This window comes from Taudactylus pleione, unplaced genomic scaffold, assembly GCF_031769625.1.
Source record: "Taudactylus pleione unplaced genomic scaffold, aTauple2 ptg000102l, whole genome shotgun sequence".
In the NCBI taxonomy this organism is placed as follows: Eukaryota; Metazoa; Chordata; class Amphibia; order Anura; family Myobatrachidae; genus Taudactylus; species Taudactylus pleione.
Window position 1 is genome coordinate 462,405 of NW_028284504.1, and position 72,089 is coordinate 534,493.

Genomic DNA, 72,089 nt, shown 5'->3' on the forward strand with positions numbered 1-72,089 from the left:
AAAATATATTCAGTACTCAGCCCCACATTGTGTGTCTATACATACAGTCAGGTGCATAAATATTGGGACATTGACAGAATTTTCATATTTTGGCCTCTATTCACCACCACAATGGCTTTGAAATTAAACAAACAAGATGTGCTTTAACTGCAGACTTTCAGATTTAATTTGAGGGTAATTACATCCAAATCAGGTGAACGGTGTAGGAATTACAACGGTTTCTATATGTGCCTCCCACTTTTTAAGGGGCCAAAAGTAATGGGACTATCAACTCAAAAGCTATTTCATGGACAGGCAAGTCCGACTGGTGTCGGGATTCCGGCGCCAGCATCCCGACAGCCGGAATGACCACTACATCCCGTTTGATTAACTGTTATGCAAATCACATTTTGTAATTTCCACTCTTTGTATTTTCCGCAGCCAGCTGCTACTACTGATTGTAAGGAAATAGTAATGGTGCATACACACGGTCAGATATGTCAGATGAACATTTGGACAATTTACCAACGATTTGAATGATTTGTCCAAAGATCTGAACGATTTCTGACTGCATTAAATGAATGGAATCGTCCAAATCTGACTGCAAACACATCAGATGTCAGATATCGTTATCTGACAAGCGAGAACGCTCATCGTTCATCTGACAAACATGTCAGATATGTCAGATTTTCCTTCAGATATGAATGATTGAACGATTTTTAAAATCATTATTGTACAGATCTGAAGGAAAATCTGACCGTGTGTATGCATCATAAGTCTGATTATGACGAACTACGGCTGAATTCATATGGTCAGCTGATCAAAGCAGATAAATTGTTGCATGTTAAGAAAACACATGCTCAATAAACTATACTACTCTAACCAATTACAAGCAAGTCATGAAATCACATATATTGAAATACACTGATAATTTAGTCATGTAGGGTGAAAATCACATACATTTTTGATTACTGTTATGCAAAGCACACACTAATTTCCACATTATGTATTTTCCACAACCAGCATACCCCCCCCCCCCCCCAAGCTGCCCCTACTGATTCTAAAATTCTAAAGAAATAGTAAATTAATTATGACAAACTACAGCTGAACTCACATGGTCATCTGATAAAAGCAGATTAACTACAGATTAACTACTACAGCCAGCATTTACAGATTGACCTCTATACGCCCACCAGATTTTCAGCATCTGTGCCTGTGGGTTTGTTCTGTGCAGGAGGGTCTTTGACATGACACTGCATTCGGCACCAGTGCCAATTTTTATTTTCTATATATGTTTCTGTTGTGTTTGACACAGAGACTGGTAAAGATTTCTCCCTTTTCAGCGACCAGATCTACACACTTCGCAGTATCTCTCGCATTGACTGGTTGTAATACTAATTCAGTCTCTACGTTCAGGGACGGATTATATGGGGGGGAGGATGGGGTGGTCGACCTGGGACCCCCACACTGCCCCAAACTTTGCCTCCCTGCCCGTTTTTTTGCTGGGCAATTATCAGTGCCAGCAGCAGCTCACTGCACCAGCCGGCAGCTCTGAACATCAGCCGCATCCACAGTAGTTTCTCCGTCAGTGCCAGGCAGCCGGCGGGTTTACAGCAGCTTCAGCCGCAAGGACTTGGCCGCTCAGGTCACTGACGTTTAACCGCAACAGCCCCTCTGAAACAAGTCACGCGGCAGCATCTGCAGTGCAGCTAGGCTGATGAGAAGAACCACCACAACCTATCCACTCCTTAATCCGGCCCTGTCCACGTTATTGACTCTATGCGACTGTCTTTACCTCAGTGTTGCATGTGGCATGCTCGCAGCCATTGTTCATTACCAATAAAAGCCATTGTTCATTTGGATTTGCAGCATTTTGCAAAGCGATCCATTTATTGCAGTTGTCACAGCATTTATTAAAGGCTGGGTATTTTTGCCGCTCAGGTGGGAGGTGCCTGCCACAGTTGTGGCATTGCCTGTATTGGTGTGTTGCGTGATGTAAACTACATACTTCTACCTCTCTCTGTAACTCCCTTGTACTCCTCTCAGACTGTTCATTAAGCATGCAGATATGAATTTCTAAAGTCAAATTATTTTCCCCTAATAACGAAGGGCCTGATCCATTACAGATTGCTATTGTGATTACACACGCAAGTCGGTTGCGAAAATATGATAATGACTGCAATCGCAAAGCAATTATAGAGATGCCAAAAGCCAGAATAGAGACTCCCACTACCGCTTTCGCACATCCGGAACACTTTGCAATCCTGCGTATACATTGGGAACATTGAGTAACATCGGCCCCTCATGCACAATTACAACAGGTCTGACCTTACTCAGAAATTACTAACCTCGTCGCACGCAGTAAGTACTCAAGCTGCATATGCCGTCGCAGTGGGTAATTTATGCACCGGTGTTCAAAAACGGACCACTCCCTATTAAAAAATTTTTTACAGGTAAACCTATATCCTCAAACTTTTTTAACAGCTCTCTACAGGGTCTTCATTATTTTCTCCTTTCTCATATACAAATATGTCTGCTTTATCTACTGCAGGGGTTCCCAACCACGGTCCTCAAGGCACACTAACAGTCCAGGTTTTAAGGATAACCATACTTGAGCACAGGTGACTTAATATGTACCTCAGTTATTTTGGTTTAACCATCCGTGCTCAACCATGGATATCACTAAAACCAGGACTGTTAGTGTGCCTTGAGGACCGAGGTTGGGAATCACTGATCTACTGCCTCTGCACCAGCCAGATTTAGTAAAGTATATGCTTGTACCTTTTTTGATTTTTCAGACAGTCCAGCAATGCAGTATACTTTCCATTCCTATCCAAACTGGAGCCAATTGTCAGCAATGTTTACATCAAAGATGAGAGAACCAATGGGGCAGAGACCTTGAGCAATGTCTGCCAACTTCTGAGACCATGTAGATGTGGGTGTATAACTACAGGGAAACGGGGACTACCCCAACATGCATGGCAAAAGATATAACTTCTTGCCAGGTCCTAGCAGGTCATACATTTACAGAAAATTTAACAGCATTGTATATGATAGCAGTCATATATTCCATATAGTAGACATACAGTATATATTTTGAATAACTGGCAGGGACAGTGACTACGATTACCGGTTTTCCCTGCGAGATACATCCCGGGGGTATCACATTTTTTAAACATGTATAAAAAAACATATGTATAAAAACTAGGGGGGTGCACCGGACACTTTTCGTGTTTTGGATCTGGATTGGTTTTGCCAAAACCACCCTTCCGTGTTTTGGGTTCTGGGTTTTGTGTTTTGGATCTGTATTTTTTTTAAAACATTTGTGGGTTTTTCTGCTCCTATGCTATTATTAACCTCAATAACCTTATTTTCCACTCATTTCCAGTCTATTCTGAACACCTCACACCTTACAATAGTGTTTTTATCTCCAAAAGGTTGCACCGAGGTAGCTGGATGACTATGCTAAGCGACACGAGTGGGCGGCACAAACGTGGCCCATCTAGGAGTGACACTGCAGTGGCAGACAGGATGGCAGTTTGAAAAACTAGGCCCCAAACAGTACATAATGCAAAGAAAAAAAAGAGGTGCAAGATGGAATTGTCCTTGGGCCCTCCCACCCACCCTTATGTTGTATAAACAGGACATGCACACGTTAATAAACCAATCATTTCAGCGCCAGGGTCTGCCATGATTGGCTGAAATGATTGGTTCATTTGGGCCCCCACAAAACAAGCTGGCAATTAATCTGTCCCTGCACAAACTGGCTCTACGGAGGCAAGATGTCGTCCTCATCCACCAATTCCTCACCCTCTTAGGTGTTGTGTACATCCTCATCCTCACAGAGTATTAATTCGTCCCCGCTGGAATCCACCACCACAGGTCCCTCTGTACGTTCTGGAGGCTGGTCTCCCTGGAAGAGTTGATAATTCATTTTTATGAACATCATCTCCACATTTTGTGGAAGCAACCTCCTACGCCTTTCGCTGACAAGGTTCCCGGCTGCACTAAACACTCTTTCGTAGTACACACTGGAGGGGGGGGGCAACTCAGGTAAAATAGAGCCAGTTTGTACAGGGGCCTCCAAATTGCCTCTTTTTCCTGCCAACACAGGTACGGACTGTCTGACATGCCTACTTGGATGCTGTCACTGATGTAATCCTCCACCATTCTGTCAATGGTGACAGTATCATATGCAGTGACAGTAGACATGTCAGAAATTGTTGCCAGGTCCTTCAGTCCGGACCATATGTCCAAACTTGGTCATGCCTGCCCTGCATCACCGCCAGCGGGTTGCTTAGGATACCTAAGTTGTTTCCTGGCAGCCCAAGTTGCGGGAGAAAATGAAGAAGGAGCTGTTGATGTGTCACGTTCCGCTTCAGTTGACAGTGTTTTCACCAGCAGGTCTTTACACCTCTGCAGGCTTGTGTCGGCCAGAAAGAGAGGCACCTTATAGGCTTTAAACCTAGGATCGAGCATGGTGGCCAAAATGTAGTTGTCTGACTTCAACAGATTGACCACCCTGGAATCCTGGCAAAGTGAATGAAGGGCTTCATCCACAAGTCCCACATGCCAAGTGGAATCGCTCCGTCTTAGCTCCTTCACTTTTTCCAGCTGCTTCTGCAAAAGCCTGATGAGGGGAATGACCTGACTCAAGCTGGCAGTGTCTGAACTGACTTCAAGTGTGGCAAGTTCGAAGTGCAGGAGAACCTTGCACAACACAAAATCATTCTCCACTGCGCTTGAGTCAGGTGCATACCCCCTCCTTTGCCTATGTCATAGATGGATGTATAGGCTTGAATGGCCTTTTGCTGCTCCTCCATCCTCTGAAGCATATAGAGGGTTGAGTTCCACCGCGTCACAACCTCTTGCTTCAGGTAATGGCGGGGAAGGTTCAAGAGTGTTTGCTGGCGCTCCAGTCTTCGGCACGCAGTCGCTGAATGGCGAAAGTGGCCAGAAATTTTTCGTGCCACCCAAAGCGTCTCCTGCACGCCCCTGTCTTTTTTCAGAAAATTCTGCACCACCAAATTTATTGTATGAGCAAAACATGGGACGTGCTGGAATTTACCCAGATGTAATGCCCGCACAATATTGGTGGCGTTGTCAGATATCACAAATCCCCAGGAGAGTCTAAGTGGGGTAAGCCACTAGGCGATGATTTCCCTCAGTTTCTCTAAGAGGTTGTCGGCGGTGTGCCTCTTACTGAAACCGGTGATACATAGCGTAGCCTGCCTTGGAACGAGCTGGAGTTTCTGAGATGCTGCTACTGGTGATGCTGCTGCTGTTGTTGCTGCGTAAGGTGATACATCTACCCAGTGGGCTGTCACAGTCATATAGTCCTTAGTCTGTCCTGTTCCACTTGTCCACATGTCTGTGGTTAAGTGGACATTGGGTACAACCGCATTTTTCAGGACACTGAGGACACTTTCTGACGTTTCTGTACAGTCTTGGTATCGCCTGCCTAGTGAAGTGGAATCTAGATGGGATTTCTAACCGGGGACACACTACCTCCATCAATTGTCTAAATCCCACTGCACTAATGGTGGATACCGGATGCACGTCTAATATCAACATAGCTGTCAAGGCCTCAGTTATCCATTTTGCTTCAGGATGACTGCTGTCGTACTTCATCCTCCTCGCTAAGGACTGTTGGAGGGTCAATTGTTTAGTAAGAGTAGTGATGTCCGGATTTGGATAGAAATATTGCCAGACCAAAGAGGTGGAATGTTTCGTCTTCTGCCCAGGCATGACCGTGATGGGCTTTTTCATCCCACGGACAACAACTGTCTCCCCCGGAGCCTGATTTAAACAAACCACATCACCATCAGAATCCTCCTCGTCAGCTTCCTCCTCAGCGCCAGCTACACCAGTATCCTCATCCTATTGTACTTCAACAGTGACATCTACAATTTGAATATCAGCAAGTGGACTGTGGGTGCTCCTTCCAGCACTTGCAGAGGGCGTGCAAATGGTGGAAAGAGCCACCTCTTCCCGTCCAGTGTTGGGAAGGTCAGGCATCGCAACCGCCGCCACACTCTCTTGGGGATTTGTGATATCTTCTTAGAATGCACAGTTCTTCGCTGTGCTTTTGCCAGCTTAACTCGTTTGATTTTTGTAGCGGGAGGAGGGCTTCCATCGTCATGTGAAGCTGAACCACTAGTCATGAACATAGGGGAAGATCTTAGCCGTTCCTTACCACTCCGTGTCGTAAATGGCATATTGGCAAGTTTATGTTTCTCTACAGATGATTTAAATGTTTGTTTTTTTAAGGTCATTTTCCTGAACTTTGTCATTTGGGATTTTATATGCCCTCTACTATGACATTGGGCATCGGCCTTGGCAGACGACGTTGATGGCATGTTATCGTCTATGTCATGACTAGTGGCAGCAGCTTCAGCATTAGGAGGAAGTGGTTCTTGATCTTTCCCTATTTTATTTTTATCGGAGAAAGTTTGGTCCTCCATTTATGTTATATTGATATATACGTGCGGCTAAGGCGCACACAAACACAGAAAATATTTTTTTATTTTTGTTGGAGGGGTTACACCACCCTTTAAGAGATGAGCCAGCCGGCCCTTTACTTATGGGACACAGGCGCACGCTTGGCCCTGCTCATTTGTTGATGCACGTGCAGCCACAGTGCACACAATTCACAAACACAGAAAAAAAGAATAGTTTGTTTTTTGTGGAGCACACTTTGGGGTTACACCACCCTTTAACAGACAAGCCAGCTAGCCCTTGATTTATGACAGTCGCACGCTGATGCACGTGCGGCTACTGCGCACTCAATTCACAAAGACAGAAAATATTTTATTAAATTTTTTTGGCGTGCACTATGGTTTTTTTTTGCACTTGGGGGGAGCACCCCAGATGGACAGGTCACCCCCTGGACAACACTACAGCACCCCTTTAGGACTGCAGCCTTAATGTGACACTGCATAACACAGCCCAGCCAGCCCCTATAGACTTTGGAGTGGACACAGCCCCTACGGACAACTGACTGCACAACAGAGCCCAATCAGCCCCTATGGATAACAAACTGCACAACACAGCCCAGTCAGCCCCTATGGACTTTGGAGGAGTGGACACAGCCCCTATGGACAACAGCAGCACAGCACAGTACAGCCAGCCCCTATGGACTTTGGAGGAGTGGACACAGCCCCTATGGACAACAGCAGCACAGCACAACACAGCCAGCCCCTATGGACTTTGGAGGAGTGGACACAGCCCCTATGGACAACATCAGCACAGCACAACACAGCCAGCCCCTATGGACTTTGGAGGAGTGGACACAGCCCCTATGGACAAAAGCAGCACAGTGCAGCACCGCACAACACTACACTACGCTACACAGCCCAGCCAGCCCTAACTCCCACCCTCCCTCTTCGCTGTCCACAGCCGAGTGACAAAATGGCGCCGACGCTGGGACCTTTTATTGAATCCAGAACCTGCGAGATCCGACAGTGGGATGATGACACTTTGCCTCGATTTCAGATCCGAGTCAGGCGGGAAAACTCTGATCAGGAGGGTTCAGATTTCAGAAATCCAAACCCACTCACCCCTAATAAAAACACAGTTTACTCTTTAGCATGACAGTTAGTATGATAGTGGAGGGGGTGCCTACCCTGATTGCACGTCCCTGGCTGCCAAAGTTTGGTACATAGGGGTCTGACAGTAGTCCCCATTGATAATGGACCTCATTATCATTTGGGTTTATGCCATCTGAGGATTTTGCAAACCAACAGATGGCAGCCGCCATTGAATGGTGCGGAAGTGGTGGCAATTCGATGTTAAAAAACAGCTGAATTCAGTTTTTTTATCAAAACTCTGGAGCATGACAGTGAGTATGATAGTGGAGGGAGTGCCTACCCTGACTGCACGTCCCTGGCTGCCAAAGTTTGGTACATAGGGGTCTGACAGTAGTCCCCATTGATAATGGACCTGATTCAGAGATGTACACTAATGTCGCCGAGGCTGCAAATATGTACACCGCAGCTGTGCAAACATATGCAAAATTTGGCAGCCGCTGGGATTTGTATTTAGGCACCCACCAGCAACATACAAAGATGCAGATCAGTCGATTATCGGAGTTCTGAGTAACCGTATGATAGCGCAGATTGGCCGCTGGAACTGAGATACCAGACTGTAAAGTCTTCAAGAGTTATCGCTTATGTAAGTTATTTGCCTTATTTGAACAACTGGGTGAAAGAGCATATCAAATACATCCACTGGTGTGATTCCCTTTAGCATACTATTAAGAGTTTTCTTTCATTCGTATGTGACTGTAGGATACCCTCTATTTTTATACTATGTATGGGAGTTTTCTTTACTTTTTTTTTGTGTGACATTTTGTTTTGTTTTCATCCTGAATATTCCAGAACATTAATGAAGCTTCGCTTCAAAGTGTATATAATTTTTTTGATTGCCTATGTATATAGGTAGCTCCAGTTTACACACACTATTTTGTTATACATTTGTTAGGACGGGGGACATGTTAGGGACAAGCAACTGCATAATTATATTCCGGAATGTGACACTGCAAAAAATATGTTTACCATGTGGAGTAGCAGAAACCCATGGGTTATAAATAGGACATCACTCCCCTGGCTTGCACTGTGTGATGAGGCTCTCAATTCTAGTACTATAAGGTGAAGATAAAACTGCCCATAAAATGTCTAGCGAGACTTTTCCCTTCACAGCTGCCACCCTGCGATCTCTACAAAGGCAGAGAGAACAGCTGGAGATTGAGGATCGGAGAAGGGCTGTGAACAGGCAGTGTCTCACCCGCAGATTCCTGCCTAACAGCCAGACTTTGAACCCCCCTGCCAACCGAAGACGCCAATACTGCAGAGATGCTGTCATCCATAATGCACTATATACAGGAGATTTTGAAAGGATAAGGGGGATATTCAAAGAAGATGGCTCAGCAGAAGTTGTGGTGGAGACAATTAGTGAAGAACTACAGTGGTCGCCGGAAATGGGTGAGAGTGTCTATTTGGTGATATCAAATTCTAGTATGGGAACTAAGCATGCTGAGCAGCTGTTGTCTTGTACTGGATTGACAGATGACATGGCCAACTGCAAGGTGACCAGGAATATCTAGACATTGAGGAAACTGATCAAGTAAAATAAGGGTTTTATAGAGAAATGGTAGTATGTGCTTAGCCAGAAGTTTCTTTCTTTTATTATTATTAAGACATTTATTTGACTTTTAAGAAAGTATAGAAAACATAATCCACAAGATTATTTTTATGGGGACTTCAAATCGGTGTGATGGAGGTGAGCGTCTTGTAGAATGGTCAGATGAAGGCACTTCACGACTACAGTAGCAACCTCGTTAATTTCCCTTTCATCCCATAGAGATACGCAGGTTAATTAGCAATGTTTAGCTATCACATTAATCAGCAATGTGTGCAGCTAAACATGGCAGCAGCAAGTCATGCAAAATTGTGTTACCTGCTTAATTTTTCTACTAATTACCATAGATATAGTGTAACAGCAAAGTAATAACAAAAATATGATCTGTCATGTAAAAGTTTAATGTGTATGATAATAGCATATATGTGGACCCAATGGCTCTATATTCCATCAGGCACATTTATGTATCATGCTAAGTATTACAGGCTAGGTAGTAGAACATTCATAAGCATCGAGTTGTAATTCAGTTATGGGTAAGGCAAAGGTAGTTGTGCATATCAGATCTGAATGCATTGTGTAATGCACAGGGATCAGTTTCAGGCAAAACCAGGATGAACATTATATATATATATATATATATATATATATATATATATATATATATAAATATTGGGACATTGACAGAATGTTTCATATTTTGGCCTCTATTCACCACCACAATGGCTTTGAAATTAAACAAACAAGATGTGCTTTAACTGCAGACTTTCAGATTTAATTTGAGGGTAATTACATCCAAATCAGGTGAACGGTGTAGGAATTACAATGGTTTCTATATGTGCCTCCCACTTTTTAAGGGGCCAAAAGTAATGGGACAAACTAAACAATCCTAAATATAATTTTCACTTTTTAAAACTTTGTTGCAAATCCTTTGCAGGCAACTATAGCCTGAAGTCTGGAATGCATAGACATCACCAGACGCTGGGTTTCATCCCTGGTGATGCTCTGCCAGGCCTCTACTGCAAATGTCTTCAGTTCCTGCTTGTTCTTGGGGCATTTTCCCAGTTTTGTCTTCATCAAGTGAAATGCATGCTCAATCGGATTCAGGTCAGGGGATTGACTTGGCCATTGCATAACATTCCACTTTTTAGACTTAAAAAACTCTTTGGTTGCTTTTGCAGTATGTTTTGGGTCATTTTCCATCTGCACTGTGAAGCGCCATCCAATGAGTCCTGAAGCATTTGACTGAATATGAGCATATAATATTGCCCGAAACACTTCAGATTTCTGTCAATGTCCCAATATTTATACACCTGACTGTATCTATTGCAAGATGCAATAAAGACAAGACGACTTAACTTTTAATAAATTACACCTCTAAAAGAGTGATTTGGTGTACACTCAAAACATAGATCACACACAAGTAATAATATGAAGATAAAATAGTGAGGATCTACATGAAATATAGATGGCAAAAAATAGTCAAATGAAATGATAAATATCAGATAATATTGACATGGGCGAAAATATTAAATGCACAGACCTCCAAGAATATACACCTACTGTACACTCCATTTGATAGAAGACTATTTCCATATGTTAATTGGTTCACATTAGTATATGATTAAATCAAAAATCGTCTTAAAACCAATGTATCAAAACAGACAATAATAAGATATGACGGAAATGTAATGTAAAAGTATATGTGCAATACTCTAAATCCACAAATGTAATTCACATTATACCAAGCAGAAACCCCTATTCACGTATGCCACAGTGCCCCCCCAGGCTGGTGATGTAGCTCTGTGCGTGGGGGGGGCCCCCCCCTTCATTCAGTGTGTGGGGCCCCCTGGGCAACAGCCCCGGCTGGCCTGTTATTAATTTGGGACAAACGTTTTTGCCATCCAGTTAAAAGACTCTGACTTCATGCCTAAACATTTACACATGGTGACTGCATAACAATGCTACAAGACTTCTATTTCATCATTCCTAGTCCTCTGATGGATTTAAAATAATCTAACTGAGAATGAAAAAGCTGGTAATAATCCTGAACAGATCACACTTCTATTGATTCTCAGAAGTAGAAATTAAAATGATTATAGTCTATATTGTGTTTGTGTGAGGTCTATTCATGATGTTATTAACATTCTGCTCTGGCGCAGAGACAGCTGATCCAAAAATCCACTGTCTCCCTTTCAGGGCAGTGACACTAGTGTGCATGTGTGACCTACAGGTCACGCATGCGCACAAGAGCCACGACGTCCGGTGGAAGGAGCCCTCTTTCTCAACCCGGGACTCTTTCCCCATGGGGAAGGAGTGGATTGTGAGCCCGGGGCAGGATCACTCGCCATCTGAAGATGGCAAATGCTCCCGCAATACAAAATATTGTATTTTCGGAGCTTGATGAATTCCGGTGCCCATACTAGTGTATGGGGACAGCGGGCCATTCCGGGGGGAGAGAGGTAAGCAGGAGATACCTGTGATATCTCCTGCTTTACCTTCTTGATGAATGCTTTACCTTCTTGATGAATGGCCAGAACACTTAATTTGCACAATTGCAGGTGAAAATGTTAATTTTAACCTGCTTTTGTAGAAATTAAGTGATAATGAATAGACCCCCTATATATTGTATCTGTTGGTTTGATCCTGTGACTAGTGTATATAGTTTCACCACCACGAAGCTAAAAATATGTTGGACACAGGAAGCTACTGTAGTTATACAGGGAATCTGCTGACTAGAAATTGATATGTTTACATTACATTGGAAGGTACCTGAAGTCTCCTGCATTAAGGATTTAATTATATTGCTATGAGATAATAGGACACAATATAGAAACTTATATAAAGCATCCAATATGTAACAAAAAAAAAAAAAATCATTTATTTCACTTGCAGAAAACCCTTATTTGTTTTTCTCAGATCTCTGGTCATTAATGCCTAAAAAGTCTCACACTACTCCCTTGCGTATTACTGCTGGTCGGGGTTACTCTGACTGTGTGCGGCACTTGATATCCCGTGGAGCCAATCCCAATTCTGTAGTGGGTGGCCGAGGAGCTCTTCATGACTCCTGCCAGGGTCACCATGCTGAGTGTACCCAATTGTTGCTGAGCCGTGGAGCTGACCCCAATCTACAGAGCGAAGATGGTCTGGCACCCCTTCACCTCTGTACCACAAAGGAAACACTGGCGTAAGTACTCATTGTAGGAGACTGTTGACTAAATGTGAATGTTAACAAATTAAATTCTGCTCTAGCTACAACCTTTGTAGTTTGAATTTGCAGAATTTATGTTTCTGTTGTTCGCAGATTGGAATTACTAGATGGTCTTAAAGTTTTAAGAAATGTACCACAATCTCACATTAACAGAAAACAGGATTTAGAGGCTCCTGTAATATAAGAATGGCCAGAGTAAAGCTGAGTACACACCATTTAATGATGTGACCAAGCGCCTTGCAACCGATGTAATGATACGTTCACGCACCGTACACACTGCACAATAGAGCAAGGACAGCAGATGGGACGATGCAATGAATGACCATCGAGAACGATGGCTCGGGCGTACACACTCTACGATGCGTACAATATATTGTTCCGATCCGCGTTGGAACCATATATTGTATAATACATCATATAGGTGTACACAGCTTTATATATATATATATATATATATATAGCAATTGGCCGTGCACATTTTGAGTTGCATGCAAATATGCATCAGCACAGTTGTTTTTTTCCACATCTGTATTATTTTATGATACATGCAACCTTCAATAGAGAACATAGTTGCATGCAGTGCAAAAATAAGGCTGACTTTTAGTTCTACAAATAGATATGCTATAGGTCAGTAGTTATTTATTTGTATTAACAGTAGTTATTTATGTGTATTATGCATTTTCCTAACACATCTGACAATGTAGTACAGTATTGTTATGCGTATGACTCATTTTCCCAAATTATTCTACAATATTATGAAATGTTTAGTCAAGGGAGGGGGTATTCAATTAGATGTGATTATCTCATCATAACTGCGCTATATGCCGCACTAATGGTACCTCCGGATTAGCCGATTTTTGTTCGCAGCCTCATAGGCTCACACACACACTCTTCCTCCCTATTCCTCAAAAATGTTGCTACTTGGATTGCCCATTCCTCTCACAAAACGTTCTCACTGTAATTCTTGGGGATTTAAAAGTCACAATTAACACCAAATGTGCCAGCTCCCATTCACTACGATGGACACTCCCTGGACCTGTGTTCTCCTATCTTTATGACAACTTCTACCTTTCTAGTTTCGTTGACCTTCTCTCTACCAAAATCTCCAAAAAATCTCCTAAATCTCCATTCCTTCTCCTTCATTTTACCTCCTGTCCCCCGCCTCCACCCAAAGCACATTGAAGGCCTTGACCCTATTCTCATCTCAACTTCTCTCACACTTCTTCTTTCTTCTAGTACTTCTCATCCTTGACAAAGTAGCACTAGTCACTTCACAGCATCTTCTGTGACCCAAACCCCAAGCCATCACAACAAAGTGATTCAGTACCTTTAAAGGTACTCCAGCTATGCCGAGTGCCAAAATAGGAAATCTCGCTGTAACTACATCCACTTCTAATTCATCCTGTATTCCTATTACTCTGCCCTCTCTATCATCAAGCAAATCTATGCTATAAAGGAAACATTGACACTATCCATCATGAATTCTCATTTGCCAATTCCACCCCCTACCATCATTCTCTTCCAACCTTGCTGCATTCAGTTCTTTCTCTGTTTCTGAGTCTGAGCTCTCCTCCCTTCCCCTGAACCCCAACCTTATTTCCTCCCAACTCTCTTGATCAACTCCCTCCCATGTCTGCCCATACTGCTATCATGCAAATTTATGTGCTGCAGGCTTAAGCGAGGAGGATTTGATACAAAATGGGTTATGTGCTAAGTGTTATACTCCACCAGGCCCATCAGACCCCCCAGCTCCTGCACAAGAGCCCCCCAGGGCTTCCTTTTCTCAGGTGCTGGCTACTATTGCGGACCACCTAGCAGTACTGGCTGTAATTCCCCCTATGGGGTTACCACAACAGGCTGTAATTCCCCCTATAGGGTTGCCACAACAGGTTCAGGTGATACAGGTACCTCCTGTGCCCCCTCCATGGGTTGACCTACTATCCCTTATTGGAACTTTGAGCTGTCTACAGGGCCCTCACAGAAAACCTGTACAGGTACAGTCCAACAATGCCACAACAGTGGCTTACATCAACCATCAAGGAGGCACTCAAAGTCGGGCAGCAATGACAGAAGTGTCCTGTATTCTGACATGGGCCGAGGGTCACCTCCCAGCCATCTCTGCGCTGTTCATTCTGGGAGTTCTCAATTGGGAAGCAGACTTCCTCAGCCGTCACGACATGCATCGCGGGGAATGGTCTTTTCACCAAGAGGTGTTTCAACTCCTAGTGGATAAATGGGGTCTCCCAGAGGTGGACCTCATGGCCTCCCGACACAATCACAAGTTACCAGTGTGCGGGTCTAGAACAAAAGATGCCGAAGCAAGCCTGGTGGATGCTCTGTCAGTGAAATGGACCTTCCGGTTGCGTACCTATTCCCTCCAGTCTCCCCTCTTCCTCGAGTTCTTCGGATGTTCAAACAAGACGGAGGCACTGTCCTGCTGGTGGCTCCAGCTTGGCCCAGATGTCATTGGTACTCAGATCTTCAGAGTCTCTACATCGACACTCCATTCCTGCTGCCACAACGACCGGACCTGTTGTCTCAGGGTCCTTGCAATTACCCGGACCTGGGTCTTTTGTACGTGCCCTGGAAGCTGGCGGCACGGGAAGGGGGCTGCCGCCGGCCGTGGTCCAGGACAGCGGTTTCAAGTCTGTGTAGCGCTGACTGCACAAAGTGAGGTCCACACTACACAGTAACAAACACACTGCTGCTGGCGCCAGGTAGTACACTTGTACTACCTGGCGGCAGTGTTTGTTTTAGCAGCCAGTGAGAGTCATACAAACTCTCATTGGCTGCTTCACCCACGGCTGGACCCGGGCTGGAGCTCACTCATGGGCTCCGCCTTTCCGGCTCCTGCAGTGGGTGATGGGAGAGATGCATAACGTCTCTTGCATAGTGCCGAGCGAGAGGACGGAGGCAGGAGCGAGGATTCGGGGTAAGTGTTGTGTTTTTTTTTTTTTGTGTATCTGTTCTATATATGTAAGGGGCACTGCATAGAGGGGACCACAACTGGGAGCACTGTATAAGGGGCACTACTGGGGGACACTGCATAGGGGGGACTACTACTGGGGGCACTGTATTAAAGGCACTGCATAGGAGGACCACTACTGGGAGTACTGCATAGAGGGGGACCACTACTGGGGGCATTGCATAGGAGGAATATTACAGGGGGCACTGTGGGGACCACTACTGGGGGGCACTGCATAGGGTGACCACTACTGGGGGCACTACCACAGGTATGCAGTCGGGAAGCCGGCGGACCTAATCCCGACAGACTGCTTCCCGACTGCTTTATCCCGGCGAGGGTTAAATGACAGGTGTCTAAATCTAGACGCCTGTCATTTTACTGATGCCGGGAGACCAGTGCCCGGCATCCCAATCGAAGAGATGCCGGGCGCGGACATCCGCAGGGGGGGGTGGTTAGGTTTAGGGTTCCCGGGGGGGACTTAGGGTTAGGCACCCCCCCGGGAGTTTAGGTTAGGCTAGGGGGAGAGAGGGTCAGGGTTAGGCACCCCCCCGGGGGACTTAGGTTTAGGCGGCGGGGAAGGGGGGGTTAGGTTTAAGCACTTGGGGGAAGGTTAGGGTTAGGGAAGGGATTTAGGTTAGCGATACTTACCTTAGGGCCGATCAGGATTTTCACCCATGCATCCGGCGGTAAATTATACAGATTCCCTACAACAGTGGGCATCGCAAGAGGGGCACTACTACTGGGGGCATTAAGGTGCATATGGAATGGAATGTTCCCAGAGTGACGAGAAACGGTGGTGTCATGTCACGCCATTTTTCAGTGGCTTTGCCCCTTGTGGCATGTGACCACACCCACTTTTTTTTGGCGTGTGCACATAATTGTGTGTGTGTGTGTGGGGGGGGAGGTTCCTCCGTTTTTTAACTTGCTAGGGCTCCAAATGCCCTAGTTGTGACACTGATTATATGGCAGTCACTAATGCTCTCTGTATTATATGGCAGCCGTTGAGACTCTCTGTATTATATGCCAGTCACTGATACTGTGTATTATATTGCAGTCACTGATATATGGTGGCTACTGATGCACTCTGTATTATTGGTGGTCACTGATGGTCTCTGCATTAAATGGTGGTCATTGACTGTCTCTGTGTTTTATGATGATCACTTTGAAATTCTCTGTATTTTATCGTGGTCACAGTGATGTTCTCTCTATTATATGGCAGTGACTGTGATGTTCTCTGCATTGTATGGCAATCACTGTGGTGCTTATTATCAGGTGAGGTAGTGTACAGCAGCAATACTTCCCTATGAGTCTTGAGACAGTGGAGCCCGCATGCTCCATTTAAAAGTGAAGACAACCTAGAAACAATTAAATGAAGCAGTTGCTAACACCTTAATGTAAAAGGACAAAACATTTACAAACATATTAGACTTTACAATGTTGACATTAGTATTCAAGCAAGCCAAGGGTGACTGTACCATGTTATGGGGACGAGGATGCTGAGCAGTCTTTGTGCCTGATTCAGACCCGCTCGCTAGATGTGGCCGCTCGCTCCCAGCATATGCAAATTCAGCCCACTGACGTCAAGGCAGGTGATCGTACGGCAAGGCATAAGCACGCCCACTATGTCTTGGCGAGCGATCGCTTTGTGTATGCAGACGCCCACCAGCCTGTCTTAATACGCCCACTTGCGCACGTCATCTCCAGGAAGTGTATGCAACCATCGGTACATCGGGGTCCATCGGAACTTACCGCAGCGCTTGCAGTACACTGTACCCTGCCGCAAGCACTGCGAGCACTTCAGTGTATAATTCAACCAGGTGACGTGCACTATGACGCTGCCTGTTAATTATCCACGCCTCTGAAACAGCGTTAAGATGCTCAGGCTCGTCTGCGTTCGCAACTCCACTCCTCCGATTCCAGTGACCTGCCCGTTATTACCCACAAACGGCCTCTCCTGTCACTCATTCCACTGGGATGTCTTTGCAGGACGAGCGCATCCCGATCGCTCGTACTAGTTTGCGCACGCGCACTGCGAAGTATACGCATGCGCACATTAGCAAACATCGCCAGCAACGAGTGCTCGCTTGCTAGCGAGCAGGTCTGAATCAGGTCCTTTGTCTCGAGCTTTGCTTCACCCCTGGTTCTAGTTTAGCAGTAGCCATTATTTTAAGACTGCATTACAATGCAGTTGCATTGAAAGGCACCAATGCATAGTATGGAGATGTATCCTTTGTGAAGGGGGACATCAGTCACCTTGTGGTGGCAAAGACCCATTTTGCTTGTGAATCGGAGCCTGATTATGATGCATTCAAGTCTGTTAGCAGGCTAATCTTGCTGGAAGAATGGTCTACTTGTGAAGCCTCTGAAGTACATAACAATTGCCTTCACTGCATTTTAATTCTGAAGTGCACAATTGTTTTTACCTAATGTATAGCTTGCTGAAATAATATAAAATGCATAATCTGTGTAAGCTGTATATATCTCTATTTAATATATCTTAAAAAAATTTCAGCTTTCTTTATTTGCTGTTTTAGATGCGTGAAACAGCTTTTGGATTTCGGTGCTCTTGTCAATCTTCCCTGCCATTATACTCATGCCACTCCACTACATGTGGCATCGGTACATCGCCTGGAAGAACATGTGGCGTTATACTTGAGCCTAGGGGCTGACCCATGTGCACGTAACCAGCAGGGAGAGACACCTCTCAATGCAGCATGTGCTGCTTCTGATTCCCCACAGTACTTTGGACAGGTTTTGAGGGTGGCAGAGATGCTCCTGAAGGCAGGAGGTGATCCTGACACTCCAGGGAAGAAAGGTCATGGGCCCCTGCACAATGCAAGCTCTAACTGCCATCTGAGGCTAGTGCAAATGCTTCTGGACCATGGGGCATCTGTTAACGTTACAAATAGTGCTGGTTACACCCCCCTGGATTGTGCTCTGCAGGTGTGCAGCGATTATCCCGAGTGTCAGCCCCACCAGTTAGTACAGATACTATTGAATTATGGCTCTGCACCATCTAATGTCAAGGTAAGTGTGAGTAATTTGAGTATTCTGTCTGAACCATTTCCTTTCTTTACTAGAAGATCACTTTGAATATAATGCTGCTGTTTTTCAATTAACGATGGTTCCACTGTTGTTCTCTTTGTCAGTGCTTCTCCCAACATGATACATTGCTCCCTCTTTATACCACTCCCACTTATAGCACCACACTCACTAATCAGCATGTTTATTCTTTCTTACTTTCCTTTCTACACTAAAAGTAGCACAGTGTGTTGGTGATACATGAAGAGAGATCCTAAAGAGGTGATCATGAGAATAATCTAGTGCTATGTTTCTCCAAACTGATGAATTGTCAAGGGTTCATACATCCTGCAAGCAGCTATAAAGTATTTGGCAGTGACCTAAGTGGGACAATCAAACTGAGGAAACCATGTTGATAAGCAGCGGTTCTATCATGTCTAAGTATAAGCTGGACAAGTTTTATAATTCTGGCAAGATGTATAGAATAGTGGACTGTGGTGTAGCAGCAGGAACCACAGCAAGGTGGCTCCGGTAACTGGAGTGGGTAGACGTCCCGCCATTAGTATTGCTCAAGAGCTCTGACAGTTGTGTAAGAGTATTGAGTCCCAGATATTGGGGATTGAGAAGTGTAGCCCTTGAGTGTCTACCGGTAATGCAACCGAGATAAGTAATTCAGTGTTCAGACTACAATGAACATACATTCTATGACCATGGGTTCCAGTGTACATCTGACTATACTAAGTGTACGGAACCTGGAAGGTGGAAAAACTTTCCAGGGGGCTATGTTGCAGGGATTCTCAAATAGTTATCGTGAGGACGTGCTTCTCATGGAGGAATTTGACAGCCAACTCAATAATCCTTATTCAGGGGATTCCAGAGTAAGTTAAGTGCCTGCACCATTTCAACAAACCCAAGCAGCATTCAATTGGATGTAAAGATGCAAGAATTAGAGTAGCACAAACCATCTCATTATAGGTTTGACTAATTACTTACAGCTGGTGCAGATTTGGACCCCACTGTTTCTACTGTCCTCAGGAGAGTATCAGGATTAGAGAATATGCCCTTCTTCTAAACAGGTTTGTTATTGGTCAGGTGAGTAAAAAGCCCCTCCATGGCAACTTCCTCCCCTTCTTCCTGCTAAAGTCTAGTCAATGATGTTGAATTTGAGGGAGGGGTATTGGGCATCAATCATCAACAGCATTACTACAGCTTATTTATTAGGCGCCACAAGTTTTACAGCACCAAACAGTCAAGGAGAGAACCAATTGATGAGCACCTTGTTAACAGACATTGAATATATTGAGACCTCCAAAAGATGTTTCACCTCAGCCCAGAGGCAGGTCCAGCTGGGTACCTGACACTATCACTAGACACCCAGCCAATTTACCAATTCTCTGTCACTTAGTGGCCAAAGCAACCACAACAGCTCAGTGATTTGTTACACTGAGGTACTTAAGGGGAAGAATAGGAGTGTGAGCCACCACCAGCTCAATGACCAGACACAGGTGGAATACTGGGTCCCAGACTAAAAAATTACATGTGGTAGGCTACATTGAGAGAACCAGACATCCTGCGTACAAGATCTAAGTGGTGGAGGAATGTGATGAAATGAGGTGTTAATAATATCCCCATCATTCAAGTACCCTGTGTCACGAATGGTGTCTGTGAGTTACCTGTCTCAGGTGATGAGTGGGATTCAACGGAGACCGACATGACTGGAACCACATATGACGTAGATAGCTCTAGTGCAAGATTTATGTAGCAGTGAGAACTGCCTATGATGATGAATGACAGGAACTCGGAGGAACTGGACTGGGACCGGCAGGAAGACTTGTTGAGTTGAACTGAAGAACTTGGAACTTGACTCTGGACTGGAATAATGTGACAATGGCTGAAGGGAAATCGGGTAATGCTGAGATGAGGGCTAAACAGGGTAATCTGGAAATGGTGTGACAAACGCTGGAACTCAGGTGCAGGCTGGATAGGGTAATTGGGAATAACAGGTTCAAGAAGGAATGGGTAGGTTTGGGATTTTAGGTTCAGGGAGGGAGTGGGTAGGTAGAAGGAGCAGGAGTTGATCCACAGCAGGAAGCACGATGCAGGTTTGCAAGGGTGTCTGGGACCAACCAGGAGTAGGGCTAGCAGAGCACAGGACTAAGCTCAGGAGCACAGGAACTCACTATTAGCTGATGCTAGCAGGACGTCTGGATTCACAGGTATTGCTGTAGCAGGCTTTCTGGATGCACTGGGGGTTGCTGTAGCAGGTTTTCTGGATGCATCAGGGGTAGCTGTCAGCAGGAGTCAGGGATACACTAGAATACAGAACAGCACGAACCATACACCACGGAAGTAACGAGATGTTCAGGCCCAGAATACTATCAGGGGAGAATATATATACCCTGGGTCTGGCTGCAATTGGTGGATATGGACAGGTGGTCTGGCAGTAGCATTCTGAGTGGTGGAAGGCACATCATGCAGAGGGAGTATTCATCTCTGCAGAACTGAGTCAGAACTACACCTGTGATTCCAATCAGGGCTAGCAGTGTTCACAGACAGGAAAGGACCCAGGTGAAATAATCACTGTGGAAAGAATGCATAGAGAAGTGCTGCAGCAGCATGATCAGAACAGGTCCTCCAGGCAAATTACACATACAGATCCATGGAGACAGCTGGCAGTGGTAAGTCAGCAGGCAAAAGGTGAAAACAAGACAGGTTCGTGACAGTACCCCCCTCTTTATGGGTGGACTCCGGACACTGAGAAAAAAAAAAACTTTCTTCCAAACATGCCATTCCAGGAGCTTCAAACACAGGGACACCATAACTCTGAAAACATCTCTTCAGACATCTTCATCCTCAGAATAAGTAGATCATTCTTCCTCACTACAGGTGGAACCTTCATCACCTAGGAAGTCTTTAATAATCCCAAAATGAGGACGCTCTTCTGGAAATGTAGTACACAAAGATTTGGTATATGAAGATGTAGAACCGGCATTATTTCGCTGGTATCTTTTGTGGGAAGATGATCGTCTCCCCCGGAAAGCCGTAGTTCTCTCGGGCAACTCCTGAGGAAATACATGACTGGGAAGGACAGGGTCAAACGACAGATGGTCTTCAGAGAATGGAGAATTATCGTGTGCATGGTCGAACTCATATTCCGAGTCAGTGTCTATAAGGTGAAATGCAAGAATTAGTATGGCTTGAAGACAGATAGGACACCTGGGAGGATCTAAGCGAAACTTGACCAGTTCTAATGGTGTTAGAAGGTTGGTTCCTAAGGGTCCTTCGAGACTTCTCTCGGAGGAGTGTTTCATTCTGTACCATACAAGCGGTATATAGGAGCATAACATCAGAGGATGACAACCTCTTACTAGAAACTTTGTCAGAGTCTATATTTTGGGAGGTACAGTTGTATGAAGGCAACAAGGAGGTGTGCGCACATCTCATGTTCAGGGATGCCGATTCTGTAGTACTACTTTCCTTGGATGCTTGGGATTCAGCACGCTGGCCCTTTAAAACTTGACCTTGTTCGGACTTCAGGGGAGTGGAGGACAAATTCTTGGTAGCACAAACAGACTGGACAATATTTTGGAACTGAGAACTTCACTAGAATTTTGGTTTACAGGGTAAGGACCAAATTCATTGACAACAGCTTCACTGAAAGGCTTTATATTTAGAAGCATTGGATCATTGGAGGCGTAAATAGGGGCAACCCAGTCCCAAGCTTTACCTTGAAAGGATGGGATAATAAACTCTACAATATTAGTAGGCTTGACTCCACATGGCAAAGAAGAATTCATCATAGCAAAGAATTGTTTCAATAAAGCATAATATTGAGAGAAGTCCCCATCAAAATAAATGCATGGTGGAGTATCTGATGAATCCTGTGTGTTCAAGGACTGTGGCGCACATTCAGGTGCAGGGCTGGAAGAGACTAGAGGATGCTCCAATTGATGAGGAGTCAAAACAACTGAAGCTGACAGATGTTCGGTATTCAGACCAACTGATGGGACTGGGAGGGGTCCAGAGGAGCTAGAGACAGTAGCATCAACAATCAAAGCTAAGAATAAACTACAGAGATTGTAATTTTCTGGAATTACATTTGTAGGAGATGGTAAACAGGAACCATGATCAGTATTAGTAGTACACGACACTCCTCTCTGGGGACTGGAATCTGAAACCCCCTCCTGGGGTATGAGACTTGAGACCCCCTCCTGGGGTGCCAGACTTGAGACCCCCTCCTGGGGTGCCAGACTTGAGACCCCTTGCTGGGGTGCCAGACTTGAAACCCCTTGCTGGGGTACGAGGCTTGAAACCCCCTGCTGGGGTACGAGACTTGAAACCCCTCCTGGGGCTGAGGCTCTGGAGACCCCTCCTGGGGTTGCCAACTGGAGTCCCCTGCTGGGACAAGCAGAATCCGGGCTGGGACAGGAACAGGCAGAATCCGGGCTGGGACCGGAATGGGCACTGAGATGTTGACACTTGGAACCACTGCTGGAGTTGCAAAGGGATCAGTCGTTAATGAAGTGGTCTGAACCCCCACAATAGAGACAGAGCTGTAAATGTTTGCACCACTGGCGTTCGGCCACAGAGAACTTGGGGTGTGGATAACTATGATGTCTGACATTACTTGGTTCGGAAGAATCCTTGTTTCTTAGGGATTCCAAGGCTGAGATTTTAGTTAAGACAGGGGTAGCTCTAAGAAACTCGGGAATGATCTGAAAGATTTTGATGAGTAAAGTCTGTAGCTGCTCCAGCAGTTGATTGAAGGTAGTTAGAGGTTCAGGTGTGATTTGAGTACCATCTAGCCGATTTATTCAGGATTTGCAAAAGCTGTAGCACTTGATGCTGTACCGCTTCCTGTGAATCCAAGTGAGTGACCAGGTTACGGAAAGCATCTAATCCCTTAATAGTTGCGTGATCCGCCACCATCATTGGGCCTGAACATTCTGTCACGAATGGTGTCTGTGAGTTACCTGTCCCAGGTGATGAGTGGGATTCAACGGAGACCGACATGACTGGAACCACAGATGATGTAGATAGCTCTATTGCAAGATTTATGTAGCAGTGAGAACTGCCTTTGATGATGAATGACAGGAATTTGGAGGAACCGGACTGGGCCCGGCAGGAAGACTTGTTGAGTTGAACTGAAGAACTTGGAACTTGACTCTGGACTGGAATAACGTGACAATGGCTGAAGGGAAATCAGGCAATGCTGAGACGAGGGCTAAACAGGGTAATCTGGAAATGGTGTGACAAAGGCTGGAACTCAGGTGCAGGCTGGATAGGGTAATTGGGAATAACAGGTTCAGGAAGGAATGGGTAGGTTTGGGATATTAGGTTCAGGGAGGGAGTGGGTAGGCAGAAGGAGCAGGAGTTGATCCACAGCAGGAAGCACGATGCAGGTTTGCAAGAGTGCAAGGGACCAACCAGGAGTAGGGCTAGCAGAGCACAGGACTAAGGTCAGGAGCACAGGAACTATTAGCTGATGCTAGCAGGACATCTGGATTGACAGGTATTGCTGTAGCAGGTTTTCTGGATGCACCAGGGGTTGCTGTAGCAGGTTTTCTGGACGTACCAGGGGTTGCTGTAGCAGGTTTTCTTGATTGCACCAGGAGTTGCTGTAGCAGGTTTTCAGAATTGCACCAGGGGTTGCTGTAGCAAGTTTTCTGGATGCACCAGGGGTAGCTGTCAGCAGGAGTCAGGGATACACTAGAACACAGAACAGCACGAACCATACACCACGGAAGTAACGAGATGTTCAGGCCCAGAATGCTATCAGGGGAGGATATATATACCCTGGGTCTGGCTGCAATTGGTGGAGGTGGTCTGGCAGTAGCATTCTGAGTGGTGGAAGACACAACATGCAGAGGGAGTATTCATCTCTGCAGCACTGAGTCAGAACTACACCTGTGATTCCAATCAGGGCTAGCAGTGTTCACAGACAGGAAAGGACCCAGGTGAAATTATCACTGTGGAAGGAATGCATAGAGAAGTGCTGCAGCAGCATGATCAGAACAGGTCCTCCAGGCAAATTACACATACAGATCCATGGAGACAGCTGGCAGTGGTAAGTCAACAGGCAAAAGGTGAAAACTAGACAGGTACGTGACACCCTGTTTTCCACAGGATTTATGACTATATTAATGATACTTTCTTCTTCAGGGTCCATAGGATCTACCTTGGGGTATGTAGTTGGAAAGATCCATTGCACCAAACAGCTACAACTTTAGAGCTCCCAGCATGCACTGGTTCTCCTCCCTATATACCCCGCCTCCAGCCACAGGTATTCAGTCTTTTTGTTTGGTGCGTGACAAGTATCCATGCGTACCTGTTTAACAGCGGGACTGCTTAGGCAGTCCCAGGCTTTTTCTTTTATGATTTACCTTCGTTTGTGAACTTCTGAGTTGAGTGGTACTAAGTGCCAAATAGGACACAGGCACTGCGACTCCATCTACCGATGCCGAAACGCCAGTACCACTATATGCCCTGGGGATTTCGGCGGCCCTCAGCGAGGCTTAGCTAGCAGCGCCGCTGGGGTCCAGACTGCAATCGTATTCACGGAATTGGCAGATAAGCGATTCCTCATGAGGAGAATCGTGCGCAACGCAGTCCAGGCCTCCGGTGTAGGAGACGCACCAGAGGTGGCTGCGGGTGAAGGCCTCGCGTAACGTATACTCACTAAGGTGGCTGGGGCCATATTGTCTTTTGCTTGGGATGGGTAGTAGACGCACTAGTTGCCGTTTACTACTGTGAGGCCAGCGTACCCGTGCCGTCAAAATCACAGTTTAGGGGAGATAGGCGATCCTCCCCCGACCCAGACACAACTTCCGGTTACGGATTCCCGCCTCTGGGTTGCTACTTCTGACCACCTCGTGTGTGGGACACTCGCAGTTCGCAGTTGTACGTACTGCTGCAGGCTGGTTGTCTCAGGTTGTTCTGTCTCCCTATATAACTCTCCTCTGGGTTTGGTATATAGCGTTCTAGGTCCTGCCAATACCCCGTCGGGGCTGGTCAGTTGATTCAGAGTCAATTTGCAATAGCAATGTTTGTATTTATGCATTGTATGTGACTTTCATGCTAGCTGCTGTATATATATATATACTGTCTTTTGTTTTCAAACTGTCAGTTATATCTATCACTGTGTTTCTCCTCATGTCTCTGAAAAGGTGTGTGGAGTTTATCATATGTGAAGTGGGTCACATTGCACTTATACTGTACACCTTATACCGATCACACATTTGTCATGCCTAGGGGGAGAAGGTGAGAAGGGTGAGCCTCCGGTGCTCAAGTCAGGTAAATCCTGTTTGGCAGGCCTGTCTAAACAGGATTTTGTGCAAGATGGATTGTATAGTGCCTGTTGTAAACAGCCACCTTTCCTATCTGGTACACCTGCACAAATACAGTGCAGTGATATTCATATTAAATAAGCAATTATTAGTATTTGTATATTTTATGTTGATAAGCCCGATAAATAGTTTTTAATAATTGAATAAAATTTTTTTATATTTTATTGTAAGAAGAGACTTGAGTGCACCCATATTTAAGTTGATTCCTTTTTCTCTATATACACATACATTCATTTTTTGAATCAATGGGTAGCACCTACCTATATCTTGTATACATAGTCTAAGAAAGTAGTGAAGACTAATGGTACAGGCATAGGATTAATCTTTATTCACTTATATACTAAATCTAACCTGGTGCGGGATTTTCTTCACATTCTAAAACACCTGCACCTACACAAGAGCCATCTTTGGTGGCGTCTTGGTCGCAGGTTTTGTCGCATATGGTGGACAAGGTCGCAGCATCGTGTGCTCCTACCACGATATTGCCTCCTACTGTGGGATACCCACAGCAGTTGCATTCTTATATGTACATGTCCCCTATGAATCCCTGTTGGTTTGATTATTCTGCTCACTCTAGTCAGAGTATGCTGCCGTCTATAGCCCCTCAGCAGGTGGTACAAGCGAATAGACCAGTGGCAGTAAAGAAGCAGGGGCATAAGAGAGTGCCTCAGGATTCTGACCCAGCCTCCTCATCACACTCTGAAACTCAGAGTTCGGGGTCTTACTCAGTGGAAAAAGACCATCAACTCTCTGTTGATGTCCCCTCTCTGGTGAGCGTGCTTAGATCTGTCCTCAGTATAGAGGAGGAGGAGGTGCCGCCGAAATCTAGGTCTCCAGTCTTTAGGCATCAGAAGGTGGCTAGTGATTATTTTCCTCAGTCTGAGCAACTGATGAATCTCATGTCTGAAGCATGGTCTAACCCAAATAAGCATTTCCATCCTACAAGGAATTTAACCTCTCAATATCCATTTGCTCAGGGTGAATGTAGCAAATGGGAAGTTACTCTATCAGTAGATGCTCATGTGACTATATTGATCAAGAGCTCTACGTTACCCATTCCTGCAGAATCCTCTTTGAAAGAAATTATAGATAGAAAACTTGATAACTATTTAAAATCAGTGTTTTCATTATCTGGAGCGGTCATTGACACAGGTATCTTAGCTTCTAGGGTATCAGCAGCTTCAGTTGCAGCTCGAAGAACCCTTTGGCTAAAAACCTGGAAGGCGGATACAGGTTCCAAGAAAGCCCTGAAATTCTTGCCTTTTGACGGGGAAGGTACAGTTTGGACCAGAGCTGGATGACCTAGTGTCTTCTCTGGCGATCTCTAAATCTGCGGAGTTGCCTTCTACGACTACCCCTAAGTATAGGCAGTCGTCAGCTTGGGCCTTTCGCCCACAGAGTAGGGCAAAGGGACAGTCTTCCTCTAGACAGGATAATTCCCACAGGAGATGGCAGACCAAAAATCCTGGTCAACCAAGTGTCCTGCTTCCAAGTCGTACGGTAAGCCCACTGGCTGATGGGGTGGGCCTCCCCCTGGGGGGTCTCAGGGTTGGAGGCCGACTCCTACAGTTTTCTCAGGCATGGCATCAGACCACGACAGATGCCTGGGTTCAAGAGGTCTCTCAAGGTTACACCATTACGTTCCTGAGGCATCCCCCTCAAAGGTTTGTTGGTACAACCCTGCCTTTAGACCCGGTCAGGTCCTCTGCCTTCCGGGAGTTTATTGGGGCCCTCGTGTGGTCAGGAGTCATAATCCCCATTCCTGTAACTCAACAGGGAAGGAGTTATTATTCAAATTTGTTTTTGATTCAGAAACCAAATGGGTCACATCGCCCTATCCTGAATCTGAAGTCTCTCAACAGATTCATCCATGTGCCCAAATTCCATATGGAAAACCTAAGGTCAATTATGCTGGTAATGGAGCCTGGAGATTTTATGGTCTCCCTGGACATACACGATGCATATCTGCATGCTCCGATTGCACGATCCCACCAAATATTTCAAATATTGGCGGTAGATCAGCAACATTACCAATTTCAGGCTCTACCCTTAGGGCTGGCCACAGCCCCTCGGATATTTACCAAGATAATGGCAGTGATGACGACTCATCTCAGACGACAAGGGGTCAGGATACTATTTGGACAACCTCCTGATATTCACAGGAGTTGTTACAATGTCATCTTCAGATAACCATTGTTTGCTTACAAGAGCAGGGCTGGATAATAAATTGGAAAAAGTCCTCTCTTTCTACAACTCAGCAGATGGTGCACTTGGGGGCGCTGCTGGACTCTCTGAGCCAGAGAATTCTCCTACCAGAGGACAAGATTGTGGCACTACAGTCTTGTGTGCACAGTCTACTCTGCAGACAAATTGTGTCAGTTCACCTGGCTATGCAGGTGCTAGGCTCCATGGTATCCACATTCGATATGGTGGCGTATGCCCAGTTCCACTCCAGGTCCCTGCAGCAATGGATTCTGTCTCATTGGGATGGTCAGTATCATTGGATAAAGTCTCAGATGATCCGCATCTTGCCAGAGTTTCAGCTCTCCCTCACTTGGTGGCTGGAGGCCACTCATTTAGACAAGGGTCATCTGTTCTGGGTCCCAGAGTGGGTACTCTTCACCACGGATGCAAGTCTGCGAGGATGGGGAGTGGTGACAGGGCGTCACACCTTTCAGGGAAGGTGGACGAATCAGGAAAGTCACCTACCGATAAATATCTTGGAGCTTCGTGCAGTGCACAGAGCACTCAGTCTGGCGCAGGACCTTCTTCATGGCAGGCCTGAACAGATTCAGTCCGACAATGTGACCACAGTGGTCTACATCAACCATCAGGGAGCCACACGAAGTCCGCCAGCCATGAGGGAAGTGGTGAACATTCTGCTGTGGGCAGATTGCCATCTTCCAGCAATATTCATCCCACGAGTCCTCAACTGGGAAGCGGACTTCCTAAGTTGTCAGGACATACACGCCGGAGAATGGGCTCTTCATCCGGACGTCTTTCAACTCCCGGTGGACAGCTGGAAACTACCAGACGTAGACCTCATGGCGTTATGCCACAACCACAAGGTCCTCAGGTACGGCTCCAGAACGAGGGACCCCTCAGCTACCTTCATAGATGCTCTGGCGGTGAGGTGGAACTTCAGGTTGGCATACCTGTTTCCTCCGATATCCCTCCTCCCAAGAAGAATCAGAAAGTTCAAGCAGGAAGTCGGCAGGTTAATACTAATATCTCCTGCCTGGCCCCGGAGACATACATGTCTATCCACAGACAGACCACTTTCGCTGCCTCTATGACCGGATTTGCTAGTGCAGGGTCCCTGCCTATATCCGGATTTACCTTGGCTGGCTTTGACGGCGTGACTATTGAGGCTTCCGTCTTAAAGTCCAAAGGTTTCTTTGCTTCTGTGATCCAGACGATGATAAGGGCAAGGAAGCCTGCTTCAGCCCGTATCTATGACAGGACTTGGCATTCATATTTTCATTGGTGTTCCCAAACACAATATGACCCTAAGGTTTCAAGAGTACTTGCTTTTCTACAGGCTGGTTTAGACTTAGGTCGGCGCCTGGCTACCTTGAGGGTTCAGGTTTCTGCTTTGTCAGTTTTGTTCCAGTGCAGAATTGCGCCCCTGGCAGATGTAAAAACATTTTTGCAAGGGCTTCTCTGGCTGCAACCTCCGTTTGTCCCTCCGGTAGCACCATGGCATTTATCCTTGATTCTCAGGGCGCTGCAAGCTCCCCTCTTTGAACCCTTGGGTAAGGTGGACTTAAGATGGTTGACAGTGAAGACACTTTTTCAAAATCAAAATAGAGCTGTCCTTCGTACTAAGGCGTCCGAAGGTAGTATCCTGTTCCCATATGAATGATGAAATTGTAGTCCCGGCTTTTTAGGCTTCAAACCTGTCTACAGGTGAAGCTTCCCTGGATGTGGTTCAAGCCCCTGTATCTACATGCATCGCACCAGCTCCATCAAGAAATCAGATTTGACCGTTTGTGTTATATGGGTTTCACATATGAGGCTGGCCAGCTAACAAACAGACTTTGGCTTGCTGGCTGCATACAACTATTGTTCAGGTCTATATACAGGCTGATTTCCCTGTTCCTAACAAGGTGACAGCACATTCTACTCAGTCTGTTGGACCGTCGTGGCCGGTTAGACATGGTGCCCTGGCTGAACAGCTGTGCAAGGCAGCCACTTGGTCTTCTGTCCATACTTTTATAAAATTCAATGCCTTTGGTACTTTTGCCTCCCAGTATGCTTCCTTTGGGCGGCAGATTCTCCTTTCTGCTCAGGAGCATCCCCACCCTTAAGGGAACTGCTTTAGGACGTCCCCAAGGTAGATCCTGTGGACCCTATGGACCCTGAAGAAGAAAATAAGAGTTATGTTATAGCATACCTTAATTAACTCTTTTTCTTCGAGGTCCACAAGGCACCCACCCTGATGCACCTGGACTCAGTTGGGATCTGTTCTTTGCTTTTTTGCATCACTGATTCCCTCTTCATATTTTGAGAGTGTTTCTTGGGTACATTGTACTTCCTTCTCCATTGTCCATCTCTTGCCGTTAGGCTTGCTTACAAACTGAATACCTGTGACTGGAGGCGGGGTATATTGGGAGGAGGACCAGTGCATGCTGGGAGCTTTAAAGCTGTAGCTGTTTGGTGCAATGGATCTCTCCAACTACATACCCCAAGGTAGATCCTGTGGACCCTATGGACCTCGAAGAAAAAGAGTTAACTAAGGTATGTTATACCATAACTCTTATTTTTTTTTTATTACTCCCAGGTGTCCCTATGTGTACAAAGAGATTGTTGCAGGTTATGTTCAAATAAAAGTTAAGCCCCCAGGTCCTCTTTCTCAGCAGTCGCCAGCGATTTGGTTTTCAATTTGTGTAAATTTAATATGTTATTGTTACATTGCATATGTGTCCAAAGAGAGTTTTAGTCACCCTGAGTAATCTAATACAATGACTACTTTGAGCACATCCCAGGGTGCACTAAGTGCAGACTCAGGTTGGGTAACATTCACTCAAGTGCTGATCTGGAACTCTGGATCTCATAAGACTGCACAGGGTTAATTCAAGGAAGCTACCACAGCTAATTTCAGCATCAGCGATTGTGATTTTTTGTGAAAAACTTGTCTGTGCCTACTATCAGCAGACTTTGTGATGTCATAGGGTTCAGGAGAGAGGGACAAACAATCATTACCTATCCAGACCCCTTGGAGATAAGGCTGCCAATTGGATAGCCAGAAGTTTTAGCCTGTACCCAGTAGCTACAACTATTTGAACCAGAGAGAGAATAAATAGCCATGCTGGAGACCTGAGGGAGAACTGAAGAAACCTGAAATGCGAGAAAACAGGACTGGCTAGCGGTTACATTTATCTCTGGGCTTTCAATGATTGAGAATACAAATACGAACAGTGAAAACTGAACAATCTCTTCCTTCATATTCAATCTTTGTGGGTCTTGTGTCCATCACATCTATTGGAGCAGTTGATGGACTTGTGTAACCAGGTAACTCCAGGTACATTCTCCATGGCTTCATGAAAGTAGATAACCTGTAAATGACCTGATATTTTGACAGGGACAAAACATATAGCCTACCCTGTGTATGTGGTAATTTAGATAACAGAAAATATCAGTTTGTGTGTCCCCCTTGTGCCCGGAGTTATCTTTTTCAGGAAGCGTTCTATGACTTGATACAACAATAACTTTATCTAATAATCTTTACATATGTTAGAATGCTATGTTTTATCTACCACCAGATGTGGAGGTTCTGTGCTACTTCACCCCTGACCTTCGAGATCCTTCTCAGTTCATATGATCGAATCCCATCAGGAGATTTCTGGGTAGAAGCTGTTCCCACTGAAATATGGGAGGTAAGAAATACATCATCTTATCTTCTTCAAATCACTTCATCTTTCTTACTCTTCAGTTCCATTTTTAACTGATATTAAAGGACTTTTCCACCTGCAGAGGACTTTAACTTGTTTATTCCCACTGCAGTAGAATTTATGCCAGTGCCTGAACAGACTATTTGCATAATGTAGTGAAGTAACTTTCTTTATTATTATTATTATTTTATTTTGTATTTATAGGAGCATCACAGCTTTTATGAGTCAGTACTGAGAGTTACAAATCAACCTCGCCGTCTCCAGCACCTTGCCCGATGTGCTTTGAGGAATCAACACAACGGACAATGTCACCAAAGGAATATATCAAATCTAGGATTACCACCTGCACTTAAAACATACCTACTGCTACATCCAGAAGGTTTCATCCAATGACCAGGGTTATGCATAGATGCAGTACAGTGCTGTACTCTCTGATTCCACACCATACACTATATCCATTGGACAAATTCTAAAGGGAGCACCATCACGGAATTATTAATTTTGCATTATGAATAAAATAAATACATTTATTATATATATATATATATATATATAATAAACCAAGTGAGGAAAATTACCTTAAATATATGCAGATATGTATGTATGTATGTATGTATGTATGTAGAGATCCAGATAGAGATGCAGCTGGACACACCAACAAGCACATAGAAAAGTTCTGACCAGTTCTTGTGGAGACCTAGGTAGGATGAGGGACTTCTAACTTATTTCTTTGCAACTAGCAATTTAGTCAGAGGTGTGTCACTAATGGATTTTACATACTGCTTCTCACTGGTCCTTTTATTGTAAATTTCCATTAGTTAATTATGCCACCTGTATTGGATAATTAATTTGCAAGTAATGCAGACAAAGGTCACTAAAAAACAAAGGATCTATGTAAAAACATCCATGTATTGAAATAAATTAAATACAAATATTATATAAAAGGAAATGTTTCAAATTATATATGTATAAAATAAATTTAAGGCATACCATTATTTTTAAAATAAAAAAATATCTTAAACAATTGTCTAATTCTATCTCATTGTACTCTTTATTAATTTTAACATGAATACTGATACAGGAAATCCTTTATAAATCTCTCTTGAAGACAGACAGGGGTTACTAGACAAATCTGTATACAAACCTCCATATCCACATATATGTACATGTACAAAGTAATATCTGTGCACACACAGATGTGCAACCAATTTTGTAAAAAATTAAATGTCAAATCAACCAGGACTGTGTAAAACCAGAACCCGTACGGAGGATTAAATCATCTAATATAGGAGTATAACAAGGTACTAAAGAATGGGTGGGGAAGGGGGCAATGACCAGGAGGGGGATGAGAAATGGAAGTACCATAGGAGGTACTACTGACGGTGTAAGGACCTACTTTCAGGGGTAGGGACCACCCTGCCTCCTTCCATGGGGGGGGTAATGGGGGAAGGAGCAGGGGGTGAAGGGAAATGAGAAGGCGCTAAAAGAAAGGGCGTAAAGGCAGGGGAAAAGAATGGGAGCACACCATCCAAAAAATTGAGATGGGATGGGAAACATATCTATAATTGTCTACTCCAGGGGTATTATGATGGACCAAAACCTACCAATAGTTGAAGGAAAGGAAGGGGGGCCTATAGAACATTGTTAAGGTTCACATATTCATTCAATCCATTAGGTGTTGGGCTATTCAGTTGATAAATCCAAGTGACCTTTTGTTTACAAAGAGACTTGAAACTGTCTCCCCCTCTTGCAGTGCTCTTTATCTGTTCCAAAATCTGAGACGAGTAAACAATTCAGATTTTTGGCATGAAACTGCATAATGACAGGATAAGCTATGTGTCATTGGTCCCTTTTCAACATTACGTCTATGTTCATTAAACCTATATTTAAGAGGTCTTGTGGTATGGCCCATGTAATACAAATCACAAATACAATGAACTAAATAAATGACAAATGATATGTTACAGGTAATCAATCCCTTAATAGGATATATCAAGGGGCTGGCCGATGCCTGAATTTGTGTTAATTTATTCATTATATATACTGTATACAAAAGTGATGCAGTGTGTTTTGCCACATCGGTAGCAACCCTGAGAGTGGGGAAAAGACAGTTTTTTTTTTCTTAAAAATAATATTAGGATTAGGGCGCAGAACATCACTAAGTAAGGGATCTTGTTTAAGAATAGAATGATTTTGTTTAAAGATACTTCTAATCTGATAAAAATGCTCTATTGTATTTTGATATGAAGGCCATATCATATTTTGAATTAGTCTCCATACAGGACCTATTTTTTGTTTCAAAAGGTCATTCCTATCCATAAGGGATACCTCTTCATAAGCATGCTTCACTAGTGCAGGGGGACAACCTATTTTAATAAAGGAATTGACCATATTTGTTTAATTTGCAATAATTGGCCTTTGGGTACATTATCCCTCCCATTTCTTGCAGGGGGCACTTTTATAGTGTAGGTATTTATTTGTGTCCACAGGCTTGTGATAAGTCCTGGTCCTTATACAAAAAAATTACTTTTATTTATTAAATGAGTTGCAAAATGAATAGAACATATAGTCAAGACATTGGCAAGGTTAGAAATAATGATTTTTATTTGAAATAATAATTTTGTCCTTCAAACTTTGCTTTCGTCAAAGAATGCTCCTTTTGCAGACCTTTGGCATTCTAGCTGTTAATTTCTAGAGCTAATCTGAAGAAATGTCACCCCACGCTTCCTGAGGCACCTTCCACAAGTTGGATTGGCTTGATGAGCACTTCTTGCATACCATACGGTCAAGCTGCTCCCACAACAGCTCAATGGGGTTGAGATCTGGTGACTGCGCTGGCCACTCCACTACAGACAGAATACCAGCTGCCTGCTTCTTCCCTAAATAGTTCTTGCATAATTTGGAGGTGTGCTTTGAATCATTGTCCTGTTGGAGGAGGAAATTGGCTCCAATCAAGCTCTGTCCACTGGGTATGGCATGGCATTGCAAAATGGAGTGATAGCCTTCCTAATTCAAAATCCCTTTTACCTTGTACAAATCTCGAACTTTACTAGCACCAAAGCAGCCCCAGACCATCACATTACCTCCACCATGCTTGACAGATGGCGTCAGGCACTCTTGCAGCATCTTTTCACTTGTTCTGCATCTCACAAATGTTCTTCTGTGTGATCCAAACACCTCAAACTTTGATTTGTCTGTCCATAACACTTTTTTCCAATCTTCCTCTGTACAATATCTGTGCTCTTTTGCCCATATTAATCTTTTCCTTTTATTGGCCAGTCTCAGATATGGCTTTTTCTTTGCCACTCTGCCTAGAAGGCCAGAATCCTGGAGTCGTCTCTTCACTGTAGACGTTGACACTGGTGTTTTGCGGGTACCATTCAATGAAGCTGCCAGTTGAGGACTTGTGAGGCGTCTATTTCTCAAACTAGACACTCTAATGTACTTGTCTTCTTGCACAGTTGTGCACCGGGGCCTCCCACTTCTCTTTCTACTCTAATTAGAGCCTGTTTGTGCTGTTCTCTGAAGGGAGTAGTACACACCGTTGTAGGAAATGTTCAGTTTCTTGGCAATTTCTTGCATGGAATAGCCTTCATTTCTAATAACAAGAATAGACTGTCGAGTTTCACATGAAAGTTCTCTTTCTGGCCATTTGGAGTATAATCGAACCCACAAATGTGATGCTCCAGATACTCAACTAGCTCAAAGGAAGGCCAGTTTTATAGCTTCTCTAACGAGCAAACCCCTATCAGCTGTGCTAACATAATTGCCCAAGGGTTTTCTAATCATCCATTAGTCTTCGAACGCGCTTGGCAAACATAATGTACCATTAGAACACTGGAGTGATGGTTGCTGGAAATGGGCCTCTATACACCTATGTAGATATTCCTTTAAAAACCAGATGTTTGCAGCTAGTATAGTCATTTACCACATTAACAATGTATAGAGTGTATTTCTGATTAATTCAATGCTTTAGTGCTTTTCTTTTTCTATTATATATATATATATATATATATATATATATATATATATATAACAGGTAAATTTAAACCAAAAGAATTCTTATTAGGTGAGTCAACAAAGGATTGTGCATGAACTTCACCATCACCCCAAATAATAAGAAGGTAGTCTATACAATGGCCATGGAAGACCAGGTCCCCCCTAAATTCACCACCATAAATTTGGGACAGTTAGAATTCGCCCACATACAGGTTGGTGTAACTCAGAACCTGGTCCCCGTGGCCATCTCCCACACCTGTAGATAATTCCATGGGGTATATTTGCTAAAGGTCAATTTGAATCAATTTGGATTGATTTAAAATCAATTAAAATCGATCAATATTGATGTTGTGTTTCTGGGGCTAAGCCATATATTTACTAACTGACAATGTTTGATTTGGTTTTTTAAGTATTAGTAAATGTGAGATTTAGCAATTTCGATACATTTTTATTGATTTTAATTCAATGAAAAGTGATTAAAACCGACTTAGAGTAAATATACCCCATAGAGTCTAACAAAAAGAAATTAGGGGTTAGAATAAAGTATATGGATCTTAGAATAAAATCTTTTTTCTTTTTTTAAAGAGTCCTATTTATATCCTGACTCAACACCGTATCAAGGGTATCTACTTCCTTTTCATTAGGGATATTCGTATACAATGATTCCACATATAGTGTTAGGAATGCATACTCAGGGGTCTATTTACTAAGCTGTGTTAGGAGATAAAGTGAACGGTGATAAGGTACAAGCCAATCAGCTCCTAACTGCCATTTTTCAAACACAGCCTGTGACATGGCAGTTAGGAGCTGATTGGCTGGTACCTTATCACCGTTCACTTTATCTCCTAACACAGCTTAGTAAATAGACCCCTCAGTATTCCAAGTAATATTTGAAAGAGCATTCAATAGATGTTTAGAGTAGAGAATATATGATCTTTGGTTATAAAATAGAATCAACATTAGGGGAAAGTGAGGATGTGAGGGACCCAACACCAGCAATGATGGGATGACCAGGAGGTGAAACCAGACTTTTTTATGGATTTTTCTTAAATGTAGGCATGTGCGCCGGACCATTTTTGCTCAGTTTGGCTCTGATTCGTCGTCCAGATTTGGATTCGCCAAACCTGCCGTGACTGGTTTTGGATAAGAATTTAGATTTTTTTTTTTTTTTTATTGCAAAAAAAGGGAAAATCACATAATTTGGGCTTTTTTTTGTTCCTAGAGTATTATTAACCTCAATAACATTAATTTCCAGTAATTTCCAGTCAATTTAGACCACCTCACAGCTCAAAATATTATTTCTACCATTATTGGCCAAAGGCTGCAGTGAACTGGCTGGTTACTAAGCAACAGAGCAGCGGCACAGACACCACAGTTTAAAGCACATCTATGAAACATTACCACTCACTGCGGAGTCACAGTACTTGAGTGTTATGGACACACAGAGGTTAAGGGCCAAGGAGTCACAGTGCTTTTATACACAGAGGGCTAAGGCCCAAAGAGTCACGGTGCTTTTAGACACAGAGGGCTAAGGCCCAAAGAGTCACGGTGCTTTTAGACACAGAGGGCTAAGGCCCAAAGAGTGACGGTGCTTTTAGACACAGAGGGCTAAGGCCCAAGGAGTCACAGTGCTTTTATACACAGAGGGGGTACAGCACCAAAAAAGTTGTTTATTTTACTTTTTAAACTTTTAACTTTATTAAGTTTTTTTTTACTTTTTTAAACTTTTTTTTGTACACACAGCAACATTAATCAGCAGAGTATAGTGCAGCATACATCAGCGTGCAGTGTGCCCCCTATACACAGTCACTTTGCCAGCACAGCCACTTGTGAGTCAGTGTGCAGCGTGCGGAGCGTTGTAGTGAAATGGTGCAGAGTCCCGGTCTCGGCGCCTTATGTAGAGGTGAACTCTCGTGAGAATCCGACGTCAGGAGGATGACATTTGGTCACCCGAGCCGTGACTCAGGTGGACTCGGATCCCCGCTGTTCGGATTCCACAGAATCCGAACCGCTCATCCTTAGTTAAATGATAGTACAAAGGTATTATAGGGTGAACAGGTAAAATAAACTATGCCATTTCTCTCTAAATAATCCCAGCCTCTTCCAAGAAGTTCTTCAGGAGTAATTGAGAATTGGCTAAGGGGTTGACATTCAGGACCCTATAAAACTCCCCAACATTTAGTTAGCAAAGTACCTTCTCCTTTTAGGATTCAATGACCTGGATGACAACCCCCCAGACCTTATCCTTATTATAATTGTTTTATCCCTGATGAGATCCTACAAAGCTGTTTTGTCAGCCTTCGAAAGATTAGAGGATATATATTTCTTAGATTGATTACAGAGCCCCTGGAACTTATTCAGGGTGAGGCGGTAGAAACAGTCAGTGGAAAGACCTTTTATTTGCATCTGACAAAAAAAATCAGATTTACATTTAAACTTATTAATAACCGGTGTGCAAAATGCATTAATGTTAAAAATAAGAAGCTGATCAGGTGTGTTGGTACTACTGTATAATTTCCCAAAAACTTTCTAAAGTTGATAGTGCCTGTTCTTTATCATAGAGCACAATAGATAATATATCGGGTATCAGTTCTGGATAGTTTTCATCACCCAGATCTTCAGCTGGCCCTTGTTGAATCTATGATTCATATCTCACTGTGCCATTACAGAATACCTGCCTGCTGAATTCCTGTGGATCGTTCCTTCTTGTCTGCACTATAGATCTATTAGCACTTTCAATGGGAATCACCTACAGAACCAGATACTCCTAATGCTAGCAATTTACAGCGATTCCTACCTCCACAGTGTCCCAAACTATATCCAGGCAGCCAGGCCACTCCTTTACCGTAAGGATGATCATAAGAATAAGGTTTAATTCTTGTGTATCCTAGCTAGATATATAATTATTTTCCCAGGACTGAAAACCTGGCATTTTTGGCCTCAAATACCAGGATCCCGCCGATCTCAGGAAAGGTTTTATTTAAAAACTGTCATTAGGCACGATGCCTGATGATGGTTTTTGAATAAAACCAAAAAGTTGCTTTAGCATACTTATGTGATTTCTTTATAAGTCCCGGAATGCCAGCCCCGTTTTTAGTAGGTCTGCATACTTTTTAGGTTGTGCACCTGGACTAGCCGCATCTGTTATGGTGAGTTGCGGATCTGTGACTGAATATATATGTGTGATCCTTAAAAAAAGATGTAGTAAACGTCTGAAACGTTGGTATCATTAAGCCTGTGTGCTGCGATAGTTTTTTGGAAAAACAATTTTTATTGAATTCAAAGAGGTCAAAAACAAAAGCAATAATATCTAGAATTACATTCACAGCAAAAATTATGATTGGTTAATACAATACAGGTGAATTATACAGTCAAGATTGTATATTTGCCCTGTTCCTCATGAATTCTAATTTTATTTTATTCAAAATTGATATAGTTTAACTAAACATCTTATAACTGAGTGCAATTAAAGAAATTGGTGAGAAAGAAAAAACAAAAAGAAGGAGAAGGTAAAGGAGGGGGGGAGGAGGGAAGGGGGGGAGTCCTCCACTTTTATAGTGCGTTCAAGGAATATTTCGTGATAGTAGCCATGCGGTATTTTCAAACACCTTTGTATTCTGCTCATGAGTCTGAGTGGGTAGATAGTTGAGGTAAGTTTCCCATTTGTTATAGTATCTAATAACACCTTTTTCAATATCATACATCGCCGTACGTCTGTCATAATATAGAATGTTGAGCAATTCCAATGTAAGCATTTCTAAAGTAGGAGTTACCCTAGATATCCATTTCTGCAAAATTAGTTTCTTTGCTAGAGTAACCATTACAGTAAGAAAAGGTAACATTGAAGAGGAAATAAGGCGACCAAGTGGTAAAATCAGCAAAAAGGAAAGTTTCCCAAGAAAATGGTACTTTAACTCTAGCAATTTGAGTAATAAAAGTGTGAACTTTATACCAAAACTTCTTTATTCTAGGACACTGCCAAATATTATGTAAAAAATTTGCTGAGGTTGCATGACATTTTGGGCACTTGCTTGGTTCACCTGGGAGCATATGACTTTGCTGTGCTTTGGAAATATACGCTCTATTCAAAAACTTAATATGAGTTTCCTGCAGTCTAGCCGAGCTGAGCCATTTCATAGTAGATGGGAATAAAGTCATAACATGTTCTGAAAAGTTGAAATCTGGAACATCTTGGTGCCAAGACGACCGGACTCGTTTCCACAAACCCAATACATTATTAGATAGCAAATCATTGTATAAGTATATTAGCTTATACTTGTTGCTAGAGACCAATGTGAAAAGAGAGTATAGGGGGGAAAGGATAGATGGGGCTAGTAGTGATGCATACGAACCAGAAGGTATTTTACTGTTGATATACCTACAAACTAGACACTATAAGAAAAATTGTGAGTTAGAAATATCATCAATATCCTTCACTTGTTGGAAGGAATAAAGATTGCCTCCGGGGTCAAAAATGTTTCTGATGGTCACAATCCCTTTTTGTTTCCACGACTTGCAATGGGATATTGTAAGGGACGGTGGAAAATCTGGGTTACCCCAGAGAGATATTTATTTAGTAAGATGTGGGTTTGAGCCCAGATGTTTGTTTATAGCAGACCAGGCTTATAGGTATCCATAAAGAAAATGTTGTGGGTGATTCCTATAGGAAGCTTTGCGCGAGGAATATGCAAAAAGACCGCTGGCGAAAAGGGAAAGAATAATGCCTCCTCCAATTGAAGATTAGTAAAATGGGATTGAATAGGTCTGAATATCTGGTAGTCCTAGGCCCCCTCTATCTTTATTGTATAGCAATCGATTTCTGGCTATTCTTGGTTTTTTACAATTCCAGATAAATCGCTGGAAGGCTGATGTACATTTTGCTGTATCTGATCCAGTTAAGAACATGGGGAGCATCTGGAGAGGATAGGCCAATTTTGGAAACAGTACCCCCTTAATTACTGCAACTCTTCCCAACAGTGAAAGTGGAAGGGTCATCCATTGCTGGGTTTTTTGTATCATTATTTCAATAATTTGCGGGAAATTAGCCGCATAAATATGATTTATAGAAGGCGTGATAAAGATACCCAGATATTTTAATCTGGAATTAGCAACCTGAAAGATAGTAGAAATAGTAGAGCACCGATGCAGCAGCTCGGGTCGTGTCAGTGGTAAAACCTCAGATTTTTCAATATTAATTTTATATCCTGCAAAGGAACTGAAACAGGAAATTTCTTCCAATATTGCGGGTACAGATAATGTAGGTTGTGAAATAAATAGGAGCATGTTGTCGGCATACAAACAGAGCTTCAACTCCACTCTACCCACCCGTATCCCATGAAATGATGAGTTGGTTTTAAGGGTAATAGCCAGGGGTTCTAAGGCAAGAGCGAATAATAACGGGGATAGGAGGCAGCCTTGTCTGGTATCTCTTTGGATTAGGAATGGAGCTGATAAGAAATTGTTAGTCATGATGCGGGAGTTGGAAGATGAATTCAATAATTGAATAAGGGTTATAATTTGGCGAGGAAAGCCAAATCTATTCAGAGATTCATATAGATGGTCCCACACTACGAGGCCAAAAGCCTTCTCTGCGTCAAGTGAGAGAAGGATATGAAGAGCACTCTCATGTATTTCTTCTAAATGTTGTAATATGGCGAGAACCTTGCGAATATTGGAGACTGCACTACGACCCCAAATGAATCCAGTTTGGTCTGGATGTACTAAGGAAGGCACCACCAATTTAAAACGATCTGCTACTATCTTTGTAAATAGTTTGTAGTCTACATTTAATAGTGATATTGGGCGGTAAGAAGCAGGCAAGGTTGGATCTCTATCCAGTTTAGGTAATACCTTTATGATAGCATCCTTGAAATAGGCAGGCTGGGGATTGCCAGAGAGAATGGAGTTGTAGAGATTTGCTAGGGGGGTAGTTACTGAAGATTGGAGAATTTAGTAAAATTCTCCAAAATAGCCATCAGGGCCCGGGGATTTACATGGCTTAAGACCCTTAATGGCTGTAGTTACTTCTAGTTCAGTTATGGGTTGGGTTAGAATTAATCGTTGATCATCTTTCAATTGTGGAAGGATAATTTTGTCCCAAAAAGCCTGTTTATTTACCACAACAACATGCCCCTGAGTATATAGCTTAGAGTAAACAGAATGAAGTATATCTAAAATGGCTTGGCCTTCAGTAAGCAGGGAGCCCTTGTCATCAATTAGGGCCAAGATGGCAGAACTAGTTCTCTCTCCACAAAGTAAGTTAGACAAAAGTCTGCCATTCTTGTTGCCATGCATGTAAAATGTGTATCTGTTATTATGAACTTTTCGATCACCTACCTGCTGCATCAGTGCATCAAAGGTTATCTTACATTCCTCAAACCGTCGTCTATTTGGGGGCAAGGGAGTTTGTTGAAAAGTTATGTAGGCCTGAGTCAAAGCAGCCTGAGCCGACTGAGTTTTCTCCGACTGGTTCCTGTTGTTGTGTGAGACAAAAGACAGTATCCTCCCTCTGAGCACCGCTTTCGCTGATTGCCAATATAAAGAGGGGTCATCAAGATGTTGAGAATTAGAAAAGGCATAATCACTCCAAGCCATCTGCAATATATCTTTGAATTTATTAGATGAGGCTAAAAAGGAGGGGAATTGCCATAGTCTGCAACTGCCTGAGGATATCATAGGTCGGAGCGTAAACCATATCAAGGCGTGGTCAGTCAGACTTAAAGTTTCAATACCAGAGGTGGGAATTCTAGACGCTAAAAGGGCGGAGGGTAAAAAATTATCTATCCTAGAGAATGTGGGGTTGAAAAAAATGTAAAGTTTTTGTCAGTAGGGTGTTGAAGATGCCAGCTATCAACCAATTGTTAATATGGTGAATACCTATTTTTCGTTGTCTATAGGGACTGGTAGTGTTAGATTGGCGGTCCATAAGATGTGAGGCAAGAAGGTTAAAGTCTCCTCCTAATATAAGTTGTGTGTCTAAGTAGGGATATAACAAATTGACTAGATAGGTAATAAATGAGCTGTTATAGACAGTTGGGGCGCATATATATATGACATTCCGTAAAGTTCCGCTGTAACTAAGACATACCGCCCATTTGGATCCGACATCTGCTGAGCATTCTTAATAAGAGTAGTTTTTCGTACTAGTATGGCAACCCTGCGTGACTCTAAATTAAACGAGGAAAAAGCCACTATGCGTTGCCCTAACAGAAGGTTTCTGATGTTCAGAATCAGTCAAATGCGTTTCCTGTAAAAAGGTTATGTCTGCATTTTGAATATTTAAGTTAGGATTGTGCAAGCTCGGATAGGTTCGAATTTGCACGCCGAGTTCGGATTTTTCCCTCCAAAAAACAGGACTCAGAAAGAGGCAAAATGTCATGTTGCATGGACAAACATCATCATTCCTGGACTTTTGTCCCTAATTTAAGTAAGAAATAAGTTTGCGTCTTTTTGCTGGTGAGTTAACGCCCTGAACATTCCAGGAACAGATTTTAATATCCGGCATGGAGGGGGGGAGAGCTAGATAACACCGCAGAGATGTATAATGTATAACAGATCTACTGATAAAAATTAAACACTTCCAGAGAAGTAAATCACTTTCCACCAGAATAATAAACTGGAATCACCCAGGAGGGGGAGCAAAATATAAATCGCAATAAACATACAGACAGTTTAAAGGATATGTAAAAATATCGAAACATATCTGAAATTCAGTAGGTGACAATCAGGTGGTAGTTGCTGCACTCTCCATCGCTTCTTCCTCTAAGAATGCAGCTGCGTCTTCAGCATTGAGAAAGTCTTTAGATTCTTTACCCTGAAAAATTCTCAGTCTGGCTGGGAACAGTAGTGCGAATTTCCTCTGTGCCTGGATTAACTTGGAGCAGATTGGTGACATCTCCTTACGGGCCCGGGACACCTCTGCTGAGTAGTCCTGAAAAAGTAACAATCAGCAGTTTTGCCATTCAATGCGTCCCAACTTGCAGGCTGCTGTCCAGATAGTCGCCTTGTGAGCAGAATTGAGGCAGCGAAAAATGACAGTGCGGGGTCGTTTGGAATCGTTGAACGGGCCCAGGCTATGCGCCCTTTCTATGGCAAAGTTAGGAAGTTCGTCGGCCAGACCGAGAATCTGTAGCAGATCAGTAAGGAGGAATTTGGTTAAGTCAGGGCCTTTTAAGCTTTCAGGCAGTCCCACTATTCTCAAATTATTTCTGTGGGAGCAATTCTCTAGGTCATCTACCTTGCTTAAGAGTTGGTAATTTTGCTTCTGTAATATTTGCATCTGTTGTTGTATATCATATAAAGCTTGCTCATGCTCCCCAATTTTTGTTTCATTAGTGACCACCTGTAGATCCATGGAGTCCAAATGTGCGTTGATGTCTTTAAGTACGTCGGCGAATTTGCTCGCTTGTTGTTCCATGATAGGGGCCATTGTATCCCTAATTGCTCTAACCATGTCATCATACATTAATGGATATGCCGGTGAAGCAGCAGAACTGCCTTTCATTGAAGAGGGGGTGGAACCTGGCGGATTTGGTGTAATAGAACAGGCAGAGTCTGTTGATTCCGTCTCCGAGTGATCAGGCACTACAGAATTATACCCTTTCTTGCCAGCCTTTACACGCTAAGATCTTGCTGGGGTAGATGGCATGACAAATTTATCCATGTCACCACTAGGTGGTGCAAAAGTATTAGAAATGGAGCCGAACAAGCCAGAAAAAATAAAAATGTTGACTATATGATAGACAAAGGCAAGCCATATAGTGTCATATCCCCCAAAATAGAACCGCACTCTGAAGATAGCAGAATAGGTGTCGACAGATCTACAGTGATTTAATAGCCAGTTTCATGTAGATATTATGCTAATAGAATAGAATGGGGGGGTTTTCACATTAAAAGTCATTCCATCCCTCTTTGATTCTCAGTGTGAGAGAGAAGATAAACGAGTGGTAGGCATGGCTAGTAGTTAAATGAATGTGTCTTGCTGATTTCCAGGTCCCCAGCCCGTGCTGTGTAGGGAGGCAGCATAAGGTTGAGGAGATTGGCAGCAAGATGGCGGCAAGATGGCGGCAGTGGCGGGCTGGGCCGGGGGGCAGGGTGCCATGTGCCCCCCGGGCCGCAGTGTCATGCGGGCCGCGGGCAGTCTGTGTCACTGTGACACAGACTGCACCGCGTGTGTAGCGCTGACCGGACGGAGTTCGGTCAGCGCTACACAAGTGACAAACACACAGCTGCCGGCAACGGCAGCTGTGTGTTTGTTTTGATCAGCAGCCAATGAGAGTGTCAGACTCTCATTAGTTGCTGCTGTGCCCACCAGAGCCGGATTTAGACCTCATGGGGCCCTAGGCAAGATATTAGTTAGGGGCCCCCTCCTTCAAACAAACCTGTGCATATATTACAGTGGGTGTCACTGGAGCAAGACACTGACATCATTATATATATATATGTACACAGTTTTATATCTCCAAAGGAAACCTATCCGATCTGTGGAAAGGAATAGGCGGCACTCTTGAATCCTGACGAAAAAGGTCTTAGGACCTTGAAACGTTGACTATGTACTTAATCCATCGGTGATCAATACACTTTTTTTGGAGGCAAAAGAATGCCACCTATTGTTTTCCACATGGGGAGGGACAGGTTTTCCTTATCTTGCTCCAGTGACACCTACTGTACTATATGCACAGTTACTACAGTCTTCCTAGATCACATTATATATATATATATATATACAGAAAACCCAGCACTCACCATGTTTAAACACTCACAATGATGTATAAATAAGTAAATAAATAATGGGGATTTAGTTCATGGATTGATCAATGCATTTAAGCCCACAGCCCACATCACGGGACCCCACTTTCTGCAGGTCCTACACTATCCGTCACACTGATGGAAACCTGGTAGCTGCTATCACATAGTTTAGACTGAAAAAATGTTACCTGGTTTAAAGCTCATCTGCCAGCTAATGGCTTTTAAAGGTAAGGCAGTCACCTGACATAGCTTCTATCACACTACCAAAAAGACAGCTGACACAGGTTAATATAAACGAGTTTGCACATGGGGTGCATGAGAAAGCTATGATCACAAAAGGTTAATAAAAATTAACCGCATAAACAAAGTCAGCAATCCACTGCACTCGCCACTCCTAGATTTGGGGTGCAGACCTGCACTCGCCATTCCCAGGACTGGGGTGCAAGTGGCCTGTGACCACATTGCTTAAATAAATAAAAACAGAAAACCCAGCACTCACCATGTTTAAACACTCACAATGATGGATAAATAAGTAAATAAATAATGGGGATTTAGTTCATGGATTGATCAATGCATTTAAGCCCACAGCCCACATCACGGGACCCCACTTTCTGCAGGTCCTACACTATCCGTCACACTGATGGAAACCTGGTAGCTGCTATCACATAGTTTAGACTGAAAAAATGTTACCTGGTTTAAAGCTCACCTGCCAGCTAATGGCTTTTAAAGGTAAGGCAGTCACCTGACATAGCTTCTATCACACTACCAAAAAGACAGCTGACACAGGTTAATATAAACGAGTTTGCACATGGGGTGCATGAGAAAGCTATGATCACAAAAGGTTAATAAAAATTAACCGCATAAACAAAGTCAGAAATCCACTGCACTCGCCACTCCTAGATTTGGGGTGCAGACCTGCACTCGCCATTCCCAGGACTGGGGTGCAAGTGGCCTGTGACCACATTGCTTAAATAAATAAAAACAGAAAACCCAGCACTCACCATGTTTAAACACTCACAATGATGTATAAATAAGTAAATAAATAATGGGGATTTAGTTCATGGATTGATCAATGCATTTAAGCCCACAGCCCACATCACGGGACCCCACTTTCTGCAGGTCCTACACTATCCGTCACACTGATGGAAACCTGGTAGCTGCTATCACATAGTTTAGACTGAAAAAATGTTACCTGGTTTAAAGCTCACCTGCCAGCTAATGGCTTTTAAAGGTAAGGCAGTCACCTGACATAGCTTCTATCACACTACCAAAAAGACAGCTGACACAGGTTAATATAAACGAGTTTGCACATGGGGTGCATGAGAAAGCTATGATGACAAAAGGTTAATAAAAATTAACTGCATAAACAAAGTCAGAAATCCACTGCACTCGCCACTCCTAGATTTGGGGTGCAGACCTGCACTCGCCATTCCCAGGACTGGGGTGCAAGTGGCCTGTGACCACATTGCTTAAATAAATAAAAACAGAAAACCCAGCACTCACCATGTTTAAACACTCACAATGATGTATAAATAAGTAAATAAATAATGGGGATTTATTTCTTGGATTGATCAATGCATTTAAGCCCGCAGCCCACATCACGGGACCCCACTTTCTGCAGGTCCTACACTATCCGTCACACTGATGGAAACCTGGTAGCTGCAATCACATAGTTTAGACTGAAAAAATATTACCTGGTTTAAAGCTCACCTGCCAGCTAATGGCTTTTAAAGGTAAGGCAGTCACCTGACATAGCTTCTATCACACTACCAAAAAGACAGCTGACACAGGTTAATATAAATATAAACGAGTTTGCACATGGGGTGCATGAGAAAGCTATGATCACAAAAGGTTAATAAAAATTAACCGCATAAACAAAGTCAGAAATCCACTGCACTCGCCACTCCTAGTTTGGGGTGCAGACCTGCACTCGCCATTCCCAGGACTGGGGTGCAAGTGGCCTGTGACCACATTGCTTAAATAAATAAAAACAGAAAACCCAGCACTCACCATGTTTAAACCAGGGGTGAGCGGGTTCGGTTTTACTCGGTTCTTATCGCCACTTTACCGCAAATTTGGATCGATTTTATTCGCTATCCAAAACACATGTTCGGCGATATCCAATAAAAAGATCCGGGTAAAACCGAGTAAAACCGAACCTGCTCACCCCTAGTTTAAACACTCACAATGATGTATAAATAAGTAAATAAATAATGGGGATTTAGTTCATGGATTGATCAATGCATTTAAGCCCGCAGCCCACATCACGGGACCCCACTTTCTGCAGCTCCTACACTATCCGTCACACTGATGGAAACCTGGTAGCTGCTATCACATAGTTTAGACTGAAAAAATGTTACCTGGTTTAAAGCTCACCTGCCAGCTAATGGCTTTTAAAGGTAAGGCAGTCACCTGACATAGCTTCTATCACACTACCAAAAAGACAGCTGACGCAGGTTAATATAAACGAGTTTGCACATGGGGTGCATGAGAAAGCTATGATCACAAAAGGTTAATAAAAATTAACCGCATAAACAAAGTCAGAAATCCACTGCACTCGCCACTCCTAGATTTGGGGTGCAGACCTGCACTCGCCATTCCCAGGACTGGGGAGCAAGTGGCCTGTGACCACATTGCTTAAATAAATAAAAACAGAAAACCCTGCACTCACCATGTTTAAACCAGGGGTGAGCGGGTTCGGTTTTACTCGGCTCTTATCGCCACTTTACCCCAAATTTGGCTCGATTTTATTCGCTATCCAAAACACATGTTCGGCGATAGCCAATAAAAAGATTCGGGTAAAACAGAGTAAAACCGAACCTGCTCACCCCTAGTTTAAACACTCACAATGATGTATAAATAAGTAAATAAATAATGGGGATTTAGTTCATGGATTGATCAATGCATTTAATCCCGCAGCCCACATCACGGGACCCCACTTTCTGCAGGTCCTACACTATCCGTCACACTGATGGAAACCTGGTAGCTGCTATCACATAGTTTAGACTGAAAAAATGTTACCTGGTTTAAAGCTCACCTGCCAGCTAATGGCTTTTAAAGGTAAGGCAGTCACCTGACATAGCTTCTATCACACTACCAAAAAGACAGCTGACACAGGTTAATATAAACGAGTTTGCACATGGGGTGCATGAGAAAGCTATGATCACAAAAGGTTAATAAAAATTAACCACATAAACAAAGTCAGCAATCCAATGCACTCGCCACTCCTAGATTTGGGGTGCAGACCTGCACTCGCCATTCCCAGGACTGGGGTGCAAGTGGCCTGTGACCACATTGCTTAAATAAATAAAAACAGAAAACCCAGCACTCACCATGTTTCAACACTCACAATGATGTATAAATAAGTAAATAAATAATGGGGATTTAGTTCATGGATTGATCAATGCATTTAAGCCCGCAGCCCACATCACGGGACCCCACTTTCTGCAGGTCCTACACTATCCGTCACACTGATGGAAACCTGGTAGCTGTAATCACATAGTTTAGACTGAAAAAATGTTACCTGGTTTAAAGCTCACCTGCCAGCTAATGGCTTTTAAAGGTAAGGCAGTCACCTGACATAGCTTCTATCACACTACCAAAAAGACAGCTGACACAGGTTAATATAAACGAGTTTGCACATGGGGTGCATGAGAAAGCTATGATCACAAAAGGCTAATAAAAATTAACCGCATAAACAAAGTCAGAAATCCACTGCACTCGCCACTCCTAGTTTGGGGTGCAGACCTGCACTCGCCATTCCCAGGACTGGGGTGCAAGTGGCCTGTGACCACATTGCTTAAATAAATAAAAACAGAAAACCCAGCACTCACCATGTTTAAACACTCACAATGATGTATAAATAAGTAAATAAATAATGGGGATTTAGTTCATGGATTGATCAATGCATTTAAGCCCGCAGCCCACATCACGGGACCCCACTTTCTGCAGGTCCTACACAATCCGTCACACTGATGAAAACCTGGTAGCTGCTATCACATAGTTTAGACTGAAAAAATGTTACCTGGTTTAAAGCTCACCTGCCAGCTAATGGCTTTTATAGGTAAGGCAGTCACCTGACATAGCTTCTATCACACTACCAAAAAGACAGCTGACACAGGTTAATATAAACGAGTTTGCACATGGGGTGCATGAGAAAGCTATGATGACAAAAGGTTAATAAAAATTAACCGCATAAACAAAGTCAGAAATCCACTGCACTCGCCACTCCTACTTTGGGGTGCAGACCTGCACTCGCCATTCCCAGGACTGGGGTGCAAGTGGCCTGTGACCACATTGCTTAAATAAATAAAAACAGAAAACCCAGCACTCACCATGTTTAAACCAGGGGTGAGCGGGTTCGGTTTTACTCGGTTCTTATCGCCACTTTACCGCAAATTTGGCTCGATTTTATTCGCTATCCAAAACACATGTTCGGCGATATCCAATAAAAAGATCCGGGTAAAACCGAGTAAAACCGAACCTGCTCACCCCTAGTTTAAACACTCACAATGATGTATAAATAAGTAAATAAATAATGGGGATTTAGTTCATGGATTGATCAATGCATTTAAGCCCGCAGCCCACATCACGGGACCCCACTTTCTGCAGGTCCTACACTATCCGTCACACTGATGGAAACCTGGTAGCTGCTATCACATAGTTTAGACTGAAAAAATGTTACCTGGTTTAAAGCTCACCTGCCAGCTAATGGCTTTTAAAGGTAAGGCAGTCACCTGACATAGCTTCTATCACACTACCAAAAAGACAGCTGACACAGGTTAATATAAACGAGTTTGCACATGGGGTGCATGAGAAAGCTATGATCACAAAAGGTTAATAAAAATTAACCGCATAAACAAAGTCAGAAATCCACTGCACTCGCCACTCCTACTTTGGGGTGCAGACCTGCACTCGCCATTCCCAGGACTGGGGTGCAAGTGGCCTGTGACCACATTGCTTAAATAAATAAACACAGAAAACCCAGCACTCACCATGTTTAAACACTCACAATGATGTATAAATAAGTAAATAAATAATGGGGATTTAGTTCATGGATTGATCAATGCATTTAAGCCCGCAGCCCACATCACGGGACCCCACTTTCTGCAGGTCCTACACTATACGTCACACTGATGGAAACCTGGTAGCTGCAATCACATAGTTTAGACTGAAAAAATATTACCTGGTTTAAAGCTCACCTGCCAGCTAATGGCTTTTAAAGGTAAGGCAGTCACCTGACATAGCTTCTATCACACTACCAAAAAGACAGCTGACACAGGTTAATATAAACGAGTTTGCACATGGGGTGCATGAGAAAGCTATGATCACAAAAGGTTAATAAAAATTAACCGCATAAACAAAGTCAGCAATCCACTGCACTCGCCACTCCTAGATTTGGGGTGCAGACCTGCACTCGCCATTCCCAGGACTGGGGTGCAAGTGGCTTGTGACCACGTTGCTTAAATAAATAAAAACAGAAAACCCAGCACTCACCATGTTTAAACACTCACAATGATGTATAAATAAGTAAATAAATAATGGGGATTTAGATCATGGATTGATCAATGCATTTAAGCCCGCAGCCCACATCACGAGACCCCACTTTCTGCAGGTCCTACACTATCCGTCACACTGATGGAAACCTGGTAGCTGCTATCACATAGTTTAGACTGAAAAAATGTTACCTGGTTTAAAGCTCACCTGCCAGCTAATGGCTTTTAAAGGTAAGGCAGTCACCTGACATAGCTTCTATCACACTACCAAAAAGACAGCTGACACAGGTTAATATAAACGAGTTTGCACATGGGGTGCATGAGAAAGCTATGATCACAAAAGGTTAATAAAAATTAACCGCATAAACAAAGTCAGCAATCCACTGCACTCGCCACTCCTAGATTTGGGGTGCAGACCTGCACTCGCCATTCCCAGGACTGGGGTGCAAGTGGCCTGTGACCACATTGCTTAAATAAATAAAAAAGAAAACCCAGCACTCACCATGTTTAAACACTCACAATGATGCATAAATAAGTAAATAAATAATGGGGATTTAGTTCATGGATTGATCAATGCATTTAAGCCCGCAGCCCACATCACGAGACCCCACTTTCTGCTTGTCCTACACTATACGTCACACTGATGGAAACCTGGTAGCTGCTATCACATAGTTTAGACTGAAAAAATGTTACCTGGTTTAAAGCTCACCTGCCAGCTAATGGCTTTAAAGGTAAGGCAGTCACCTGACATAGCTTCTATCACACTACCAAAAAGACAGCTGACACAGGTTAATATAAATGAGTTTGCACATGGGGTGCATGAGAAAGTTATGATCACAAAAGGTTAATAAAAATTAACCGCATAAACAAAGTCAGAAATCCACTGCACTCGCCACTCCAAGATTTGGGGTGCAGACCTGCACTCGCCATTCCCAGGACTGGGGTGCAAGTGGCCTGTGACCACATTGCTTAAATAAATAAAAACAGAAAACCCAGCACTCACCATGTTTAAACACTCACAATGATGTATAAATAAGTAAATAAATAATGGGGATTTAGTTCATGGATTGATCAATGCATTTAAGCCCGCAGCCCACATCACGGGACCCCACTTTCTGCAGGTCCTACACTATACGTCACACTGATGGAAACCTGATAGCTGCTATCACATAGTTTAGACTGAAAAAATATTACCTGGTTTAAAGCTCACCTGCCAGCTAATGGCTTTTAAAGGTAAGGCAGTCACCTGACATAGCTTCTATCACACTACCAAAAAGACAGCTGACACAGGTTAATATAAACGAGTTTGCACATGGGGTGCATGAGAAAGCTATGATCACAAAAGGTTAATAAAAATTAACCGCATAAACAAAGTCAGCAATCCACTGCACTCGCCACTCCTAGATTTGGGGTGCAGACCTGTACTCGCCATTCCCAGGACTGGGGTGCAAGTGGCCTGTGACTACATTGCTTAAATAAATAAAAACAGAAAACCCAGCACTCACCATGTTTAAACACTCACAATGATGTATAAATAAGTAAATAAATAATGGGGATTTAGTTCATGGATTGATCAATGCATTTAAGCCCGCAGCCCACATCACGGGACCCCACTTTCTGCAGGTCCTACACTATCCGTCACACTGATGAAAACCTGGTAGCTGCTATCACATAGTTTAGACTGAAAAAATGTTACCTGGTTTAAAGCTCACCTGCCAGCTAATGGCTTTTATAGGTAAGGCAGTCACCTGACATAGCTTCTATCACACTACCAAAAAGACAGCTGACACAGGTTAATATAAACGAGTTTGCACATGGGGTGCATGAGAAAGCTATGATCACAAAAGGTTAATAAAAATTAACCGCATAAACAAAGTCAGAAATCCACTGCACTCGCCACTCCTACTTTGGGGTGCAGACCTGCACTCGCCATTCCCAGGACTGGGGTGCAAGTGGCCTGTGACCACATTGCTTAAATAAATAAAAACAGAAAACCCAGCACTCACCATGTTTAAACACTCACAATGATGTATAAATAAGTAAATAAATAATGGGGATTTAGTTCATGGATTGATCAATGCATTTAAGCCCGCAGCCCACATCACGGGACCCCACTTTCTGCAGGTCCTACACTATCCGTCACACTGATGAAAACCTGGTAGCTGCTATCACATAGTTTAGACTGAAAAAATGTTACCTGGTTTAAAGCTCACCTGCCAGCTAATGGCTTTTATAGGTAAGGCAGTCACCTGACATAGCTTCTATCACACTACCAAAAAGACAGCTGACACAGGTTAATATAAACGAGTTTGCACATGGGGTGCATGAGAAAGCTATGATCACAAAAGGTTAATAAAAATTAACCGCATAAACAAAGTCAGAAATCCACTGCACTCGCCACTCCTACTTTGGGGTGCAGACCTGCACTCGCCATTCCCAGGACTGGGGTGCAAGTGGCCTGTGACCACATTGCTTAAATAAATAAAAACAGAAAACCCAGCACTCACCATGTTTAAACCAGGGGTGAGCGGGTTCGGTTTTACTCGGTTCTTATCGCCACTTTACCGCAAATTTGGCTCGATTTTATTCGCTATCCAAAACACATGTTCGGCGATATCCAATAAAAAGATCCGGGTAAAACCGAGTAAAACCGAACCTGCTCACCCCTAGTTTAAACACTCACAATGATGTATAAATAAGTAAATAAATAATGGGGATTTAGTTCATGGATTGATCAATGCATTTAAGCCCGCAGCCCACATCACGGGACCCCACTTTCTGCAGGTCCTACACTATCCGTCACACTGATGGAAACCTGGTAGCTGCTATCACATAGTTTAGACTGAAAAAATGTTACCTGGTTTAAAGCTCACCTGCCAGCAAATGGCTTTTAAAGGTAAGGCAGTCACCCGACATAGCTTCTATCACACTACCAAAAAGACAGCTGACACAGGTTAATATAAACGAGTTTGCACATGGGGTGCATGAGAAAGCTATGATCACAAAAGGTTAATAAAAATTAACCGCATAAACAAAGTCAGAAATCCACTGCACTTGCCACTCCTAGATTTGGGGTGCAGACCTGCACTCGCCATTCCCAGGACTGGGGTGCAAGTGGCCTGTGACCACATTGCTTAAATAAATAAAAAAGAAAACCCAGCACTCACCATGTTTAAACACTCACAATGATGTATAAATAAGTAAATAAATAATGGGGATTTAGTTCATGGATTGATCAATGCATTTAAGCCCGCAGCCCACATCACGGGACCCCACTTTCTGCAGGTCCTACACTATCCATCACACTGATGAAAACCTGGTAGCTGCTATCACATAGTTTAGACTGAAAAAATGTTACCTGGTTTAAAGCTCATCTGCCAGCTAATGTCTTTTAAAGGTAAGGCAGTCACCTGACATAGCTTCTATCACACTACCAAAAAGACAGCTGACACAGGTTAATATAAACGAGTTTGCACATGGGGTGCATGAGAAAGCTATGATTACAAAAGGTTAATAAAAATTAACCGCATAAACAAAGTCAGAAATCCACTGCACTCGCCACTCCTACTTTGGGGTGCAGACCTGCACTCGCCATTCCCAGGACTGGGGTGCAAGTGGCCTGTGACCACATTGCTTAAATAAATAAAAACAGAAAACCCAGCACTCACCATGTTTAAACCAGGGGTGAGCGGGTTCGGTTTTACTCGGTTCTTATCGCCACTTTACCGCAAATTTGGCTCGATTTTATTCGCTATCCAAAACACATGTTCGGCGATATCCAATAAAAAGATCCGGGTAAAACCGAGTAAAACCGAACCTGCTCACCCCTAGTTTAAACACTCACAATGATGTATAAATAAGTAAATAAATAATGGGGATTTAGTTCATGGATTGATCAATGCATTTAAGCCCGCAGCCCACATCACGGGACCCCACTTTCTGCAGGTCCTACACTATCCGTCACACTGATGGAAACCTGGTAGCTGCTATCACATAGTTTAGACTGAAAAAATGTTACCTGGTTTAAAGCTCACCTGCCAGCTAATGGCTTTTAAAGGTAAGGCAGTCACCTGACATAGCTTCTATCACACTACCAAAAAGACAGCTGACACAGGTTAATATAAACGAGTTTGCACATGGGGTGCATGAGAAAGCTATGATCACAAAAGGTTAATAAAAATTAACCGCATAAACAAAGTCAGAAATCCACTGCACTTGCCACTCCTAGATTTGGGGTGCAGACCTGCACTCGCCATTCCCAGGACTGGGGTGCAAGTGGCCTGTGACCACATTGCTTAAATAAATAAAAAAGAAAACCCAGCACTCACCATGTTTAAACACTCACAATGATGTATAAATAAGTAAATAAATAATGGGGATTTAGTTCATGGATTGATCAATGCATTTAAGCCCGCAGCCCACATCACGGGACCCCACTTTCTGCAGGTCCTACACTATCCGTCACACTGATGAAAACCTGGTAGCTGCTATCACATAGTTTAGACTGAAAAAATGTTACCTGGTTTAAAGCTCATCTGCCAGCTGTCTTTTAAAGGTAAGGCAGTCACCTGACATAGCTTCTATCACACTACCAAAAAGACAGCTGACACAGGTTAATATAAAACGAGTTTGCACATGGGGTGCATGAGAAAGCTATGATCACAAAAGGTTAATAAAAATTAACCGCATAAACAAAGTCAGAAATCCACTGCACTCGCCACTCCTACTTTGGGGTGCAGACCTGCACTCGCCATTCCCAGGACTGGGGTGCAAGTGGCCTGTGACCACATTGCTTAAATAAATAAACACAGAAAACCCAGCACTCACCATGTTTAAACACTCACAATGATGTATAAATAAGTAAATAAATAATGGGGATTTAGTTCATGGATTGATCAATGCATTTAAGCCCGCAGCCCACATCACGGGACCCCACTTTCTGCAGGTCCTACACTATACGTCACACTGATGGAAACCTGGTAGCTGCAATCACATAGTTTAGACTGAAAAAATATTACCTGGTTTAAAGCTCACCTGCCAGCTAATGGCTTTTAAAGGTAAGGCAGTCACCTGACATAGCTTCTATCACACTACCAAAAAGACAGCTGACACAGGTTAATATAAACGAGTTTGCACATGGGGTGCATGAGAAAGCTATGATCACAAAAGGTTAATAAAAATTAACCGCATAAACAAAGTCAGCAATCCACTGCACTCGCCACTCCTAGATTTGGGGTGCAGACCTGCACTCGCCATTCCCAGGACTGGGGTGCAAGTGGCTTGTGACCACGTTGCTTAAATAAATAAAAACAGAAAACCCAGCACTCACCATGTTTAAACACTCACAATGATGTATAAATAAGTAAATAAATAATGGGGATTTAGATCATGGATTGATCAATGCATTTAAGCCCGCAGCCCACATCACGAGACCCCACTTTCTGCAGGTCCTACACTATCCGTCACACTGATGGAAACCTGGTAGCTGCTATCACATAGTTTAGACTGAAAAAATGTTACCTGGTTTAAAGCTCACCTGCCAGCTAATGGCTTTTAAAGGTAAGGCAGTCACCTGACATAGCTTCTATCACACTACCAAAAAGACAGCTGACACAGGTTAATATAAACGAGTTTGCACATGGGGTGCATGAGAAAGCTATGATCACAAAAGGTTAATAAAAATTAACCGCATAAACAAAGTCAGCAATCCACTGCACTCGCCACTCCTAGATTTGGGGTGCAGACCTGCACTCGCCATTCCCAGGACTGGGGTGCAAGTGGCCTGTGACCACATTGCTTAAATAAATAAAAAAGAAAACCCAGCACTCACCATGTTTAAACACTCACAATGATGCATAAATAAGTAAATAAATAATGGGGATTTAGTTCATGGATTGATCAATGCATTTAAGCCCGCAGCCCACATCACGAGACCCCACTTTCTGCTTGTCCTACACTATACGTCACACTGATGGAAACCTGGTAGCTGCTATCACATAGTTTAGACTGAAAAAATGTTACCTGGTTTAAAGCTCACCTGCCAGCTAATGGCTTTAAAGGTAAGGCAGTCACCTGACATAGCTTCTATCACACTACCAAAAAGACAGCTGACACAGGTTAATATAAATGAGTTTGCACATGGGGTGCATGAGAAAGTTATGATCACAAAAGGTTAATAAAAATTAACCGCATAAACAAAGTCAGAAATCCACTGCACTCGCCACTCCAAGATTTGGGGTGCAGACCTGCACTCGCCATTCCCAGGACTGGGGTGCAAGTGGCCTGTGACCACATTGCTTAAATAAATAAAAACAGAAAACCCAGCACTCACCATGTTTAAACACTCACAATGATGTATAAATAAGTAAATAAATAATGGGGATTTAGTTCATGGATTGATCAATGCATTTAAGCCCGCAGCCCACATCACGGGACCCCACTTTCTGCAGGTCCTACACTATACGTCACACTGATGGAAACCTGATAGCTGCTATCACATAGTTTAGACTGAAAAAATATTACCTGGTTTAAAGCTCACCTGCCAGCTAATGGCTTTTAAAGGTAAGGCAGTCACCTGACATAGCTTCTATCACACTACCAAAAAGACAGCTGACACAGGTTAATATAAACGAGTTTGCACATGGGGTGCATGAGAAAGCTATGATCACAAAAGGTTAATAAAAATTAACCGCATAAACAAAGTCAGCAATCCACTGCACTCGCCACTCCTAGATTTGGGGTGCAGACCTGTACTCGCCATTCCCAGGACTGGGGTGCAAGTGGCCTGTGACTACATTGCTTAAATAAATAAAAACAGAAAACCCAGCACTCACCATGTTTAAACACTCACAATGATGTATAAATAAGTAAATAAATAATGGGGATTTAGTTCATGGATTGATCAATGCATTTAAGCCCGCAGCCCACATCACGGGACCCCACTTTCTGCAGGTCCTACACTATCCGTCACACTGATGAAAACCTGGTAGCTGCTATCACATAGTTTAGACTGAAAAAATGTTACCTGGTTTAAAGCTCACCTGCCAGCTAATGGCTTTTATAGGTAAGGCAGTCACCTGACATAGCTTCTATCACACTACCAAAAAGACAGCTGACACAGGTTAATATAAACGAGTTTGCACATGGGGTGCATGAGAAAGCTATGATCACAAAAGGTTAATAAAAATTAACCGCATAAACAAAGTCAGAAATCCACTGCACTCGCCACTCCTACTTTGGGGTGCAGACCTGCACTCGCCATTCCCAGGACTGGGGTGCAAGTGGCCTGTGACCACATTGCTTAAATAAATAAAAACAGAAAACCCAGCACTCACCATGTTTAAACACTCACAATGATGTATAAATAAGTAAATAAATAATGGGGATTTAGTTCATGGATTGATCAATGCATTTAAGCCCGCAGCCCACATCACGGGACCCCACTTTCTGCAGGTCCTACACTATCCGTCACACTGATGAAAACCTGGTAGCTGCTATCACATAGTTTAGACTGAAAAAATGTTACCTGGTTTAAAGCTCACCTGCCAGCTAATGGCTTTTATAGGTAAGGCAGTCACCTGACATAGCTTCTATCACACTACCAAAAAGACAGCTGACACAGGTTAATATAAACGAGTTTGCACATGGGGTGCATGAGAAAGCTATGATCACAAAAGGTTAATAAAAATTAACCGCATAAACAAAGTCAGAAATCCACTGCACTCGCCACTCCTACTTTGGGGTGCAGACCTGCACTCGCCATTCCCAGGACTGGGGTGCAAGTGGCCTGTGACCACATTGCTTAAATAAATAAAAACAGAAAACCCAGCACTCACCATGTTTAAACCAGGGGTGAGCGGGTTCGGTTTTACTCGGTTCTTATCGCCACTTTACCGCAAATTTGGCTCGATTTTATTCGCTATCCAAAACACATGTTCGGCGATATCCAATAAAAAGATCCGGGTAAAACCGAGTAAAACCGAACCTGCTCACCCCTAGTTTAAACACTCACAATGATGTATAAATAAGTAAATAAATAATGGGGATTTAGTTCATGGATTGATCAATGCATTTAAGCCCGCAGCCCACATCACGGGACCCCACTTTCTGCAGGTCCTACACTATCCGTCACACTGATGGAAACCTGGTAGCTGCTATCACATAGTTTAGACTGAAAAAATGTTACCTGGTTTAAAGCTCACCTGCCAGCTAATGGCTTTTAAAGGTAAGGCAGTCACCTGACATAGCTTCTATCACACTACCAAAAATACAGCTGACACAGGTTAATATAAACGAGTTTGCACATGGGGTGCATGAGAAAGCTATGATCACAAAAGGTTAATAAAAATTAACCGCATAAACAAAGTCAGAAATCCACTGCACTTGCCACTCCTAGATTTGGGGTGCAGACCTGCACTCGCCATTCCCAGGACTGGGGTGCAAGTGGCCTGTGACCACATTGCTTAAATAAATAAAAAAGAAAACCCAGCACTCACCATGTTTAAACACTCACAATGATGTATAAATAAGTAAATAAATAATGGGGATTTAGTTCATGGATTGATCAATGCATTTAAGCCCGCAGCCCACATCACGGGACCCCACTTTCTGCAGGTCCTACACTATCCGTCACACTGATGAAAACCTGGTAGCTGCTATCACATAGTTTAGACTGAAAAAATGTTACCTGGTTTAAAGCTCATCTGCCAGCTAATGTCTTTTAAAGGTAAGGCAGTCACCTGACATAGCTTCTATCACACTACCAAAAAGACAGCTGACACAGGTTAATATAAACGAGTTTGCACATGGGGTGCATGAGAAAGCTATGATCACAAAAGGTTAATAAAAATTAACCGCATAAACAAAGTCAGAAATCCACTGCACTTGCCACTCCTACTTTGGGGTGCAGACCTGCACTCGCCATTCCCAGGACTGGGGTGCAAGTGGCCTGTGACCACATTGCTTAAATAAATAAACACAGAAAACCCAGCACTCACCATGTTTAAACACTCACAATGATGTATAAATAAGTAAATAAATAATGGGGATTCAGTTCATGGATTGATCAATGCATTTAAGCCCGCAGCCCACATCACGGGACCCCACTTTCTGCAGGTCCTACACTATACGTCACACTGATGGAAACCTGGTAGCTGCAATCACATAGTTTAGACTGAAAAAATATTACCTGGTTTAAAGCTCACCTGCCAGCTAATGGCTTTTAAAGGTAAGGCAGTCACCTGACATAGCTTCTATCACACTACCAAAAAGACAGCTGACACAGGTTAATATAAACGAGTTTGCACATGGGGTGCATGAGAAAGCTATGATCACAAAAGGTTAATAAAAATTAACCGCATAAACAAAGTCAGCAATCCACTGCACTCGCCACTCCTAGATTTGGGGTGCAGACCTGCACTCGCCATTCCCAGGACTGGGGTGCAAGTGGCTTGTGACCACGTTGCTTAAATAAATAAAAACAGAAAACCCAGCACTCACCATGTTTAAACACTCACAATGATGTATAAATAAGTAAATAAATAATGGGGATTTAGATCATGGATTGATCAATGCATTTAAGCCCGCAGCCCACATCACGAGACCCCACTTTCTGCAGGTCCTACACTATCCGTCACACTGATGGAAACCTGGTAGCTGCTATCACATAGTTTAGACTGAAAAAATGTTACCTGGTTTAAAGCTCACCTGCCAGCTAATGGCTTTTAAAGGTAAGGCAGTCACCTGACATAGCTTCTATCACACTACCAAAAAGACAGCTGACACAGGTTAATATAAACGAGTTTGCACATGGGGTGCATGAGAAAGCTATGATCACAAAAGGTTAATAAAAATTAACCGCATAAACAAAGTCAGCAATCCACTGCACTCGCCACTCCTAGATTTGGGGTGCAGACCTGCACTCGCCATTCCCAGGACTGGGGTGCAAGTGGCCTGTGACCACATTGCTTAAATAAATAAAAAAGAAAACCCAGCACTCACCATGTTTAAACACTCACAATGATGCATAAATAAGTAAATAAAAAATGGGGATTTAGTTCATGGATTGATCAATGCATTTAAGCCCGCAGCCCACATCACGAGACCCCACTTTCTGCTTGTCCTACACTATACGTCACACTGATGGAAACCTGGTAGCTGCTATCACATAGTTTAGACTGAAAAAATGTTACCTGGTTTAAAGCTCACCTGCCAGCTAATGGCTTTAAAGGTAAGGCAGTCACCTGACATAGCTTCTATCACACTACCAAAAAGACAGCTGACACAGGTTAATATAAATGAGTTTGCACATGGGGTGCATGAGAAAGTTATGATCACAAAAGGTTAATAAAAATTAACCGCATAAACAAAGTCAGAAATCCACTGCACTCGCCACTCCAAGATTTGGGGTGCAGACCTGTACTCGCCATTCCCAGGACTGGGGTGCAAGTGGCCTGTGACTACATTGCTTAAATAAATAAAAACAGAAAACCCAGCACTCACCATGTTTAAACACTCACAATGATGTATAAATAAGTAAATAAATAATGGGGATTTAGTTCATGGATTGATCAATGCATTTAAGCCCGCAGCCCACATCACGAGACCCCACTTTCTGCAGGTCCTACACTATCCGTCACACTGATGGAAACCTGGTAGCTGCTATCACATAGTTTAGACTGAAATAATGTTACCTGGTTTAAAGCTCACCTGCCAGCTAATGGCTTTTAAAGGTAAGGCAGTCACCTGACATAGCTTCTATCACACTATCAAAAAGACAGCTGACACAGGTTAATATAAACGAGTTTGCACATGGGGTGCATGAGAAAGCTATGATCACAAAAGGTTAATAAAAATTAACCGCATAAACAAAGTCAGCAATCCACTGCACTCGCCACTCCTAGATTTGGGGTGCAGACCTGCACTCGCCATTCCCAGGACTGGGGTGCAAGTGGCCTGTGACCACATTGCTTAAATAAATAAAAAAGAAAACCCAGCACTCACCATGTTTAAACACTCACAATGATGCATAAATAAGTAAATAAATAATGGGGATTTAGTTCATGGATTGATCAATGCATTTAAGCCCGCAGCCCACATCACGAGAGCCCACTTTCTGCTTGTCCTACACTATACGTCACACTGATGGAAACCTGGTAGCTGCTATCACATAGTTTAGACTGAAAAAATGTTACCTGGTTTAAAGCTCACCTGCCAGCTAATGGCTTTAAAGGTAAGGCAGTCACCTGACATAGCTTCTATCACACTACCAAAAAGACAGCTGACACAGGTTAATATAAATGAGTTTGCACATGGGGTGCATGAGAAAGTTATGATCACAAAAGGTTAATAAAAATTAACCGCATAAACAAAGTCAGCAATCCACTGCACTCGCCACTCCTAGATTTGGGGTGCAGACCTGTACTCGCCATTCCCAGGACTGGGGTGCAAGTGGCCTGTGACTACATTGCTTAAATAAATAAAAACAGAAAACCCAGCACTCACCATGTTTAAACACTCACAATGATGTATAAATAAGTAAATAAATAATGGGGATTTAGTTCATGGATTGATCAATGCATTTAAGCCCGCAGCCCACATCACGAGACCCCACTTTCTGCAGGTCCTACACTATCCGTCACACTGATGGAAACCTGGTAGCTGCTATCACATAGTTTAGACTGAAAAAATGTTACCTGGTTTAAAGCTCACCTGCCAGCTAATGGCTTTTAAAGGTAAGGCAGTCACATGACATAGCTTCTATCACACTACCAAAAAGACAGCTGACACAGGTTAATATAAACGAGTTTGCACATGGGGTGCATGAGAAAGCTATGATCACAAAAGGTTAATAAAAATTAACCGCATAAACAAAGTCAGTAATCCACTGCACTCGCCACTCCTAGATTTGGGGTGCAGACCTGCACTCGCCATTCCCAGGACTGGGGTGCAAGTGGCCTGTGACCACGTTGCTTAAATAAATAAAAACAGAAAACCCAGCACTCACCATGTTTAAACACTCACAATGATGTATAAATAAGTAAATAAATAATGGGGATTTAGTTCGTGGATTGATCAATGCATTTAAGCCCGCAGCCCACATCACGAGACCCCACTTTCTGCAGGTCCTACACTATCCGTCACACTGATGGAAACCTGGTAGCTGCTATCACATAGTTTAGACGGAAAAAATGTTACCTGGTTTAAAGCTCACCTGCCAGCTAATGGGTTTTAAAGGTAAGGCAGTCACCTGACATAGCTTCTATCACACTACCAAAAAGACAGCTGACACAGGTTAATATAAACGAGTTTGCACATGGGGTGCATGAGAAAGCTATGATCACAAAAGGTTAATAAAAATTAACCGCATAAACAAAGTCAGCAATCCACTGCACTCGCCACTCCTAGATTTGGGGTGCAGACCTGCACTCGCCATTCCCAGGACTGGGGTGCAAGTGGCCTGTGACCACATTGCTTAAATAAATAAAAACAGAAAACCCAGCACTCACCATGTTTAAACACTCACAATGATGTATAAATAAGTAAATAAATAATGGGGATTTAGTTCATGGATTGATCAATGCATTTAAGCCCGCAGCCCACATCACGAGACCCCACTTTCTGCAGGTCCAACACTATCCGTCACACTGATGGAAACCTGGTAGCTGCTATCACATAGTTTAGACTGAAAAAATGTTACCTGGTTTAAAGCTCACCTGCCAGCTAATGGCTTTTAAAGGTAAGGCAGTCACCTGACATAGCTTCTATCACTCTACCAAAAAGACAGCTGACACAGGTTAATATAAATGAGTTTGCACATGGGGTGCATGAGAAAGCTATGATCACAAAAGGTTAATAAAAATTAACCGCATAAACAAAGTCAGCAATCCACTGCACTCGCCACTCCTAGATTTGGGGTGCAGACCTGCACTCGCCATTCCCAGGACTGGGGTGCAAGTGGCCTGTGACCACGTTGCTTAAATAAATAAAAACAGAAAACCCAGCACTCACCATGTTTAAACACTCACAATGATGCATAAATAAGTAAATAAATAATGGGGATTTAGTTCATGGATTGATCAATGCATTTAAGCCCGCAGCCCACATCACGAGACCCCACTTTCTGCAGGTCCTACACTATCCGTCACACTGATGGAAACCTGGTAGCTGCTATCACATAGTTTAGACTGAAAAAATGTTACCTGGTTTAAAGCTCACCTGCCAGCTAATGGCTTTTAAAGGTAAGGCAGTCACCTGACATAGCTTCTATCACACTACCAAAAAGAGAGCTGACACAGGTTAATATAAACGAGTTAGCACATGGGGTGCATGAGAAAGCTATGATCACAAAAGGTTATTAAAAATTAAGCGCATAAACAAAGTCAGCAATCCACTGCACTCGCCACTCCTAGATTTGGGGTGCAGACCTGCACTCGCCAATCCCAGGACTGGGGTGCAAGTGGCCTGTGACCACATTGGTTAAATAAATAAAAACAGAAAACCCAGCACTCACCATGTTTAAACACTCACAATGATGTATAAATAAGTAAATAAATAATGGGGATTTAGTTCATGGATTGATCAATGCATTTAAGCCCGCAGCCCACATCACGGGACCCCACTTTCTGCAGGTCCTACACTATCCGTCACACTGATGGAAACCTGGTAGCTGCTATCACATAGTTTAGACTGAAAAAATGTTACCTGGTTTAAAGCTCACCTGCCAGCTAATGGCTTTTAAAGGTAAGGCAGTCACCTGACATAGCTTCTATCACACTACCAAAAAGACAGCTGACACAGGTTAATATAAACGAGTTTGCACATGGGGTGCATGAGAAAGCTATGATCACAAAAGGTTAATAAAAATTAACCACATAAACAAAGTCAGCAATCCACTGCACTCGCCACTCCTAGATTTGGGGTGCAGACCTGCACTCGCCATTCCCAGGACTGGGGTGCAAGTGGCCTGTGACCACATTGCTTAAATAAATAAAAACAGAAAACCCAGCACTCACCATGTTTAAACACTCACAATGATGTATAAATAAGTAAATAAATAATGGGGATTTAGTTCATGGATTGATCAATGCATTTAAGCCCGCAGCCCACATCACGGGACCCCACTTTCTGCAGGTCCTACACTATCCGTCACACTGATGAAAACCTTGTAGCTGCTATCAGATAGTTTAGACTGAAAAAATGTTACCTGGTTTAAAGCTCATCTGCCAGCTATTGTCTTTTAAAGGTAAGGCAGTCACCTGACATAGCTTCTATCACACTACCAAAAAGACAGCTGACACAGGTTAATATAAATGAGTTTGCACATGGGATGCATGAGAAAGCTATGATCACAAAAGGTTAATAAAAATTAACCGCATAAACAAAGTCAGAAATCCACTGCACTTGCCACTCCTAGATTTGGGGTGCAGACCTGCACTCGCCATTCCCAGGACTGGGGTGCAAGTGGCCTGTGACCACATTGCTTAATTAAATAAAAACAGAAAACCCAGCACTCACCATGTTTAAACACTCACAATGATGTATAAATAAGTAAATAAATAATGGGGATTTAGTTCATGGATTGATCAATGCATTTAAGTACGCAGCCCACATCACGGGACCCCACTTTCTGCAGGTCCTACACTATCCGTCACACTGATGGAAACCTGGTAGCTGCTATCACATAGTTTAGACTGAAAATATGTTACCTGGTTTAAAGCTCACCTGCCAGCTAATGTCAAAGTCAGAAATCCACTGCCTTACCTTTAAAAGCCATTAGCTGGCAGGTGAGCTTTAAACCAGGTAACCTTTTTTCAGTCTAAACTATGTGATAGCAGTTACCAGGTTTTCATCAGTGTGACGGAGGATGCAGGTGCTGCTACAGCCCACACAATTCACAAAGATAGAAAAAAAAGACGAATTTTTTTATTGTTTGTGGAGCGCACTTTGAGGGTTACACCACCCTTTAACAGACAGACGCACGCTTGTTGCTGCTGCTTTGAGGATGCAGGTGTGTCTACTGCCCACATAATTCACAAAGACAGAAAAAAAAAGATTTTTTTTTTATTGTTTGTGGAGCGCACTTTGAGGGTTACACCACCCTTTAACAGACAGACGCATGCTTGTCGCTGCTGCTTTGAGGATGCAGGTGCGGCTACAGCCCACACAATTCACAAAGACAGGAAAAAAAGAATTTTTTTATTGTTTGTGGAGCGCACTTTGAGGGTTACACCACCCTTTAACAGACAGACGCATGCTTGTCACTGCTGCTTTGAGGATGCAGGTGCGGCTACAGCCCACACAATTCACAAAGACAGAAAAAAAAAAGAATTTCTTTATTGCTTGTGGAGCGCACTTTGAGGGTTACACCACCCTTTAACAGACAGACGCACACTTGTCGCTGCTGCTTTGAGGATGCAGGTGCGGCTACTGCGCATACATTTCACACACAAACAGAAAAAAAGAAGATTATTTTATTTTAGTTGGAGCGCACTTTGGGGGTTACACCACCCTTTAACAGACAGACGCACGCTTGGCACTGCTGCTTTGAGGATGCAGGTGCGGCTACTGCGCATCCATTTCACACACAAACACAGGAAAAAAAGAAGATTATTTTATTTTGGTTGGAGCGCACTTTGAGGGTTACACCACCATTTAACAGACAGATGCACGCTTGTCGCTGCTGCTTTGAGGATGCAGGTGCGGCTACAGCCCACACAATTCACAAAGACAGAAAAAAAAAGAAGAATTTTTTTATTGTTTGTGGAGCGCACTTTGAGGGTTACACCACCCTTTAGCAGACAGACGCACGCTTGTCGCTGCTGCTTTGAGGATGCAGGTGCGGCTACAGCCCACACAATTCACAAAGACATAAAAAAAAAAGAATTTTTTTATTGTTTGTGGAGGGCACTTTGAGGGTTACACCACCCTTTAACAGACAGACGCACGCTTGTCGCTGCTGCTTTGAGTATGCAGGTGCGGCTACAGCCCACACAATTCACAAAGACAGAAAAAAAAAGAAGAATTTTTTTATTGTTTGTGGAGCGCACTTTGAGGGTTACACCACCCTTTAACAGACAGACGCACGCTTGTCGCTGCTGCTTTGAGGATGCAGGTGGAATCTAGACGGGATTTGGAACACACTACCTCCATCAATTGTCTAAATCCCACTGCACTAATGGCGGATACCGGACGCACGTCTAACACCAACATAGCAGTCAAGGCCTCAGTTATACGTTTTGCTTCAGGATGACTGCTGTCGTACTTCATCCTCCTCGCTAAGGACTGTTGGAGGGTCAATTGTTTAGTAAAAGTAGTGGTGTTCCTACTTCCTCTCTGGGATGATGAACAACTCCCAGCAGCAGCAACAGCACTAGGAGGAAGTGGTTCTTGATCTTTCCCTATTTTATTTATATCGGAGAAAGTTTGGTCCTCCATTTATGTTATATTGATATATATGTGCGGCTAAGGCGCACACAAACACAGAAAATAATTTTTTATTTTTGTTGGAGACTAGTGCACTTTGTGGGTTACACCACCCTTTAAGAAATGAGCCAGCCGGCCCTTTACTTATGGGACACAGGCGCACGCTTGGCGCTGCTCCTTTGTTGATGCACGTGCAACCACAGTGCACACAATTCACAAACACAGAAAATATTTTTTTATTTTGTTTGGAGTGCCCTTTGGGGGTTACAGCACCCTTTACCTATGACACAGGCACACGCTTGGCGCTACTTTGTTGATGCACGTGCAGCTACTGCGCACACAATTCACAAACACAAAAAATATATATTTTTATTTTTTTTGGAGTGCACTTTGGGGGTTACAGCACACTTTAACGGTCAAGCCAGCCGGCCCTTTACCTATTGGACACAGGCGCACGCTTTGTTGATGCACGTGCGGCTACTGCGCACACAATTCACAAACACAGAAAAAATATGTATTTTTTTTGCACTTGGGGGGAGCAGCCCTGATGGACAGAGCACCCCCTGGACAACACTACAGCACCCCTTTAGGACTGGGACACCGCACAGGACTTTGGAGTGGACACAGCCCCTATGGACAATTGACTGCACAACACAGTCCAGCCAGCCCCTATGGACTTTGGAGGAGTGGACACAGCCCCTATGGACAACAGCAGCACAGCGCAGCACAGCACATTACACTGCACTACACTACACTACACAGCCCAGCCAGCCATAACTCCCACCCTCCCTCTTCACTGTCCACAGCCGAGTGAGAAAATGGTGCCGACGCGGGTACCTTATATAGAATCCAAAAACCTGCGAGACCCGGAAGGCGGGATGATGACGTTTTGCCTCGATTTCAGATCCGAGTCCGAACCCGCTCACCCCTAGTTTATTATAGGGATGGCCATCGGTGGGGTTGTCATCAATGGTTACCATCAATGGGCCCATCGGTAATTACTGTTGATGGCACAGAAACCATCTTTGGTGAACCATCGATGATTTGCACCCCTCAATGGTCACTTCTGCTGCTGGCACGCCGGGCTGCGGCCCATGAAAAAATGTGGACGGGGCTTAACGCTGTCGGGGCCAGACCCACTTGCTAGGCTGCGTTCGCATGTAGCTGCCAATGTTTTGCAATGTCGGCATGCGTATGCATCGCAGTGCGCGTGCGCAAACTAGTCAGTGCGATTCGGAAGCTTGCTTGGATGGTTTGTCCCCTTGTAAAAGACAATATTAGTTTGAAACTAATCTTTAACTATCAACCCTGCATCCACCAGCCAGCAATGTTAGGGATTGCCACGGGCTTCAGCCCTGGCCTGGGATACCCTGGAAAGGGGGCTTGACTAGTTAGGGGTGATGAATGCTTTAGCCAGGGGACCATGTAAAGCTTGTCCCCTGGCTGTGGTATTACACCCCTGTTAGTAAGAGCTTGGTTCTGGTTGAAGGAGATACAGGGGAACCCTGCACATTTTTTCCCCTGATCTTTTCAGCCAGGAACGGCTCAGGAGCCTGGTGCAGGTTCAATGAAATACAGGGGACCTCCACGCTGTTTCCCCCCCATATTTCCTGAACCAGGACTGGTTCAAAAAGCCTGGTGCTGTTTATGCTTAGGAGGATGCCGGTTTTTTTCTTCTGGTTTTTTACACTCAATTTTTAACACTATACACACATATTAGCCTGAACAGATCTCAGTGATCTGTGCAGGCTGCATGTTTGGCTGTGGTCAGAAACAGGACACATGGTCAGAAAACATATCATATGCCATCAAAAAACACAATTCCACAAAACATGAATCTTGGTAAATTTGTGTGATTCAGCTGACAGAACTCTCCCATGCACTATGTGGGATGGGAGGCAGGGGATAGCACTATGTGGGATGGGGAAGCACTATGTGGGATGGGTGGGGCAAGCAGTATGTGGGATGGGAGGCAGGGGATAGCACTATGTGGGATGGGGGGAAGAACTATGTGGAATGGGAGCAGGGGATAGCACTATGTGGGATGCGGCAAGGAAAGCACTGTGGAATGGGATGCAGGGGATAGCACTATGTGGGATGGGGCAGGGAAAGCACTATGTGGAATGGGAGGCAGGGGATAACACTATGTGGAATGGGGGAAGCGCTATGTGGAATGGGAGGTAGAGGATAGCACTATGTGGGATGGGGGAAGCACTATGTGGAATAAGGGGAAGAACTATGTGGGATGAGGAAGCACTATGTGGAATGGGAGGCATGGGATAGCACTATGTGGGATGGGGGGAAGCACTATGTGGGATGGGGCAGGGAAAGCACTTTGTGGAATGTGAGGCAAGAGAAAGCACTATGTGGAATGGGAGGTAGGGGATAGCACTATGTGGGATGGGAGAAGCACTATGTAGAATAAGGGGAAGAACTATGTGGAATGGGAGGCAGGGATAGCACTATGTGGGATGGGGGCAGGGAAAGTACTATGTGGAATGGGGGAAGCACTATGTGGGATAGTGGGCAGGGAAAGCACTATGTGGAATGGAAGGCAGGGGATAGCACTATGTGGGATGGGGGAAGCACTATGTGGAATGGGGGAAGCACTATGTGGGATGGGGGAGCACTACGTTGGATGGTGGGCAGGGAAAGCACTATGTGGAATGGGAGGCAGGGGATAGCACTATGTGGAATGGGGGGAAGCACTATGTTGGATGGGGAGAAGCACTATGTGGAATGGGGGGAATTACTATGTGGGATGGGGAGCACTATGTTGGATGGTGGGCAGGGAAAACACTTTTTTGAATGGGAGGCAGGGGGATAGCACTATGTGGGATGGGGGCAGGGAAAGCACTATGTGGAATGGAAGGCAGGGGATAGCACTATGTGGGATGGGGGGAAGCACTATGTGGGATGGTGGGCAGGGAAAGCACTATGTGGAATGGAAGGCAGGGGATAGCACTATGTGGGATGGTGGGCAGGGAAAGCACTATGTGGAATGGAAGGCAGGGTATAGCACTATGTGGGATGGGGGAAGCCCTATGTGGGAAGGGGGAGCACTACGTTGGATGGTGGGCAGGGAAAGCACTATGTGGAATGGGAGGCAGGGGATAGCACTATGTGGAATGGGGGGAAGTACTATGTTGGATGGGGAGAAGCACTATGTGGAATGGGGGGAATCACTATGTGGGATGGGGAGCACTATGTTAGATGGTGGGCAGGGAAAACACTTTTTTGAATGGGAGGCAGGGGGATAGCACTATGTGGGATGGGGCAGGGAAAGCACTATGTGGAATGGAAGGCAGGGGATAGCACTATGTGGGATGGGGGGAAGCACTATGTGGGATGGTGGGCAGGGAAAGCACTATGTGGAATGGAAGGCAGGGGATAGCACTATGTGAGATGGGGGAAGCACTATGTGGGATGGTGGGCAGGGAAAGCACTATGTGGAATGGAAGGCAGGGTATAGCACTATGTGGGATGGGGGAAGCACTATGTGGAATGGGGGAAGCCCTATGTGGGATGGGGGAGCACTACGTTGGATGGTGGGCAGGAAAAGCACTCTGTGGAATGGGAGGCAGGGGATAGCACTATGTGGAATGGGGGGAAGCACTATGTTGGATGGGGAGAAGCACTATGTGGAATGGGGGGAATCACTATGTGGGATGGGGAGCACTGTTGGATGGTGGGCAGGGAAAACACTTTTTTGAATGGGAGGCAGGGGGATAGCACTATTTGGAATGGGGGAAGCACTATGTGGGGTAGGGGGGAGCACCACGTTGGATGGTGGGCAGGGAAAGCACTATGTGGAATGGGAGGCGCGATAGCACTATGTGGGATGGGGAAGTACTATGTGGGATGGGGCAGAAGCACTATTTTGGATGGGGAAGCACTATGTGGGTGGGCCAGAAGTACTATTCTGGATGGGGAAGCACTATGTGGGATGCGGGGCAGGGAAGCACTATGTCGGATGGTGGTCGGTGGAAAGCACTATGTCTGATTTGGGGAAGTACTATGCTGGATGGTGAGCACAGTGTGGGGGCGGGATAAGGGAAGTGGAGCACATTGTACGATTGGGAGCACAGTGTGGGTGGGATAAGGAAAGGGGAGAGCATTGTGGGTGGGATATGAGCACATTGTAGGATGGGGAGCACAGTGTGGGTGGGAGAAGGAAAGGGGAGCGCAGTGTGCAGTAGGTGGGATAAGGGAAGAGAGCACAGTGTGGGATAGGGAGCACAGTGTGGATGGGAGAATGAAAGGGGAGCACAGTGTGGGTCGGAAGAGGGAAGGGGAGCACAGTGTGGCTGGGATGGGAAGCACAGTGTGGGTGGGAGAACGGAAAGAGAGCACAGTGTGGGTGGGATGAAGGAAGGGGAGCAGTGTGGGTGGGTGGAGGGAAGGGGAACACAGTGTATGTGAAATGAGGGAAAGGAAGCTCTGATAGAGCCAAAAGCACTCCAGGGCTTGCGGCAGCGAGACCCTACCGCAGGGTCTCGTCGCAAGCCCAATGGTCGCAATGGTCTTGACCATCGCGACCATCATTTTGGCCACTCGCTATAGCTGTGGGTGGTCCCCCACAGCTATGCGAGTGGCCAGGAGGCCACTCCAAAAAGGAGGAGGGACGGCCCTGATTCAGAGCGAGCGCTCTGTCAGAGCGTCCGGCTCTGAATCAGGGCCTTATTCCGAAATGGAATAAATTCATTTTTGTCCTCAAAATTCTACACACAATACCCCATAATGACAACGTGTAAAAAGTATTTTTGCGATTTTTGCAAATTTAATTAAAAACAAAAACTAAGAAATCACATGTACATAAGTATTCACTGCCTTTGTCATGAAGCTCAAAATTGGTTTATTGATTTAATTTGAACA

The 72,089-nt window shown here is 43.8% G+C and overlaps 1 protein-coding gene across 1 annotated transcript; it reads left to right on the forward strand.

Annotated features, from left to right (window-relative positions):
- The first annotated feature begins 8,581 nt into the window (after positions 1-8,581).
- ASB16 (ankyrin repeat and SOCS box containing 16) lies at positions 8,582-32,533 on the forward strand. The gene is made up of 5 exons (XM_088470633.1): positions 8,582-8,960; positions 12,034-12,301; positions 17,825-18,317; positions 31,423-31,536; positions 31,756-32,533. Exons 1-5 carry the CDS (start codon positions 8,651-8,653, stop codon positions 31,942-31,944), a joined length of 1,374 nt encoding a protein of 457 aa, XP_088326759.1. The 5' UTR covers positions 8,582-8,650; the 3' UTR covers positions 31,945-32,533.
- The last annotated feature ends 39,556 nt before the right edge of the window (positions 32,534-72,089 follow it).

Bases quoted from the DNA above. Each gene is read 5' to 3' on its own strand.
- ASB16 (XM_088470633.1), top strand. From the start codon at position 8,651: ATGTCTAGCGAGACTTTTCCCTTCACAGCTGCCACCCTGCGATCTCTA. The intron at 12,302-17,824 runs GTAAGTACTCAT...TTGCTGTTTTAG, and splicing joins ACCACAAAGGAAACACTGGC to ATGCGTGAAACAGCTTTTGG. The intron at 18,318-31,422 runs GTAAGTGTGAGT...ATCTACCACCAG, and splicing joins CTGCACCATCTAATGTCAAG to ATGTGGAGGTTCTGTGCTAC.